Below are 61,259 nucleotides of genomic sequence, written 5' to 3' on the forward strand. Positions count from 1 at the left end.
GCAAAAACCAAGCCATGAGTTCGAAGCGCCAAGACAGGATTGTGTCGAGGCACAGATCTGGGGATCGGTACCGAAAAATGTCTGCAGTATTGAGGGTCCCCAAGAACACAGTGGCCTCCATAATTTTTAAATGGAAGAAGTTCGGGTCCACCAAGACTCTTCCTAAAGCTTGCCGCCTGGCGAAACTGAGCATTCGGGTGAGAAGGGCCTTGGTCAGGGAAGTGATCAAGAACCTGATGGTGACTCTGACAGCTCTGTGGAGATGGGAGAACCTTCCAGAAGGATAACCATCTCTGCAGCACTCCACCAATCAGGCCTTTATGGTAGAGTGGCCAGATGGAAGTCACACCTCAGTAAAAGGCACATGACAGCCCGCTTGGAGTTTGCCAAAAGAATTCTCAAACCATGAGAAACAAGATTGTCTGGTCTGATGAAACCAACATTTTACTATTTGGCCTGAATAACAAGCGTCACATCTGGAGGGAACCCGGCACCATCCTTACGGTGAAGCATGGTGGTGGTAGCATGTTGTGGGTATGTTTTTCAGGGACTGGGAGACTAGTCAGAATCAAGTGAAAAATGAACAGAGCAAAGTACAGAGATCCTTGATGAAAACCTGCTCCAGAGCGCTCAGGACCACATTCTGGGGCGACGGTTCACCTTCCAACAGGACAATGACCCTAAGCACACTGCCAAGACAACGCAGGAGTGGCTTCGGGACAAGTCTCTGAATATCCTTGAGTGGCTTCGGACTTGAACCCGAACGAACATCTCTGGAGAGACCTGAAAATAGCTGTGAAGGGATGCTCCTCATCCAACCTGACAAGGCTTGAGAGGATCTATAGAGAAGAATCGGAGAAACTCCACAAATACAGGTGTGCCAAGCTTGTAGCATCATACCTAAGAAGACTTGAGGCTGTAATCGCTGCCAAAGGTGCTTCAACAAAGTACTGAGTAAAGGATCTTAATACTTATGTAAAATGTGAGAATCTAAAAATCTGTTTTTGCTTTGTCACTGTGGGGGGGTGAACAATTTTATACATTTAAGGCTGTAACGTAACAATGTCAAGGGATCTGAATACCTTCCGAATGCACAATCCATGTCAAGGCTTAAAAATCATTTAACTTGTCTTCCCTTTATCTACAGTACACTAATTGAAGTGGATTTAACAAGTGACGTCAATAAGGGATCATAGCTTTCACCTGGTCAGTCTTCTGGAAGGGGCAGGTGTCCTTAATGTTTAACACTCAGCGTAGATGCTACTTGTATTGTAATGATGTTTTTGTTTTGTGTTAGAGGTGAGCAAAGTTCCTATCTTTAATGTGGTGATATTATAAAGGGTCAGATGTTTCTATCACCATCAAAAAGCACAGGTCGGGTCCTAGCGTCAAGGTTTTGGAGTGGAAAGCAGAAGCAAACATTAACTGGTGCTGCTGGAATATGAACACCACCCAATAGTTGGCAACATTTTTGTGCAAACAAACTCATGGAAAATGTGTGTCAAATGATTGTAAATCAGTTCCCAAAACTTCAAGGCATGTTTCTTTCTTGCCATTTGCCAAAACTATTTTCCTAAAACAAAGTAACTCAGGTCAACTTTTATTTTAGAAGTCCACAGGCAGGCACAGTTTGCCTAAATCCCAGAAACTGGATTGGTATTTAACATAAGGATCAGTAAACAAAGGATCAGATACCTTCAAGTCTCATGTTGTTGAATGAATTAAGAAATATTTGCAATACATTCAGTCTTAATGCAAAGTCAATCAGACAACTGACATGTTTGATACTCTAAAGGCAAAACAATTGAATTGCTTAAATATTTATAGAAAAACAAGGGTTCATTGTTGAGTGGAGGCGTTTTGTGAAATTGAGATGTCTTAAGATCATCAGGTTGAATACACAACAGTATGAACACAGAATTAAGGCTATGAACAAAGAAATGGCAGAGAAAACAAATCCTGTAAGTGTGTTTGTATGCAAGTGAAAGACTTCAAGCTTACAGTAGTTTGGAGACTGAAAAGGCTAAGTATATATATTTTTTCAACTTAACAAAATATACTACTACCCTAATTGCAATCGTGATTTAAGTTCAAATTCCCCTCAATGTGATCCCAATAGTTTGGAACCGAGCGGTGCTACCAAGGAGACCAAGGTTAACTGTTTCTAACAAGAGCTACTAGCGAGACTGGAAAATGGCCACTGTACAAAAAGTTCTCAGAAGGAGACAATAAGAGGGAGTGGTGATAGTTTGAAAGGTTTTATGCTACTCTGTGGTATAACCTCTGTTAATGCCCATTATTGTCAAGTTGAAATAAATAACATTTACAAAAGTGTTGATGGTAAAATCTTTGAGTTAACGTGCCACCAACATTTGTACAGCATATCACTATCAAAAGCAAAGTATGCGCCATTTTTTTTTTTTTACCAAAACAAAAGACTAATTGTTAGAGTGCAAAAAGCCATGCCCTAAAATACAGACAGACTTTTTTAAAGAACTGAAGACAGAAGGAGAGAGTGAAGATGGTGGCTCCCTCAGTGTTAAAGATGGATTATAATATCTTCTTCTTGAGTATGAGAGGCCCCACGTTGTCTCCAGTCAACTCATTGTGCTTTATGTGTGATTTGTCACAAACAGGAAACTGCAACAGGAAACAACTTAATATTAGCTGATACGTACAGTACGAGGCATTGCTTATAGATAGGCTAAGTTGACCATTTATTAACAGTCATATGCTTCCCTTTGGCCTCAAGACAGTGAGAATGGAAAAATAAACTACTGATATCTGCATAACTTGCTATGGTTAGAAGACCACTAGCTATTGCTATAAGTCTTTGCATCTAACATGATGCATCTAACAAACCAATCTCAAGCCAACTCCCCCCATCCCATTCCCTTGGCACCGACGCATGAAGGCTGATCAGGGCCTTTATTCAAAAAGCGTCCCAGAGTAGTACTGTGATCTAAGATTAGGTTCCCCTGTCCAGATGGATCATAATGAATAAGATTATCAGGCAGCATTGATCCTCAGCACTCCTGAGAGACTTTGAATATGGGCCCTGAAATTACTAAGAAGGTGTAGTGTTAGCAATAACCTTCCAACTCTCCCTCTAGTCTAATTTACCGTTTTGGAGCGCCAGCAGCGGCAGTAGCAGACATTTGTGCTCTTCAAGTCCTCAATATCTATCTCGTTGACCACTTTGGGGTTCTCCTTCTGGATCTTCAGGTTGATCAGGCTGTCCTTCTGCTTCTTCTTCTTGGGCAGGAAGGGCCGGATGGTGAGGTAGCCCAGCAGGGCCAAGATTCCCAGGAGAGGCAGCAACCGGAGCCAATCAAGGACTGGGAATAAAACACACAATCAGGCACAGGTAAAACACCCACAGTGATATTGGATCTCCTCAATTGTTCCACCCCTGCGGTTCCCATAACATGCCGCCTCCCCCCCATAACATGGGGTTATAGCGGAGTCATACAATTACACAACATGTATAGAGTACCACAGTATGAATCATAAAACCTTGCGGTCAAACAAGGAAATGGTTCCAATCGTTTTTCCACCATTCATTTTTAAAATAAAGGGCTGACCATGGCATGAAGTTTTGGTAACCATGTAAATCTCTAAGACAAGGTGACTTATCAATATTTTCACCTGTATTTACCCCACAAAAATGAGCTGCTAATGTGGCTATCATAAAGAACTACAAATGCCATGACGATCTGGACGAGACTGCCGAATTCAGGCAAAGGTAAGAATCTCTGGATTAACTGTCTAATGTTAGCTAAATTTAGTAATTAATAAATTGCCTACATTTCTTTCAATTCTGTCAACTGTCTTGTGCAATATTTAATTTTACACAATACCTGTTAGCAAAGGTGTAGGCTTGAAATTATGTACAGGAGCTTGCAGGGATTTGTAGTCTTGCGTGATATCTACTTTGATGCTAATTAGAATTTTCGAATCAGTAAATACAGCCAAATATATTGATCAAAGTCACCTTGTCCGAAAGAGATTTACATGGTTATCAAAACGTCACGCCAGGGTAAGCCTACACAAAACACAGCACTTATTTTAAGTGTTCTAAAAAATTATTTGACCGCTAGGGTTTATGGGTATTAAGACACCTCCACAGTGGGGCTCTTTAGGCTGTCTCCATTTAGCAAAATACAACTGGCTGGAATGCTGATCACTGTGCACCCCAATGACCCCATGATCAGGGCCCATATTAAAAAGGGCTGATCGAGGATCAGGTCCATCCTGTCAATTATCTTATTCATTAAGATCTTAAGGCAAAACTGATTCTATATCAGCTCTCATACTCTCAGACCATCTTAGTATCTGATAGGCTGGCCTACCCATTGATAGTTCACGAGGCCACAGTTCAAGAGGCCAATATAACAGTGGATAATGTCCCATGGAGTATTCCATTGACTATGACAACTTTGAGGGCTGTGTATTTGAATCTCATGGCAATTACATTAAATGGATTTTGATTAAAAAGAAGGGTGCCTAAAGGGAGAATGTTAATCTCATTATACGATTTCTCGACTTCAAAAAGGCAAATGTAAAAACACCATCAAATCCAGACAAAATAATTTAATGAGGTGCTCATCCTTGAAGCTGCTAGACTGAATTTGGCTGCGGAGGCATCATTTACACAGGCATCAATTCTGATCTTTTTTCCACTACGGTAATTGGTATTTTGACCAATCACATCAAATCTTTTTACATCAGATTTTTTTCAGAGCTGATCTGATTGGTCAACAATTAGTGAAAGAAATACCAGAATTGGTCTGCCTGTGTAAACACAGCCTTATATTTTTTCCACTAATTGGTCTTTTGAATGTCTAAACAGTCTTTAGATTCCTGCAGGGACTTTTCACTTGACTCCCATCTTTTCCTGAGAGTGAAAACATTAACATGACAAATGTAATATAGGGGTGGAAAAACCTCAGTAGTTATGCTACTGACTGCAGGCAAGTTATAACTTCAAAACTACACCGAACGGCAATGAAATTAATAATTGAGCTTCCAGTGCCATGTCAATTATTCCAGTCACTTCATGTTAATGCATCTCCTATAGATTTGCTACTGAAGTCTTATTAAATCAATGTTTACAATGTCAATGATCCTCAGTATGGAGCATCTCAGGGCAATGGGAGAAACCATAATTTACCACCACTACTTTCCAGACCCGGATTCAAATCATATTTGAATTAATTTAAAATATTTTACTCTATCTGTGCTTGATTGAGCTTGCCTGGCTTAATGGACAAATAGAATCATCCCAAAACTGCAAACCCCTCCCATCTGGCAATTCAGACAATAGGGGAAAGTATTTGAAAGATTTTGAAATGGTACCCATGTCTGCTACTTTCCTTAGAAAAACGGCATGCTTTTATTTAACTAGGCAAGTCAGTTAAGAACAAATTCTTATTTACAATGACGGCCGACCAATGTCATCTGCACACTCAAGGATATCTGCCAGCCGCTAGTTTAGGGCTATTTTTAAGTCCCAAATCTGACACTTTCCATAGGGATGCATTCAGCGTTTCTTCAAGTTGTCAAAGCTTGAAACAACTAAGTGGTCACCTGAGGTCTCATAGCTCATTTACAGCCAATATTTACAGTGGGATTGTCATAGTACTTAAATTCAAGGCATAACTTTTCCAATGTTGTACACTGACAGTTACTGTCGTCAGACCTTTTTCCTCTCACAACTACTCATAAAGGCTAGTGTGTGAGCCTTGTTCAGGTGTAAGGTGAGAGGAATCGGTTCTCCATTGAGTAAGCATGCCGTCCTAGATTTACACTGCTCTATGGGAATACTATGAGAGTGTATTTCATGTTTTGCAGCTAAGGCAAAAGAAAGGTTTGAAGATGCAATGTTTAATGACATCAAATTATATCAGCAGCTGTTTCAAAGGGAACTTTTATAAAGTCCTGTCCAGTGAGTCTTATTAGCCTACATGTGACTGGTTGGTAACAATTTAAAACAATGCCTACGGAGCTGTGAAGGGAACGGCACCTCCATACCTTCAGGCTCTGATCAGGCCCTACACCCAAACAAGGGCACTGCGTTCATCCACCACTGGCCTGCTGGCCCCCCTACCTCTGAGGAAGCACAGTTCCCGCTCAGCCCAGTCAAAACTGTTCGCTGCTCTGGCACCCCAATGGTGGAACAAGCTCCCTCACGACGCCAGGACAGCGGAGTCAATCACCACCTTCCGGAGACACCTGAAACCCCACCTCTTTAAGGAATACCTAGGATAGGATAAAGTAATCCTTCTAACCCCCCCTTAAAAGATTTAGATGCACTATTGTAAAGTGGTTGTTCCACTGGATATCATAAGGTGAATGCACCATTTTGTAAGTCGCTCTGGATAAGAGCGTCTGCTAAATGACTTAAATGTAATGTAAATGTAATTTACTTGAAGCAGCTTAGATTGTTATTATAGGCCAATAGTTGGTTCTCTGTTTAGGTGAATTTCAGAAGCTCCAAACTTTTGCTTCATTGACTGATTGGTCTCAATGTGCATGCCTGTCATGAGAGCAAGAATCATCACTGCTAATAGCATATACTTTGTTCATGTCAAGTAATGAACTCCATCAATTGAAGCTTGGAGATTGTTGTTTATACACACAGGAGTATGTAAAACGCGCATCACTGTAGCCTGTATATCAAAGTATAAGCAGCCTCAACTTGGATTTTAATTTGTACATCTATTTTGTTGTAGCCTAATGTTTCATATGCTTGGAATAACATGGTTTAGTTCCCTTCCATAGCCAAGAGAGGAAATGTGCTACATACAAACGAAACACTTGTTTGGCTGTACACTTAATACGTTTCCACTCTGAGTCTGATACATTGTAAATGTAATTCAAAGTTGTGTACTGTTAAGCTACCCTTCAATGTTCAATGAACCTGACCTGAGCCAAGTAAGGAACTTTATTCAATATGAAGTGGATTAGCACTTTTACAGCCACACAGAATCCCGACAATCTATAAGAAACTTGGAAAACCGCACTAAAACTGGCGAACTACTGTGGCTAATCTTGTTGGAGTGCATGCATGGGGACAAGCTATTCGGTCTTTCCTGTTTTCAACATCGCAACCATTTACCTGTTAACCTCGCAAATCCTCCGATCGTCTCGGGAAGGGGGAACTTCTTGAGGTAGGCTGGAAGCTGGGTTTTTATGATCTTTGAAATAGTTTCTAAAACCATCTTGAATGAAACTACCGAAAGGTTTGAGTTGGATATTTCCTGAGGTCCGTTTGCGTCATTACGCTATTTTAGAAGCTTAAGTCTTGACCGCAATAGAAATAAATAGAGAAGACGCGTAGATATGTTGGTGAATAGAAGCAATTGCGGAAGATGACGCTAAAACATGTAGCAATGAACGTTGGCAGGGTTGATGTCATCTGATTGGACAGTTTCTAATGGCGCAGATAAAGAGAAAGTAGCCAATTTCTTTACTTTGTTTGATACATAGGCCTATGTGATGTTTGTATGACAAAGTATCTTAACGATGTTTTCAGGGAAAAAATACCTTGTATTCCATTCTATTGTATTCTATTATATTTGTTATTTATTTGTGCATTGGCTTCAATCATTCATTGATTCACTGATACATTCAGCCTTCCTAAGCAAACGTGTAAATGTTTGTTGACCCATAATTTCACCCATATAATAATACTTTAAAGTTTGATTAGAACTTCAAGAGGAAATTAAATAGGCTGGGATATATACATGCTGTGGGTAGTTGGCTACAAATGGGATCCACCTAAAAGTTTAGGGGCTACATAAATCATATATCTATGTCTCAGATATAGTTCATAATCTGAAACTACTTCAGTTTAAAATATTTTTTTCTCTCTCCATGGTACATAATGGCTTGTCCCTGTGTCCTCTGTTCTGCAATCTGAGCTGATCTGAAAACACAAGGAGAGGTGAAGTCAATGTGGATGATGATTTGCTTACACCTGTCAAATTATTTCTGCTCACTCCTGATGAATGGAAGGACTATTGAAATACACATAGGAAAAGCATGCATCACGTTGTACTTTCCATTTCCAGTTTATATTTACTTCCTTATGAATCCAAATATAGTGAACAAAAATATAAACACAACATGTAAAGACTTGGTCCCATGTTTCAAGAGGTGAAATATCTCAGAAACTTTCCAAAACTACAAAAAGCTAATTTCTCCCAAATCCCTAATTTCTCTTTACATCCCTGTTAGTGAGCATTTCTCCTTTGCCAAGCTGATTGAAGAGCATGCTCATTGCACAGGTGCACAGGGATAATAAAGGCCACTCTAAAATGTGCAGTTTTGTCACACAACACAATGTCACAGATGTCTCAAGTTTTAAGGGAGCGTGCAATTGGCATGTTGACTGCAGGAATGTCCACCAACCACCCGGACAGCTGATGAAACTGTGGGTTTGCACAACAGAAGAATTTCTGCACAAACGGTCAGAAACTGTCTCAGGGAAGTTCATCTGCGTGCTTGTCGCCCTCACCAGCATTGTGATCTGACTGCAGTTTGGCGTCGTAACTGAATTCAGTGGGCAAATGCTCACCTTTGATGGCCACTGGCACACTGGAGAAGTGTGCTCTTAACACAGTTTCAACTGTACCGGGCAGATGGCAGACAGCGTGTATGGCATCGTGTGGCCAAGCGGTTTGCTGATGTCAACTTTGTGAACAGAGTGCCCCATGGTGGCAGTGGGGTTATGGTATGGGCAGGCTTAACCTACAGACAATGAACACATTTGCATTTATTGATGGTAATTTGAATGCACGGAGATTCCTTGACGAGATTCTAAGGCCCATTGTTGTGCCATTCATCCACCGCCATCATCTCATGTTTCAGCATGATAATGCACAGCCCCATGTCTCAAGGATCTGTACACAGTTACTGGAAGCTGAAAAAAATTCAAATTTCTTCCATTGAAGAGGAGTGGGACAACATTCCACAGACCACAATTAACAGCCTGATCAACTCTTATGCGAAGGAGATGTTTTGCGCTGCATGAGGCAAATGGTGGTCACACCCGATACTGACTGGTTTTCTGATCCACGCCCCTACCTTTTTTTAATGTATCTGTGACCAACAGATGCATCTCTGTATTCCCAGTCATGTTGTCCTCTGTAGCTCAGTTGGTAGAGCATGGTGCTTGCTATGCCAGGAGTGTGGGTTTGATTCCCAACCATACTTAAAATGTATGCATGCATGGCTGTAAGTCGCATTGGATAAAAGTGTCTGCTAAATGGCTTATATTATGTGAAATCCATAGATTAGGGCCTACTGAATTCATTTCAATTGACTTATATGAACTGTACAGTAAAAATTTTGAAATTGTTTAATGTTTCTTTAATATTTTTGTTCAGTGTAAGAATCAAATTTCCATAGCAGGTTTTACCCTTCGGGTTTTCTATGATGGGCATAACACCCACTTTAGTGTTTGAGGCATGCAAGCCTCATCCGAGTTGTTGATGAAAGTTTGAACTACACTTTCCAGAATTCTTTGCTGTTTAAAGCCAACCTTGAATATTTGCCTGGAGAAATCCCATCTCATTGGTTGTACTATTTTTGTCAGCGACTTAACTAATAGGTATAATAACAACATATTGAATTGGTATCTCGGTTGAACAAGTTCAAAAACGTTTGCAGGACGTTTTATTAGTTGGGCATATTTCTAGTCAGACCTTTGCCTTTTACGTGTAGGTCCGTAGCCTCCCGTTGTCATTGGTGAATGACCGAAGATGTCGCATAGTAGGTTGTTTGCCCGGCTGCTCTGTAAGTATAGCAAAATATGTGTTCTCCTCAAAAGTCTCTAAACTGTTTAGGTTCTGCTAAATTAAGTGCTTCACGGAGCCCGTTTTGCACGGAATTGGGGGTTTCTTGCTCACAGGGTAGCCATGGCAAGCAGCGAAAGGACCTCTATACTGGCTAACGGTTTTAGCATGCTGATAGATAGCGCATCAGTTTCCAGGTCACACAGTCCGAACTACTGAACTTTGACCGTGCTTGTCCTTTAGGCTTTATATTTAGCGTGTCAATTCTATAAATGAGAATAGGACATGTAGTTAGCTATACTATAACGTAGCTGGCACTTGGGTAAGCTAATGCTACCTAACGTTACTCCCCCATTGTGTTGTACGTTGCAAACAGCTAACGTTAGTAACGCTTTCAATTTGTGATTTATAACGTTATCTCTTTATATGGAAGTAGCTACAGGCTGTTGGTTGCAGTGTTGGGGGAAACTATAGTACTAGTACTCTGGAAAGAGTTAACCAAGCTACCAGTTACTTCACTGAAAGAAGCATATCTTTAGTGTACCTTAATTTTAAGAAATTGTTTACTTAACTAAAGTTACTTGGGATAGAGGTCCTGGATTGCAGGAAGCTTGGCCCCAGTGATGTACTGAGCCATACGCACTACCCTCTGTACTGTCTTGCGGTTGGAGGCCGAGCAGTTGCCATACCAGGCAGTGATGCAACCCGTCAGGATGGTCTCAATGGTGCAGCTGTAGAACCTTTTGAGGATCTGAGGACCCATGCCAAATCTGTTCAGTCTCCTGAGTGGGAACAGGTTTTGTCGTGCCCCTTCACAACTGTGTTGGTGTGCTTGGACCATGTTAGTTAGTTGGTGACGTGGACGCCAAGGAACTTGAAGCTCTCAACCCACTCCACTATAGCCCCGTCGATGTTAATGGGGGCCTGTTTGGCCCGCCTTTTCCTGTAGTCCACGATCAGCTCCTTTGTCTTGCTCACATTGAGGGAGAGGTTGTTGTCCTGGCACACAGCCAGGTCTCTGACCTCCCTATAGGCTGTCTCATCATTGTCAGTGATCAGGCTTACCACTGTTCTGTCATCAGCAAACGTAATGATGGTGTTGGAGTCGTGTTTGGCCATGCATTCTTGGGTGAACAGGGAGTACAGGAGGGGACTAAGCACACACCCCTGAGTGGCGCCAGTGTTGAGGATCAGCGTAGCAGATGTGTTGTTGCCTACCCTTACCACCTTGGGGCGCCCATCATGAAGTCCAGGATCCAGTTGCAGAGCGAGGTGTTTAGTCCCAGGGTCCTTAGTTTAGTGCCCACAAAGCTCATCACTATGGTGTTGAACGCTGAGCTGTAGTCAATGAACAGCATTCTCACATAGGTGTTCCTTTTGTCCAGGTGGGAAAGAGAAGTGTTGGGTGCAATAGAGATTGCGTCATCTGTGGATCTGTTGGGGCGGTATGCAAATTGGAGTGGGTCTAGGGTAACTGGGAGGATGCTTTTGATGTGAGCCATGACCAGCCTTCTAAAGCACTTCATGGCTACAGACGTGAGTGCTACAGGGCGGTAATCATTTAGGCAGGTTACCTTTGCATCCTTGGGCACAGGGACTATGGTAGTCTGCTTGAAACTTGTATGTATTACAGACTCGGTCAGGGAGAGGTTGAAAATGTCAGTGAAGACACTTGACAGTTGGTCCATGCATGCTTTGAGTACACGTCCTGGTAATCTGTCTGGCCCTGCGTCTTTGTGAATGTTGACCTGTTTAAAGGTCTTGATCACATCGCCTACCGAGAGTGTTTCAACAGAGTCGTCCATCACAGCTGGTGCTCTCATGCATGCTTCAGTGTTGTTTGCCTCGCAGCGAGCATAAAAGGCATGTAGGCTCGCGTCACTGGGCCACTCGCAGTTGGGTTTCCCTTTGTAGTCCGTAACAGTTTTCAAGCCCTGCCACATCCGATGAGTGTCAGAGCCGGTGTAGTAGGATTCAATCTTAGTCCTGTATTGACACTTTGTTGCCCTCTGTTCTAGCAAGCCTTCATGGCCAAATAGCAGAATTTCCAAATGTGTGCAATTTCAGAATCTGTAGATTACACATTCATGGTCATTTGTTTCTTTCCCCTTATTTATAACCGGCCTTTTGTGAAATAATAATCTCACCATGACTGCCATACAGGACTGCACATAATAATGCCATTCATAGGTTTATCTTGGCGGGTTGGAGCATTGGGCCAGTAACCGAAAGGTTGCTGGATCGAGTCCCTGAGCTGACAAGATAAAAATCTGTCTTTCTGCCCCAGAGCAAGGCAGTTAACCCAGGTGCCGATGACATGGATGTCGATTAAGGCAGTCCCCCGCACCTCTCTGATTCAGAGGGGTTGGGTTAAATGCAGAGGACACGTTTCAGCTGAATGCATTGCATTGTACAACTGACTAGGTGTCCCCCTTTCCCTTCCTTTCAATATCAATCATGAGGGAAAAGGCACGATGGGTAGCAAAAACTCGTTATCCAAGCGTAGTGGCCTACATAGTGTATGTGTGTTTTACTTCTGACAGTTGCTACTGTGTGCTGTAGGTTTTGGAACATAGTCTCTGGGCCTACCTTCAGGTCTGTTTGAATTGGATTTAAACTAATCAGAGGAACATCATGGGACAACAGCTCAGGCAACAACGCTGGACTATGTCTCCTAGATGCCAATCCTTCTCCCCTTTCCATCATGAGGTGACATTGACAATAGTGTTTTTTGGAAATGTCACCTGTGTGTGGTCTCACTTTCCTCTCCTTCTGTCTCCATTTGCAGTGCAGCAAAATGGGGTAAGGAACTGTTATACTGCTTCAAGGAAGCACCTCTACATTGACAAAGACACCAAGGTCATTTGCCAAGGCTTCACAGGGAAGCAGGTATGTATGCTACACAACACCCAGCCGACACTGGCCGCTTTCTGCATTCAACTGGGTTGTATTCATTACAGCACTCAAAGGAAATCTCAACTTTTGCAACTGAAATGATCGAAAATGTGCATTTCCTATTGGACAAGTCCAGGTAGTCCCTCCCTGTCTCAGTCCGCTTTCATCCGTTTGGTGCTGAATGAATAACCCTGATTGGGTTATTGTGTTTCACTGTCAACAGACATTGTTGACGGTCTGCCTGTGCAGAGTCAAAACAGCTCAGTAATCTTCCCAAAACATTAATTGACAAAGTTGCCAGAGGAGCTTGTAGGCCTAGAGATTTAAAAATAACCAACTGTATCCACTGGCTAAGGATTTGAATTTGCAATGTGTTACATTGAGTTAAAAAAATATTAAAGTTAAATAAAAAAAATTATTAAGCAGAAAACAGTAGCTAGCTATCTGCAACTGATCACCTTATCGACAGACAGTGAGTGGTCGTTAAATGACCGCATAATCTTGTTCCCCAATATTGTCTTGGATGAGGATGGAAGGTCTCTGTAATTGTCTGTCAAAGTCGAAAAAAGAGTATCGGCGTCATTGTCCAACAAGCGAACACCTCTCTCCTCTTTCACCTTGTAGGTTAATACCCGTCCCCCCTCCTCTCCAACAACTCTTCGACTTAATATAGTGTTATTAAATATAGTTCTTCTAATGAACACTCATGCTAATTAGAAAGTGCTGAGCAATGACTCAAGTGTCGCTGCTGCCGCTGCACACCGACTTTCCTCAATGGCTTGATAAGCAAACCATACTTCAAATTCATTGTGCTCTCATTAGTGGATGAAAGTTAGGACCGCCGCCACCGGGGGGAAGAGCAAAGTGAGCAGACGGTGCACGTTGCGTTATAAATGAACAGAGGAAGGAAAAAGATGAGTCTGGTGAATGGAAGAAATATTGAAATTAAAAGATATCTGCATTGCGTGGAAAAAAATTGCTGGCTCAGTCTTTCCTTTCTCTTTACTGCTGGTAATTATAGTTTTAACATTTGGGTCATTGATTTGGATGTGTCGTAGTTGGCCCTCGTAGCCACTTATCTATTACGTTTTTTAACAGCCTCTGTAATTATTAACTGAGAAGGCTGATGGAACTTGGCAGGTTGAATATTCATAATATTACAACACATTATTGGACTCAATGCCCCCTGAAAGTAAAGGTGAGACTGTGAGAGATTAATTTTTTATTGATGACCTCAAGAAACACAGAGACATGATACCTTTTGATTATGGTCATTTAGTGTGCCTGGGTTGGATTTAAACTGATTGAATGTGATGCCAACCTAAGCCCCTTTCACTTACAGGTGAATCCTAACTTACACTTAGGTTGAATTTTCACTTAGTCATGCATTTAGGTCAATGGGATACTAAGTGACAGTTGGACACTGTAAAATACCTGAATATCATGTACCAAATCTCCTCTCTGAGACCCCCATTCACATAGTCATTGATTTACCTGCTGATGTACCTAGTCTTAATATGCTGGTGGTGTCTGTTTGTCTTTCCATGTCAGCTTGATTCCCATGCCCCCTCCCTCTGCGGACACCGGACACCATTCTGCCCAGTTGATTAATGGTGGATGGCAGGCCTGTTCTCCTCATTCCACACTACCTGGCTTTAATGATATCTCAACGTTGGCGGTTGGCGCCGCCAGTGACTGAGACAATTCCCCTCTCCATCCATCACACACTGTCAGCTGCTCCCTCCCTACCCTTTCTCCTTGGCCCTAACCCTTTGAACTGAAGGAACTTCACAATGTTGCTTCCATCTTACAGATCTGCAATCAAACATTGAAGCAGGCTAAAGTCAAGAGAAACGACTGGGTGAATTGGTATTGGGACAAGCTGATTCTCTCTGACTCTTCCTCCTTCTCTCCCCCTCTAGGGGACGTTTCACAGTCAGCAGGCAATCGACTATGGCTCCCGGCTAGTCGGTGGCGTGTCCCCCGGCAAGGGGGGGAGGACACACCTCGGCGTGCCCGTCTTCAACTCTGTCAAGGAGGTTAAATGTGTTCCACTATTTCTTGTGTCTCTGGTCAGCCCTTACTCAGCCCTAAACGTGAACTGGTTCTGAACTAACTTGCCTTGTTAAGAAATGGTTAAATACATACATTGATGAATAGCAAGCCCTAAATTCACCATGTCCCACACCTCCAGGCGAGAGAGGGCACCGGGGCCGAGGCCACAGTGATCTACGTGCCCCCTCCGTTCGCGGGTGCCGCCATCATCGAGGCCATTGACGCTGGCATGCCCCTGGTGGTGTGCATCACAGAGGGCATCCCCCAGCAGGACATGGTCAAGGTCAAACACAAGCTGTTGCGCCAGAGCACCACGCGCCTCATCGGCCCCAACTGCCCCGGCGTTATTAATGTAAGAATACATATACACACTGGTATGTAGTACACACACACAAGCTGCTGCGCCAGGGCGCTACCTGCCTCATTGGCCGCAACTGCTTTAGAGTGGTCAACGTAAGAGGCTAGAACACACACACACTCTCTTGGTGTTAACTTTGTGTTTTCCTATTTTGCAGCCGGGAGAATGCAAGATCGGGATCATGCCGGGCCACATTCACAAGAAAGGGAGGATTGGTGAGATATTTTTGAATCATTGAATAAAATCTGCTTTTACTTGGCAGGAGTGTCATAATGCTGACAGACCGACATCTTGTTCTGTGTGATGGAAAGTTAACAGTAGGTTAGAGATCCTACAATACTTGCTTCAGTCTCCAAAATTACATGCGTGCAGTTGAATCGTGAGAGGGAGAAAGGACCACTGCCTATGTGGCTATCAACCCTAGTCGCTCAGTGAGCGACCAAGCAGTTTATTTTCTTCACTGTCTCGCGGCAGTTTGATAAGATGTCAGTGCTACAGCCCTGTAGGCAGCAGAAACGGCCATAGCAAATGTTTCTCCAGGTGCATTGGAGGCTCATGGGAGGAGCTATAGGAGGACGGGCTCATTGTAATGTCTGTCTGGAATGGAATAAATGGAACGGTGTCAACATTCCAGTCATTACAATGAACCTGTCCCCCTATAGCTCCTCCCACCAACCTCCACTGGTGTAGTGACTGCTGGGGAGCTCCATCGCTGCACAGACATCCTAAACCTCTTGCTGCTCATTGCGAAGGCATACAGTGTCTGCGTCCCCAATGGTACCTGTTATAGTGTGGACACTATATAAATAATGACATGGTTATTATTGGTATTGACCGTGACCTTTCCCTTTTGATGATGTCATCACTAAGAGTGAGTTCTGTGCAATGTGATTCTACCACCGGTGGAGTGGGCTATATAGTTCTGCTATATTTGTACCGTTTGTATCTGGCAATACACCTTTAGGTTTGGGTTGAAAGGAAAGGAAAGTAATATCGAAATGCGTGTGGGCATTCCTTGTCAAGTTACTACACCTTTTTGGCGACGAGGATAAAACTTTATCAACTTGTACAGGGCGAGGTGCTAGCTAGCTAAGAAACAGTGGAGGTAGTCAGCTAGCTAGCTTAATGAGCGACGGAGAGCAGGTGCCGCTGTACGGAAACGACGGGGACAAATCAGCAGCAAGTGAAAATCGCTAACGAGGATCAAGGACAAGTTGGCGTTATAATGGCAATGTTTGGGACTATCACTGAGTTTGTGGAAGAGAACGAGGACTGGATGGAATATATGGAAAGGTTGGGACACTTTTTCTTGGCAAATGGAATCATAGATGAGGCTAAACAGCGCTCTATTCTCTTGAGTGTGTGTGGGGCTAAAACCTACAAGCTAATGAGGAATTTGGCTACACCGCGGAGACCGGGAGAAATTCCTTTTGGGGATCTAGTTACTCTCGTTCAGACTCACCACAATCCAAAGCCGTCAGTGATTGTCCAGAAGTTCAAGTTTAACTGCCATTTTCGGAAAACAGGTCAGTCTGTTGCTAACTTTGTTGCTGAATTACGTGAACTCTCTGAACATTGTGAGTTTGGGGCTATGTTAGAGGACATGCTCCGTGACAGATTAGTCTGTGGCATTAACGAGGACAGCATACAGCGCTGGTTGCTGGGGGAAGCCACACTGACTTTCAAGAGAGCATTGGAACTATCTCAAGGGATGGAGATGGCCGCTAGTAATGTGAAAAATATTCAAAAGGCCAACAGTGAAAGTTGGGCAGTGCATCAGGTGACAAAAGAGGTGGCAGGAAAAAGGGGAAAAGCAGTGGAATGTTTCAGATGTGGAGGGACACATTATGGTAACAACTGTAAGTTCATGGAGACTGTCTGTCACAATTGCAACAAAAAGGGACATTTAGGGGGAAAAATGCAGGGGTCCTAGGAGCAAGACAGAGGGTGGGTGGACTGGGCTGGGCAAGTTCACAGCACCAAAGCCTCAGTCAGCAGCGCACCACCTAGAGAGCACAGAGGAGGAGGAGGAAGAAGAGCATTGTTCCTACAACATGTTTAATGTGAGGGAGCCGCACGCAGAGCCTATCTATGCTACAGTGGAGGTAGATGGAAAGCAGATGAGGATGGAGGTTGACACCGTGGCCTCTGCCTCTGTCATAAGTGAGGAGACCTACAAACAAAAATGGGTCTCAAGACAGGTTTCTGCCCTCACACCGGCAGGGATCAGACTGCGTACGTACACCGGGGAGACCATACCATTGCTGGGGGCTCTAGAGGTGGACATTGCATACAACAGCCAGGAAGCGAGAGCACGGCTCCTGGTGGTGAAAGGGAATGGGCCTAGTTTACTAGGGCGTGACTGGCTAAACAAAATACAACTGAGCTGGGGTGAGATAAAACACACCCGAGTGACTGAGGATGTCATTCAAAAGTACCCAGAGATTTTCAAAGATGAACTGGGCACACTGCAGGGCACTGCAGTTAAGCTGTTCGTGGATCCTCAGGCCGAGCCTCACTTTTTTAAGCCCAGGACAGTGCCTTACGCCATGAAAAAGAAAGTGGAAGATGAGTTGGAGCGGCTGCAGGAAGCAAACGTCATTACTCCCGTTCAGTTCTCCCACTGGGCAGCTCCTATCGTTCCCGTTCTGAAAAGTGACGGCACGGTGCGTATATGTGGGGACTACAAACTCACCATCAACAGGGCCTCTAAGCTAGACGCTTACCCGCTGCCACGGGTGGAGGACTTGTTCGCGACACTGGCAGAAGGCAAGACGTTCTCAAAGCTTGACATGAGTCACGCCTACCAACAGCTCCTCCTGGACGAGGACTCAAAAGAGTATGTCACAGTGAACACGCACAAAGGCTTGTTCAGGTACAACCGCTTGGTTTTCGGAGTGGCGTCCAGCCCAGCCATTTTCCAGAGGACAATTGACAATCTGCTGCAGGGGATCCCTCATGTAGCAGTGTACCTGGATGACATCCTGGTTACAAGGGAGACGGAGGAGGAGCACCTCCATCTGGACCAGGTGTTAAAGAGATTCGCTGAGGTCGGGCTGCGCCTGAAGCGTAGCAAGTGCACATTCCAAGCACAGAGTGTGACATACCTAGGTCACAAGATCACACCGCAGGGTCTGTGTCCTGTGGAGGACAAAGTCAGGGCAATCAAGGATGCTCCAAACCCCAAGAATGGGTCAGAGCTCAGGTCGTTCCTGGGCATGGTGAACTACTATGGTAAGTTCCTCCCGGAGCTGTCAACAGTCCACTTTGTCAGTTGCTCCACAAAGACTGTAAATGGAAGTGGGGGCCAGCACAAGAGAAAGCTTTCAAGGAAGTGAAAGCACTACTACAATCAGCACAACTTCTGGTTCATTTTGACCAAGACAAAGAGATCATCCTGTCATGTGACGCCTCACCCTATGGCGTCGGGGCAGTACTCTCATCAGATGGAGGACGGGTCAGAGAGACCCATTGGATTCGCATCACGTACGCTGACGAGTGCTGAGAAGGGTTATTCACAGTTAGACAAGGAAGGTCTGGCCATAGTCTTTGCTGTGAAACGCTTCCATCAGTACCTCTACGGTTGTCATTTCACCATATGCACTGACCACAAACCTCTGATGAGCCTTTTTAGTGAATCAAGATGCATTCCGCCCATGGCTTCAGCAAGGTTACAGCGCTGGGCCCTGACACTGTCAGCCTACCAGTACACGATAGTGTATAGAGCGGGGAAGGACAATGCAAATGCAGACGCGCTCAGCCGTCTCCCGCTACCAGAGATGCCTGCCACAACTGTGGTGCCTCCCGAGACAATTTTCCTAATAGAGAGATTGTCAAACTCATCTGTGAATGCCAAACAGATCAAACAGTGGACAGACCGGGATCCTGTCCCAAGTGAAAAGATTCCTGATGCAGGGTTGGCCTCCTGTCATAGAGGATGATGGACTAAGACCTTATGCAAAGCGCAAAACTGAGCTGAGTGTGCAGGATGGCTGCATACTCTGGGGGTCCAGAGTGGTTGTTCCACCCCCTGGCCGTGCACAAGTCATGGATGAGGTCCATGAGGCTCACCCGGGTGCCTCCCGGATGAAAAGTTTAGCCAGATCTTACATCTGGTGGCCTAACATGGATCAGGAGGTAGAAGACAAAGTTAAATCATGTTCTGAGTGCCAGATCAACCAGAAGATGGCGCCGCCCGCGCCACTACATCTGTGGGAGTGGCCTGACCACCCATTGTCCAGGCTGCATATAGATTTTGCAGGCCCTTTCATGGGTCACATGTTCCTTGTCATGGTGGACGCACACTTCAAGTGGCTGGAGGCGCACATCTTGAGCAACATCACAGCGACCACAACCATCGAAAAGCTTCGGCAGGTGTTTTCAACCGATGGTCTGCCGGACTCTCTGGTGCCCGACAACGCAACAACGTTTACCTGTGACTTGTTCCAGGAATTCATGCGGAGAAACGGGATCCGCCATGTCCGCAGCGGCCCGTTTCACCCGGCCTCAAACGGCTTAGCGGAGCGGGCTGTGCAGACACTGAAAAAGGGGCTCAAAAGGATGACTGGGGGAACCATCACAACTAAGCTCTCTCGGTTCTTGTTCCAGTACCGCATCACGCCACAAACAACAACAGGACAGGCTCCAGCGGTGATGTTAATGGGCAGAAAGCCAAAAGCTCACCTGGATCTACTGCGTGCGAACATCGGAGCACGAGTGGAACGGAAGCAGGAGAAACAACAAGAGAAACATGACCACCACGCAAGGGAGAGACAGTTAAAACCCAATGACAATGTCTACATCTGCAACTTCACAAGCAGCCAACGCTGGTTGCCAGCTATCATTCTGAGTCAGAGTGGTCCCGTCTCCTTTGTGGTCAAACTGACTGATGTGCGAGTCATTCGCAGACACCAGGACCATCTCCGCCTGCGCTATGACAAAGACAAGACCATGTTTTCAGACGGAACAGCTGTAGGTGGTAGTATACAAGTTCAAATCCCACAGGAAACAGCATCTGAGGAACAGGGGCATTCAGTGCTTCCAGCAGAGGGTGGTAGACATTCTCTCACAAACACCCAACCCGCTCCTGTGCCCTCAGCTCCACTGGGACACGCCTTACCTGTGTCTCGTAGAACACCAGGAGTACTGCGCAGATCACAGCGTAGTCACAAGCCTCCTGAAAGACTAACTCTGTAGTTGAGACTGAGAGACTCGTGGTGTTAGTGTTTGTTTGGAGCAGCAGACCTAGTTGAAAAGAAATAAGGACTGTCATTTTGTTGTTGTTGTTTTGTTTACATTTACGGTAACACCAGCAGAAGTTCTACAGTGTGGTGTAGTAAAGAAAAGAAAACACTGATGTGGTTTACTCGTTAACCTTATGTTTTCCTTACAGGGGGGATTTAAATTGAGGGGGGAGAAGTGTTATAGTGTGGACACTATATAAATAATGACATGGTTATTATTGGTATTGACCGTGACCTTTCCCTTTTGATGATGTCATCACTAAGAGTGAGTTCTGTGCAATGTGATTCTACCACCGGTGGAGTGGGCTATATAGTTCTGCTATATTTGTACCGTTTGTATCTGGCAATACACCTTTAGGTTTGGGTTGAAAGTAAAGGAAAGTAATATCGAAATGCGTGTTGGCATTCCTTGTCAAGTTACTACAGTACCCTATTCACTATAGTCCCTGGGGCTCCAGTCAAAAGTAGGAAATATGGTGCAATTTGGGCAGCACCCATACAGTATAAATACAGGTCCTTTCCAATACTTAAAAATGCATCCTTCCTCCTTACCTCTCAAGAAGAAGGAAGGATGCATGTTAAGAGAATTGGAACTTGTCCTCAGTCTCTGCTTATCTACTGACAGGAAAGGGAACTGTGTTGCTTAAGATTGTGATATATATATGCATATATATACTGCTCAAAAAAATAAAGGGAACACTTAAACAACACATCCTAGATCTGAATGAAAGAAATAATCTTATTAAATACTTTTTTCTTTACATAGTTGAATGTGCTGACAACAAAATCACACAGAAATAATCAACTGGAATTTATCAACCCATGGAGGTCTGGATTTGGAGTCACACTCAAAATTAAAGTGGAAAACCACACTACAGGCTGATCCAACTTTGATGTAATGTCCTTAAAACAAGTCAAAATGAGGCTCAGTAGTGTGTGTGGCCTCCACGTGCCTGTATGACCTCCCTACAATGCCTGGGCATGCTCCTGATGAGGTGGCGGATGGTCTCCTGAGGGATCTCCTCCCAGACCTGGACTAAAGCATCCGCCAACTCCTGGACAGTCTTTGGTGCAACGTGGCATTGGTGGATGGAGCGAGACATGATGTCCCCCAAAGAAATGCCACCCCACACCATGACTGACCCACTGCCAAACCGGTCATGCTGGAGGATGTTGCAGGCAGCAGAACGTTCTCCACGGCATCTCCAGACTCTGTCACGTCTGTCACGTGCTCAGTGTGAACCTGCATTCATCTGTGAAGAGCACAGGGCGCCAGTGGCGAATTTGCCAATCTTGGTATTCTCTGGCAAATGCCAAACGTCCTGCACGGTGTTGGGCTGTAAGCACAACCCCCACCTGTGGACGTCGGGCCCTCATACCACCCTCATGGAGTCTGTTTCTGACCGTTTGAGCAGACACATGCACATTTGTGGCCTGCTGGAGGTCATTTTGCAGGGCTCTGGCAGTGCTCCTCCTGCTCCTCCTTGCACAAAGGCGGAGGTAGCGGTCCTGCTGCTGGGTTGATGCCCTCCTACGGCCTCCTCCACGTCTCCTGATGTACTGGCCTGTCTCCTGGTAGCGCCTCCATGCTCTGGACACTACGCTGACAGACACAGCAAACCTTCTTGCCACAGCTCGCATTGATGTGCCATCCTGGATGAGCTGCACTACCTGAGCCACTTGTGTGGGTTGTAGACTCCGTCTCATGCTACCACTAGAGTGAAAGCACCGCCAGCATTCAAAAGTGACCAAAACATCAGCCAGGAACCATAGGAACTGAGAAGTGGTCTGTGGTCACCACCTGCTGAACCACTCCTTTATTGGGGGTGTCTTGCTTATTGCCTATAATTTCCACCTGTTGTCTATTCCATTTGCACAACAGCATGTGAAATTTATTGTCAATCAGTGTTGCTTCCTAAGTGGACAGTTTGATTTCACAGAAGTGTGATTGACTTGGAGTTACATTGTGTTGTTTAAGTGTTCCCTTTATTTTTTTGAGCTATATATTATTATTATTTATTTTTTTTTCAGGCATTGTCTCTAGGTCGGGAACTCTCACATATGAAGCTGTTCACCAGACTTCACAAGTTGGCCTGGGACAGTCTCTCTGCATCGGTACGTGGGAATGAACGTTATGATATGCACATACTGCAAATGTATAGACCAAAGATGAGCAACTTTGATGGGGGTGGGGGCCACTAAAACCTCTGACCTGATCATGAGGGGCCTCCGATTATGAGTGGCCTCGGTGGCTTTGTGTACCCACCCATGCAGTCAAAGCCAGCCCCTTTTTTCCCTTTATCAATCTACACACAATACACCATAATGACACATTTACAAAGAATTCAGACCCTTTACTCAGTACATTGTTACAGCACCTTTGGCAGCGATTACAGCATCGAGTCTTCTTGGGTGTGACGCTACAAGCTTGGCACACCTGTATTTGGGGAGTTTCTCCTGTTCTTCTCTGCAGATCCTCTCAAGCTCTGTCAGGTTGGATGGGGAGCGTTGCTGCGCAGCTGTTTTCAGATCTCTCCAGAGATGTTCGATCGGGTTCAAGTCAGAGCTCTGGCTGTCACTCAAGAACATTCGGAGACTTGTCCCGAAGCCACACATGCGTTGTCTTGGCTGTGTGCTTAGGGTCGTTGTCCTTTTGGAAGGTGAACCTTCGCCCCAGTCTGAGGTCCTGAGCGCTCTGGAACAGGTTTTCATGAAGGATCTCTCTCTGTACTTTGCTCCGTTAGTCTTTCCCTCGATCCTGACTTGTCTCCCAGTTTCTGCTGCTGAAAATAATCCTCACAGCATGATGCTGCCACCACTATTTTTTAAATTTTATTTCACCTTTATTTAACCAGGTAGGCTAGTTGAGAACAAGTTCTCATTTACAACTGCGACTTGGCTAAGATAAAGCAAAGCAGTTCGACACATACAACAACACAGAGTTACACATGGAATAAACAAACATACAATAGGAAAAAAGTATATATACAGTGTGTGCAAATGCTTCGCTGTAGGGATGGTGCCACGTTTCATCTAGACGTGACGCTTGGCATTCAGGCCAAAGAGTTCAATCTTGGTTTCATCAGACCAGAGAATCTTGTTTCTCATAGTCTGAGAGTCTTTGTGCCTTTTGGCAAACTCCAAGCAGTATCTCGTACCTTTTACTGATGAGTGGCTTTCGTCTTGTCACTCTACCATAAAAGCCTGATTGGTGGAGTGCTACAGAGATGGTTGTCCTTTTGGAAGGTTCTCCCATCTCCACAAAGGAACTCAAGAGCTCTGTCAGAGTGACCATCGGGTTCTTGGTCACCTCCCTGACCAATGTCTTTCTCCCCCGATTGCTCAGTTTTACTGGGCGGCCAGCTCTAGGAAGAGGCTTGCAGGTTTCATACTTCTTCCATTTTAAGAATGATAGAGGCCACTGTTCTTGGGGACCTTCAGTGCTGCAGAAATGTTTTGGTACCCTTCCCCAGATCTGTGCCTGGACACAATGGCTTGGTTTTTGCTCTGATTTTTGCTCTGACATGCACTGTTAACTGTGGGACCTTATATAGACAGGTGTGTGCCTTTCCAAATCATGTTCAATCAATTGAATTTACCACAGGTAGACTCAAATCAAGTTGTTGAAACATCTCAAGGATGATAAATGGAAACAGCATGCACCTGAGCTCAATTTCGAGTCTCATAGCAAAGGGTCTGAATACTGATGTAAATAAGGTCTTTTTGTTTTTATCTTGAATACATTTCTGAAATTGTTTTCGCTTTGTCATTATGGGGTATTGTGTATAGATTGCTGAGGATTTTTTTTCTTCATTCAATCCATTTTAGAATAAGGCTTTATGGCTGTTTCCATGACAGACTGACCAGGTGAATCCAGGTGAAAGCTATGATCCCTTACTTACTTGTTAAAGCCTCTTTAAATCAGTATACGTTAAGGGGAGGAGACAGGTTAAAGGATTTTTAAGCTTTGAGACAACTGAGACTTTACATTGCCCCTCCACCCCTTACGCTGCTGCTACTCTGTTATTATTATCTATGCATAGTCACTTTAATAACTCTACCTACATGTACAGTTGAAGTCGGAAGTTTAGATGCACTCCACAAATTTCTTGTTAACCTCTCAAGGGGGTGTGGGACGATAGCGTTCCACCTGGCCAACATCCAGTGAAATTTCAGAGGGGCAAATTAAAAAACAGAAATACGCATTATAAAAAAAAGTGTTATACATCGGTTTAAAGATGAACTTCTTGTTAATCCAACCACAGGGTCAGATTTCAAAAAGGCTTTACGGCAAAAGCATACCATGCGATTATCTGAGAACAGCGCCCAGCAGACAAAGCATTACAAACAGTTACCAGCCAAGTAGAGGAGTTACACAAGTCAGAAATAGTGATAAAATGAATCACTTACCTTTGATCTTCGTATGGTTGCACTCACAAGACTCCCATTTTACTCAATAAATGTTTGTTTTGTTCGATAAAGTCCCTCTTTATATCCAAAAACCTCCGTTTTGTTCAGTAACCCACAGGCTCAAAGGCAGTCACAACAGACATACAAAAAAATCTGAAAAGTATCAGTAAAGTTCGTAAAAACATGTCAAATGATGTTTATAATCAATCTTCAGGTTGTTTTTAGTCATAATAATCAATAACATTTCAACCGGACAAAAGCTTCGTCAATATAAAAGGAAAACAAGAAAGCCGTGCTCTCGGTCGTGCTCATGAAAACCCTCGGGGACACTGAATGGTCCACTCATTCAAAGTGGTCTCACTCCCTCATTTTTCAGAATACAAGCCTGAAACAATTTCTAAAAACTGTTGACATCTAGTGGAAGCCATAGGAAGTGCAATTTGAGTCCTAAGTCAATGGATACTGTAATGGCATTCAATAGAAAACTACAAAAATAAAGAAATCCCACTTCCTGGATGATTTTTCTCAGGTTTTCGCCTGCCATATCAGTTTTGTTATACTCACAGACATTATTTTAACAGTTTTGGAAACTTTAGTGTTTTCTATCCAAATCTACCAATTATATGCATATCCTATTTTCTGGGCCTGAGTAGCAGGCAGTTTACTTTGGGCACGCTTTTCATCCGGAGGTGAAAATAGTGCTCCCTACCTTAATGAAGTTTTAACAAACTATAATTTTGGCAAGTCGTTTAGGACATCTACTTTGTGCATGACACAAGTAATTTTTCCAACAATTGTTTACAGACAGATTATTTAATTTAACTTTTCCAACAGCCAGATCAATCGCCTTCAACTTGAAAGCTGCATCATATGCATTTCTCCGTGTCTTTGCTATGAGGGTGACAAAATGACTACCGTAATCAGAATGATGGGAAGTTTGAGAGCGCCCGATTTAATCTAAACAGTAAACAAAAAAGTTGTTTGACCTTAACCCGTTCGGCAATTTGATTGGTCTAATGAAAGCTTCATGCCGCCAAAAAACTGAGCACGTCACAGAATGTGTTTTTTTTTTTGAAAAAAGCGGGGAAAATCCATATATTAGCCACTGTTTTAAGCCGCGAGGTTCAAAGCCTGGGAAAAAAGTTGCGGCTTATAGTCCGGAATTTACGGTAAACCTAAAAATGATAATACATTGTACTCTATGCCTTCGGTCACATCTGACATCCATCTTAAGCAGCGTAACAGTGTTTTCTGATGGTTTTTGTTCAGGCATTGGCGGGGACCCCTTCAACGGGACAGACTTCATTGACTGCCTGGAGGTGTTCCTGCAGGACCCTAAGACGGAGGGCATCATCTTGATCGGAGAGATCGGAGGCAACGCCGAGGAGAACGCTGCCGATTACCTCAAACAGCACAACTCTGTAAGAGGAGACACACATGTTAAACATGCTACCAGACTGTTAACACTTTGTCAATGGTCCACCAGTACTTTTGGGAATCATCCGGACCCTTTTTGAAAGATGAGTGTAGTTCTGTCAGGTACTCCCTTTCATCTCTTTGATTCCGACGACCCTCTCGGGAAGTCCCACTCCAAGCCCTCAGGTCCAAAACGTGTGTGTGGGTGGACACGTTTCACTATACTTGTGAGTACCAGAACTAACTAAAATACAGAGAAGTGAGCACATTTTGCCGGTCCTTTACCTGTAAAAAGGGGGTTGGGGAAAATAGGATTTTGAATGGGAGTCATTTGTTGGTCCCCAAAAGTCCTCAAGTATAGTAAGACATACTGTGTGTGTTCTCACCTGCTAATGGATCTTGAGATTCTGGACAGGCTGAGGGTGTGAGCTAGAGTGCATGTACTTCCAGTTAGGGTTCATGGTGCAGAATACAGCACACACCTTTACTGACACACTTGTTCCAGGCAGGTGTGGGAGAGACTGATCTTTGGAGCATGGATGGTGAATTATGCAAGGCTTGAAAAGTGGTTAAGTGCCTTTGAGCAACAGTTATTGCCAAGTGTGTGTTTTGCCCTCTAGATTTGTCAAGACACAGAATTTTGATTGAGAAAATAGATTTTTGTGAGGGTGTGTGTGTCTGTCAGGTGTTCAGCAGCTGAAAATTAATTTGATGTGCTTTCAGCTGCCCTAATGCATGCAAATCTCTCTCACCACTCTGTCTCGGGAGAACAACTCTTTGGCTGAGGCCAAAATGACACCATATTTCTTAATAGCGTACATCTTTTGACCAGAGCCCTTTGGGCCCATGTCAAAAGTAGTGCACTACATGGGGCTTAGGGTGCCATTTGGGACTCAACCTCTCTCTCTCCCTTCCTCATGTACAAACCGGCTCAACCAATCATCCAAAGTGTTGACAACCAGAGACCAATGGCTCGTGACATCAACATGCATGAAAAGCCAATTTGAAAGCGGCAGGTAGTTCTCTGAAAGTCAAGGTGTGTGTGTGTGTGTGTGTGTGTGTGTGTGTGTGTGTGTGTGTGTGTGTCGAGCATTGAACACCAGAGGCAGCAGTTTAACCAAAGCCTGAAATTGTTTTATCTGAGCTGCTGTTCTGTCAACGTTGAGAAACGGAAACACTGAATGCAAAGCCAGACCCAAAATTATGTTCATCTCTTTAGTTTGACTCATAGAACAATTCCATGCTTCAGACATGTTTTTTTCTAAGGTTGCAAAATGTCAGTAGCTTTCCCAAAATGTCCAGGTTTTTCAGAATACTATAATGTTATAAAAAAAAAAAAAAAATGTTTTTATGTTATAACTAACTATAAGTTAACTATCTATTTGCCTAATGCATTATATCTAGCTCAGGGCTCCATCTATGCATTTGGTTTGCTAGCTAAGTGGCTAGATGGCAAGAGGAAGATTCTTGGTTACAGAGACAGTCAATCCCCTTATGGATCAAGATCCATGTTGCCTACATTTTTTTTTTCCCATGAAAAAATACATACATTTATTTAGAAATGGCACCCCCTGTGTGCACTTCCAATAATACCGTATGGAAATCTGGATACCGCCCAACCCTAACACAAATACTAACTGTATTGAATTTCTGAATCTACAACATGCACACAAATACATTTATTTTACAATAATTCGTCATAAGATCAGCTAGGCATATTTTCAGACACTTAAGGGAATCGTAAATGAGTAGTACAATACAATGACACTGTAGGGAATAGGGTGCCATTTGGGACTCTTACCGAAAAGTAGAATACAATATCATATTGGTATGCCCTTACCAGTATAGCTGGATATTTCAAAATGATCTTTCTCCACAGACTTATTGACCAGTTGGTGTAGCACTTCTGAGGCACAGCTGAGCATAAACTTAAATAATGAGCTTTTTCTATTTTACTGCTCTGTCATGGTTATTTTTAAGACAACTGAGGGGGGCGGTCAAATCATGATGTCCGTGATCTTCAGATCGGAAAGTCAGAATTCAGGCATCTTTCTAGAGCTCTGAGTTGGATGACCGTTCAAAACAATTTTGAAAGCACAGAAGTCTGAGATTTTCGAGTTCCCAGTTGTTTTGAACACGGTATTAGTCTCAGCTGAGGGAGGGAGAAATCAGCAAAGGATCCTCCTCTCACAGTCCCTGCTCTCTCCTTCCTTTCCTCCGGTGAGACTAATCAGAGAGGGGACACCATCTTCCACCTGATGGTGAAACTCAAGTCGCAATGCATCTGCCTCATGCACAAATTTATGTTGTTCCTATGACCAGAGAAAGTGAAATATTCCTCTGATAAAACAGACAAGATGAGCTGCTAATAATAATAAACATTTTGGGCTATTGATAGACTTGGCTACTCATTCATTGCAGTGGAAGTGGGGAGAAGTGCGTTTTATGTTTTGTAATGGTATTGAATAGTGTTGACAGTGCTGAATAACTTAACAAAAATTCACTCATAATAACAGAAAGCTCTTTGCTGTATTCTTTGACAGTCTCCCTCTGGTCATTGTTTTAAAAGTTATGAAATCTCACGTAGGCTAGTATCAAACTTTGCTGTGGCCTGGGTTGTGGAAGCTGTAGGCATGATGATTTGAGACAAGTTAAATAGTTAAAAATGGGAACACTTTGCCTACCCGATGCACAAGGCTTCTGAATGAAGTGCAACTACAACCAACAGTGCAAGAAATAAAAGCAAGCCTTTATCATTGGCCTTTCTACAGAAATGTTTGGTGATCGACTAGAAATACCTTAAAGATTGCGATCAACCGGTTGGTGACCACTTGTACACGATTTAAGATTAGGAGATGAAGATGAAATTGTCGAGTTTGAGTCAAATCGGTCTTTATTAAAAGTGTTACACTTGACATAAAATATCCCCAACAAAAAAGGATGTATAAAAATAGACAATCAACTAATTTACAAAAGAGGGGCCTTGGAAGGGAGATCTTTGCACCAAAAAGTTGCTCTGATGTTTTTAATTTCGCCGGGCTAGAATTAGTACACACTTTAGAGGTCATTGCATAGCTTACATGGTAAAATTATTCCTCTAACTCTGTGGCCTGCTTGCCAACCTGGTCTGTTTTAGTTTACTGAACAAAAATATAAAGTCAACATGTAAAGTTTTGGTTTCATGAGCTGAAATAAAATTACTTTTTGCACACATTTGTTTACATCCCTGTTGGTGAGTGCTTATCCTTTCCAGGATAATCCATCCACCTGATAGGGGTGGCATATCAAGACTGATTAAATAACATGATCATTACACCGGTGCACCTTGTGCTAGGGACAATAAAAGGCCACTCTAAAATGTGTGGTTTTGTCACACAACACAATGTTGTAAGAAGTTGGGGGTTTTTTTTTACCCCTTTTTCTCTCCAATTTCGTGATATCCAATTGGTCGTTAGTCTTGTTCCATCGCTGCAACTCCCGTATGGACTTGGGAGAGGCGAAGGTCAAGAGTCATGTGTCCTCCAAAACATGACCCTGCCAAGCCACACTGCTTCTTGACACACTGCTCGTTTAACCCGGAAGCCAACCGCACCAATGTGTCGGAGGAAACACCTGGCGACCGTGTCAGCATGTACTGCCCGCCACAGGAGTCACGCGATGGGACAAGGACATCCCTGCCGGCCAAACCCTCCCCTAACCCGGACGACGCTGGGCCAATTGTGCACCGTCTCCCGGTCTCGGCCGGCTGCGACACAGCCCAGGAGGCAGATGTCTCAATTTTTTTAGGGAGTGTGCAGTTGGCATGCTGACTGCACGAATGTCCACCAGAGCTGTTGCCAGAGAATTGAATGTTAATTTTTCTACCATAAGCTGCCTCAAATGTTGTTTTAGAGAATTTGGCAGTACGTCCAACCGGCCACACAACCGCAGACCACGTGGAACCACGCCAGACCTCCACATCTGGCTTCTTCACCTGCAGGATCGTCTGAGACCAGCCACCCGGAGAGCTGATGAGTTGGATGGGTTTGAACAACCGAAAGAATTTCTGCACAAACTGCTGGAGAAGTGTGCCCTTCACAGATGAATCCAGTTTTCAACTGTACTGGGAAAATGGTGTTGCGTGGGCAAGCGGTTTGCTAATGTCACCATGGTGGGGTTATGGTATGGGCAGGCATAAACTACAGGTAACAAACACAATTGCATTTTGATGGTAATTTGAATGCACAGAGATACGGTGATGAGATCCTGAGGCCCATTGTTGTGCCATTCATCTGCCGCCATCACCTCATGTTTCAGCATAATGCACAGCCCCATGTCGCTCTGGAAGCTGAAAATGTCCCATTTCTTCCATGGCCTGCATACTCACTAGACATGTTACCCATTGAGCATGTTTGGGATGCTCTGGATCGACATGTACGACGGCGTGTTCCAGTTCCCGCCAACATCCAGAAACTTCGCTCAGCCATTGAAGAGCAGTGGGACAACATTCCACAGGCTACAATTAACAGCCTGATCAATGCAAAGGAAATGTGTCGCACTGCATGAGGCATCTGTGACCAACAGATGCAGATCTGTTTTCCCAGTCATGTGAAATCCATAGATTATGGCCTAATTGATTTATTTCAATTGACTGATTTCCTTTATATAAACTGTAACTCTAAAAAAAATTGGAATTGTTGCTTGTTGCGTTTATATTTTAGGTCACTGTATGTCACCTTTTCAGAAGGTCTTAAACTTTTCTTTTTGAGACATCTACTTCTAAATCCCACCTAGTATTCTTCAGCCCCTCCATGCATTTGTAAAACTAAAGCGCTACCTAAGACATAACACCTTTGTCTTGTTGGAAAGCATGGGCCCAGAGTATTTGACAGCTAACCCACGTGAACACTAAATGTATCCTTTTTCCTGTTATCCTCGACTCTTAGCCGGTTCTCTCTCTCTCTCGCTCTCTCCTAGGTGCTTTACGCACAATGCAAAGCCCAAGCACAGTGCATTCACTAACACACACCAATTGTCGTCTAGGAGGGCAGGTGAGTGATTTTTAGAAAGCGGTGGGGCGTGTGTATCGCACTCCATTCACATCTAGTGTGTGAATAGGGGGGGGCCTCATCAATTTGTAATTGTCTGTTTTGTCGTCATAATCTGACAAGATTGAGGCTCTACCCCCCCCCCCCCAAGCGTACAGCAAGGCTTCACCCTTTTGAAAACGACCCCTGCCGCCTCCTCCACCCCTCCTCCCGTGGGGGAACAAATTGAAGAAGAGGTAGGGAAACTACCTTCTCCTTCTCTTTAGTTCCATTATTAAAGTAATACATCTCTACGGTTAACAATATAGGACAAAGGTGGTGGGAACTTTCAAATGCTATTTCCACTTCTCTTATTATGTTCTGATTTCTCTGAGGGAAGATGAAGATGAATTGACTAATTACAGCCTGACGTGTTTAGGTAGATTTTAAGAATTGATTCACACGGGGGTGGTTCGTTTGTCAGAGCTGTGAATTCATTAGGACGGGACAAGCGAGAGCCGGAACTGGTGTGTTTAGGGCCTAGCTAGAAGAATGGCATTGGGCCTGTGTTCATAAAGTGTCTGAGTAAGTAGTGCTGATCCAGGATCAGTTCTGCCTTGTTGATCATAATGAATAAGATTGTATGGACAGGGATGCTTTGTGAATAGAGATTCTAAAACAGATGTGGCCATCCCTCCAGGAGAGCTACTGGGTGTTCATGCTTTTGCTCCAGCCTTACTTCAGCTAGTCAAGGTCTTGAAAAGCAGCTAAGTAGTAGAATCAGGTGTGGAACAAAAGCCTGCAGGAAGGTCAGTCTTTAGGAAAAGGCATGGCCACCCTCGTTCTGACCCATTTAGAGGAAAAAATGTTGGGCCACCTTACAAGAAAACATTCACCTCGACTAATTAGTATCCTCCCGGTACATTTTTTTCATTGATTGCAGTCATATTCCCCCGTTTAGTGAACATTTTGTTTTCAGAGCCATCCCTTGTTAATACTGTACATTGTTAGTCAGGTTTTTAAAAACATTTTTTTATTCATTTTCTTGGCCGAGAGACGAGCGGATTGGCTGCTCCGCTTAAACAATTATCCAGTGTCTTCAAGCATGTTGAAATGAATAGCAGTCGTCTTGCTGTACATACCTGCCAGTTTCAGTAGGGTTCCATTTAGAAAGCATGTGCTGAAATGGTAGAAGGGTAGTAAAGACTTAAGCAGGAGGACCACCTTTCCTGGCTTGTCGGCCAGTTTGTTCTACACACCGTGTTAACTCTCAACTGAAGGAGAGGCTATGAGGGAGAGAAAGATGGAGGGAGAGCCTTATCACAAGGCAAGTACCTGAGAAGGAGTGTCTGAAGAGAGGCCTGGATTGTGTTCATTTGGCAAAAGAATTACTGAAATGCGTAGCTACTACAGTACCTGGTCTAATAGGAAACACACATTTTCACTACCCAATTCGAAAAGTTTTCCTAAGCATGCCCTAATGAACAGGCCCGTCTTTCATCCCCAATACAATTTTATTCCTGAGTGTGAAATATTAGCTCTCTCTCCCCTCCCGCCAGCGCTGGAAGACTATCTCAACTGTTGAATTTAGCCATCCATCAGGACGAGCTGAGCGGACAGGGCCAGAGCTAATCAGTGTCCGCGTGACTAATTACATGCTTCTGCGAGAATGAGATCATATGAAATGGCAGGGAGGGGTGGTGGAGGGTGTGTATCTGCCCATGCAATTAAATGGTCTCATTGACTCTTTCACAGACATCTGGACAGAGCATGTAATATAGTACAGCCTTTCCTGTGGCTCAGTTGGTAGAGCATGGTGTGTGCAACGCCAGGGTTGTGGGTTCGATTCCCACGGGGGGCCAGTACAAAAAAAAAGAAATGCATGAAATAAATTAAATGTATGTATTCACTACTGTAAGTCGCTTTGGATAAGAGCATCTGCTAAATGACTAAAATGTAAACGTAAAATGTATGACTAACATTTTCTATACACTACCATCCTTTGTTTTAATAATTAAATAAGATGGTTCTAAGAATACCTATTTAAGAGGGGCTGGGCTGTTAATAGGAAGACGTCTTTGTTTTGGAATGTCTGTTATTTGTCTGAGAATACAAGTATGACTGAGGCTGTCTCAATCTCCCCCTCCATCCTTTCCCCCTCCCCCCAGGGAGCGAATACCAAGCCCGTGGTGTCTTTCATCGCTGGGCTCACTGCCCCGCCGGGCCGAAGGATGGGTCACGCCGGTGCCATCATCGCAGGGGGCAAGGGTGGAGCCAAAGAGAAGATTGCTGCCCTACAGCAGGCGGGCGTTGTGGTCAGCATGTCCCCTGCCCAACTGGGCAGCACCATGTTCAAGGTGAGACTAGAGAGATGTATTAAAGAGCTAATCTATATTTACCATGGCTCGAGCCCTCTAGCCAACTCTATGGGTGAGACCCGTAGCGATAGAACATTTATCTATGTCATTCAGTGGCGCGACGGACTGTACCATTCCCCCATAGCTGGGGGAGGATGGCAAAACGGTTACTTTAGTCGCTTTAGTCCCACATCCCAACTTTGCCTCTTCCCTCAAATATACTAAAAACAATCTCGACTAGGGTTGCAAAGGGTCGGAAACTTTCCTGTACATTTCTGGAATTCTTCATGAAATTTTCCATGTGAAGTTAAGCCTGGGAATTTGGGGGATTTTGCTTACATCTAGACGTTCCGCTAGCGGAACACCTGCTCCAATATCCAATGATAGGCGTGGCGCGAATTACAAATTCCTCAAAAATCCAAAAACTTCAATTTTTCAAACATATGACTATTTTACACCATTTTAAAGACAAGACTCTCCTTTATCTAACCACACTGTCCGATTTCAAAAAGGCTTTACAGCGAAAGCAAAACATTAGATTATGTCAGCAGAGTACCCAGCCAGAAATAATCTGGCACCCATTTTTCAAGCTAGCATATAATGTCACAAAAAACAAAACCACAGCTAAATGCAGCACTAACCTTTGATGATCTTCATCAGATGACACGCCTAGGACATTATGTTATACAATACATGCATGTTTTGTTCAATCAAGTTCATATTTATATCAAAAAACAGCTTTTTACATTAGCATGTGACGTTCAGAACTAGCATTCCCACCGAACACTTCCGGTGAATTTACTAAATTACTCACGATAAACGTTCACAAAAAAAACATAACAATTATTTTAAGAATTATAGATACAGAACTCCTTTATGCAATCGAGGTGTCCGATTTTAAAATAGCTTTTCGGTGAAAGCACATTTTGCAATATTCTGAGTAGATGGCCCGGCATCACAGGCTAGCTATTTTGACACCCACCAAGTTTGACCCTCACCAAAGTCAGATTTACTATAAGAAAAATTGTATTACCTTTGCTGTTCTTCGTCAGAATGCACTTCCAGGACTTCTACTTCAATAACAAATGTTGGTTTGGTTCAAAATAATCCATAGTTATATCCAAATAGCGGTGTTTTGTTCGTGCGTTCAAGACACTATCCAAGGGTGACGAAGGGTTACGCGCCCGACGCGTTTCGTGACAAAAAAAATTCTAAATATTCCATTACCGTACTTCGAAGCATGTCAACCGCTGTTTAAAATCAATTTTTATGCTATTTTTCTCGTAAAAAAGCGATAATATTCCGACCGGGAGTCGTTGTTTTCGTTCAAAGACGAAAGAATAAAAACATGGGGTCGCCTCGTGCACGCGCCTCCAGTCTCTGTTCTCTGATCGACCACTATCAAAATGCGCTAGTGTTTTTCAGCCAGGGCCTGCAAAGCCACCATTCAGCTTTTTGCTGCCTTCTGAGATCCTATGGGAGCCGTAGGAAGTGTCACGTTACAGCAGAGATCCCCTGTTTTGGTTAGAGATGATCAAGAAGGCCAAGAAATGGTCAGACAGGCCACTTCCTGTAAGGAATCTTCTCAGGTTTTGGCCTGCCAAATGAGTTCTGTTATACTCACAGACACCATTCAAACAGTTTTAGAAACTTTGGAGTGTTTTCAATCCAAAGCTAATAATTATATGCATATTCTAGTTTCTGGGCAGGAGTAATAATCAGATTAAATCGGGTACGTTTTTTTTATCCGGCCGTGAAAATACTGCCCCCTACTATCCATAACAGGTTAAATTCATCAAAAAAGTTAGCTTACAACAGTGAACCTTTTTAATTGTGTGATATACAAGGCAATTCTAGGTCTTGTGGCATATTTTGGTTAAACTATCCCCAATTCAATGGAATTGCAACCCTCTGCATGCACAGTGCACTCTTCCATCACATGTACAGCTGATTCTTGATCTGATCTTGCACACTGAGATGCTATTGAGCCCACACTACGACACTGTCTCAGACAAGGACTACATGCTTTCTGGTAAGTTTTGATTACAATAATGCGTGGGGTGAAATATATTTTATGACAAATTTTTTAACTAGTAAATAGTAGCCTAGACAAGTGTTTAAATAATTTCTAACTTGTTAACAATTTCTGCTAGTTAGTTTTTGCTACCATGTGGGTTTTAGCTTGCTTGAGCCTGCTAACTGAGGAGTGTTAATTCACCTGTTTCCATACATGTTTCATGCTTAAACAACTCCTTTGTAAGATAAATAGTTAAGAAGTTAGATAAGACATGGAATTGTATTTGTTTTTATTTTTACAATTTGTTTTCTAATCTTTATTGGGAAATGCCACAGGCACTATCTGATGTGTGGAGACATTTCACTGCAGCTAATGTAGAAGGAAAAGCTGTGTACATTTGCAAATACTGTGCCAAATCAGATGTGAAGAATGCAACAAAGATGCACTGGCCAAGTGCATGAAGTTCCCTCAGCTCTCACAACAAGCAACCTCTGACAAAAGTCCCTCTACTTCTATTCGAGGTGAAAATGATGAATCAGACACCTCAATAGCAACAACTCATGGTCCTGCTGGAATCAGAAGTTTTTATTTGACTCAATGGAGGAACGTAGTCAGAGAAATGCTGATGAATGTCTTACTCGAGCTGTGTATGCAACCGGTTCACCTATAATGCTCACAGGCAATGTGTATTGAAAGAGATTTCTGAATGTTCTTCGCCCAGCATACACCCCTCCAACCAGACATGCTTTATCTACTCATTTGCTGGAGTTCAACAGAGTTCAAGTGAAGGTCAAGCAAATCATAGAGAAAGCAGGCTGTATTGCAATCATCTCTGATGGGTAGTCGAATGTTCGTGGGCAAGGAATAATTAACTACATAATCTCCACCCCCCTATTCTACAAGAGCACAGACACAAGGGACAACAGACACACCGGTCTCTACATTGCAGATGAGCTGAAGGCAGTCATCAATGACCTTGGACCACAGAAGGTATTTGCACTGGTGACAGACAATGCTGCGAACATGAAGGCTGCTTGGTCTAAAGTGGAGGAGTCCTACCCTCACATCACACACATTGGCTGTGCTGCTCATGCATTGAATCTGCTCCTCAAGGACATCATGTCACTGAAAACAATGGATACACTCTACAAGAGAGCCAAAGAAATGGTTAGGTATGTGAAGGGTCATCAAGTTATAGCAGCAATCTACCTCGCCAAGCAAAGTGATAAGAATAAGAGCACCACATTGAAGCTGCCCAGCAACACCCATTGAGGTGGTGTTGTCATCATGTTTGTCAGTCTCCTGGAGGGGAAGGAGTCTTTCCAAGAAATGGCCATATCACAGTCTGCCAATATGGACAGCCCCATCAAGAGGATCCTCCTGGATGATGTATTTTGGGGAGATTGGTAAGCAGCTGAAACTCCTGAAACCTATAGCAGTAGCCATTGCATGGATTGAGGGGGACAATGCCATCCTGTCTGATGTTCAGACTCTGCTTGCAGATGGAAGAGAAGAAATCCGTACTGCCCACTTCACTGTTGCTCCAAACAGAGGAAACTGCAGTTCTGAAATGCATCAAAAAGCGTGAAGACTTCTGCCTGAAGCCCATACACTTCGCAGCGTACATATTGGACCCCAAGTATGCTGGCAAGAGCATCCTGTCTGGTGCAGAGATCAACAAGGCCTATGGTGTCATCACTACCGTGTCTCGCCACCTTGGCCTGGATCAGGGAAAGGTTCTTGGCAGTCTGGCGAAGTACACTTCCAAGCAAGGGCTTTGGGATGGAGATGGAATATGGCAGTCGTGCCAACATATCTCATCAGCCACCTGGTGGAAGGGACTTTGTGGATCTGAGGCTCTTTCCCCTGTTGCCTCCATCATCCTCCAAATCCCACCAACATCAGCTGCCTCAGAGCGCAGCTGGTCCTTGTTTGGGAACACACACACCAAAGCACACAACAGGCTGACCAATACAATGGTTGAAATATTGGTGGCCATCCAGGCAAATTTGAGGCTTTTTGAGCCTGACAATGAGCCATTCTCAACAAGGGTAGAAAATGACAGTGAAGATGAGGCCTCAGAGTCTGATGTTCAGAGGTGGACATTGAGGAGGTCCAGGGAGAAGACATGGAAGCCTGAGAGGAAGACAACCAGAGCTTTAGTTTCTAGACTATCATTTTACAGATGTATGTTGAAAACATTTTTCGGAGATACGATGGATCATTGGGGATCATTCAATATTCCCTTTCTTTCGTTGTTTCCTGAACTCATTTAATTTAAGTTCAATTCATAACTAAATTATTTTTTATTTCTATTGGAAGGATTTAATCATTTGCAATGATGTCTACTCATAAGGTAAAAGGTTTATGTTTCTGTCTCCATGTGATATGGTGTGTATGTGTATATATATCTCTCAAATGCCAAAAAAATCTACATTTAAATGGTATTAATATTAACTTGCATATATTCCATTTTAATTCCTACAAAGTTTCCTCTGAATATTCCCCAACATGTGCAACCCTAATCTCGACATACAAAAGTAGAAAAAACCCCAATGAATTTAGAGTAAACCTTAAGTTGAGTACATTTTAGTTTTTTCTACTTGAGTGGATGTTGAAGTTTTTAGTGTTTGGGTTTGTTAAAAAGTAAGGTTGTGGGACTTGGGAATGAACTTTTTTTAATACGTAATAAACAAAAGGCAACAGTGAGGAGAAATTAATAACCGTGGCTGTTGATGCCGGGGCGGGCAACTTTGCTATGCTGCTGCTGCCTATATTTCAATTTATCACCGGAGGAAGCCGGTTTTAACAAGACGTATATAAAGTTCTAGCGTGTATTACACCCATTCATCTTACTCTTTCATTACGAGCGCAGGGTGGCAAACCCAAACACCCAGTTATTGATTTGCGCGGTGGTGGCACTGTTTTGGTTTAATTCATAATCATTGCGCGTAATGATGAACTATTTCCCGGCCTATTAATTTTCCAGCCATTTTGTGTTCATACATCTCTGTTAATCTCATTGGCGCTGCTGTAATCGGCTTGATGATACACACGACACAACAGAGCAAACAAAGTAGTGCCCGATGGGGGTATTAATTTGATTTGGTTTAACATGCTCAGCTCTCATTACAGTACATTGCCCAACTCTCTAGTGTTTTGTTTGTGCTTGTCAGTGAAGCTCTCCTTGTGTCCACACCTAGATTCAAGTATTTGTTTTCTTTCAAATACTGTAAATGCGCTAGATTAAACTTGCATGTCACCGATAGAATAGTTCCAACTCCACCCACCTAGCATTCCAGGCAGACTGTGTCATGCCCACATAAACCTCTAGTCACCCATGTGTGCTGCTCTCTCTGTTTTTCCACTCTTTCTCATAGCCTCCTTTGACAAAATGTCCCTGTCGCACACCAGGACTCTTCATCCCTGGCTCTCTCCTTCCACCTGACCTCATCTCTCTTCATCTTGCTCCACCTCTCCCCTTCTTTCGGTCTTGAGCACCTTTGACACTCCCCTCCTGACTGTTTGTCACACACAAGGACGATCGCATCTTTCTCTCTCCTGTTCCTCTTACTCTACAACACTTTTCGTTTACAGGCTGTATCACAACCGGCTGTGATTGGGAGTCCCATAGGGCGGCACATAATTGGCCCAGCGTCATATTGTAAATAAGAATTTGTTCTTAACTGACTTGCCTTGTTAAATAAAGGTTCAATATAAACATTTTTTGAAGTAGTTTCCCCTCTGCCTAAATACATATCTCAAGCAAGCACTATTTCTCCCTCTGTCCTTGCCCTCTTCAAATCAAATTTTGTCACATGCTTCGTAAACAACTGGTTTAGACGAACATTGAAACGCTTACTTACACGTCCTTCCCAACAATGCATTAAAATATATATATAATAGAAAAATAATAACACGAGGAATAAATACACAATGAGTAATGATAACTTGGCTATATACACGGGGTACCGAGTAGAGGAATGAGGTAGATATGTACATATAGGTACGGATGAATTGACTCGGCAACAGGATAGGTAATAAACAGCAGCAGTGTATGTGATGAGTCAAAAGCATTTAGTGCAAAAAGCGTCAATACAGTTAGTCCGGGTAGCTATTGGTAAACTATTTAGCAGTCTTATGGCTTGGTGGTAGAAGCTGGTCAGGGTCCTATTGGTTCCAGACCTGGTGCATCGGTACACCTTGCCGTGCGGTAGCAGAGAGAATAGTCTCGATCATTCTCCCTCTGGACTATGAGTGGACCTTGTGCCGCCTTCCACCCTTCTCCCTCCTTTCATCCATCAGAGTGCCTGAAGCCTCGTGGCCACCATGTCAGCACTCCCGTCAGAAGCCCTAACACAGCACCGCTCATCCCTCGGTCTCTTTCTCCTCTTCCCTCTCCTCTATCTTTCCCTTTCTCAGAAAGTCAAGGGCCCGGCCTTGATCGGCGCATACAGATACACTTAATCCACCCCGCTTGAGACTGAAGGGCGTCTTCCCTTAACACTCCTGAGTATTACATTAGATAACACAAGCACACCCTGCCAAGTTGCTCTAGCACTTTGTCAAAGTTGAGGCGTTGAGCCGAAGTAGACATTTTCAACCACCTGGTGGCAGTAGACATTCAGGTATTTTGGAAGTAAGGCATTTTCCAGTGGGCGACATCATGCATGTGTGTTGCAGACCTGATAAATGACATATGCATAAAGGAAGCTTTTTCCTCTGTGGCATGGGGAAATTGTAGGAGGAAGGGAAGGAGAGTATTTGTTTTATCATCCTTCCTCTGCTGATATTTAATAAATGGTGTATGTAAATGGCGACATCCCATCTGTAATGTTCTCCGTCCTTTTGTTTATGTGCTTTTACATCTTATTATTTTCACTGTCGTATAATATGACTATGGATTTTGATGCTTTGGTGTGAATATACATGTTTTCTGTGTTTGGACTATTCGACACTGAACATGAGCCTTGCATAGCCTTATTCGGTTTGTAAAGTATTTATCTTTGCATCCAAAATAACGATTTTGAATGTTATTCGTCTGTGTCTCCTTCATTAATCCCTGATGAGATAAATATATTGTCTACATCCCAAATGGCACCCATAGTGCACAACTTTTGACCAGAGTCCTGTGTAGGGATTGGGGCTGCCATTTGGGACAAAGACATTCCTTCCCCCACCTCCCCAGGAAGAAAGTGCCTTGTCAGGGTCTACTAGCACCCCTCCATCCCCCCCCCCCACCCCCTGTAGCTTCCAGATGTAAACAATCTGTGAATCCACATGAATAAATAATTATTTCCTCTCCTTCCCCGTTTCCCCCTCCTGTTTGTTCTGTCCCCCTCTCCGCAGGAGTTTGAGAAGAGGAAGATGTTGTAAACGGGGAAAGGCAACACCCCCCCCCCATCTCCCCGACCGAAGCCCCTACTACCATACTCACACTCACTACGCAGTGTTTTTAAGATGTTTTTGATTTCAGCTATGAATTCATACCTTTACACGAGCTAGTAAATATATCAGTATATCTTGATGGCGTCTTTTAAATATGTGATACCATGCTTGTTATAGACTTAAGTAAAAGTGTATTTTAGAAGACAGTTATTGGCATCCGTTATGGTATATTCTAATGTGTTTAGTTTGACTACAGAGGGATGCCAAGGTAACTGAGGTGATCTGGTTCCTGTGTTGTCTTTCTACTACTTCACTCTCCTACTGTAACCAAGTATTCCATCAAAATGTCTGTTCTCACTGGCTATACACCTGAATAAGAAAATATCTTAAACACTGTTTTGGTTGTGGGTTAATTTTTATGTTTGTCTCGCTCGCTTTTGCACACACACACACAGGTTGGCATGACAGTGTGAAAGCGTTATCACGCGGTGGTATTATTGGGTGCATATGAGGTATGGTTCTGTTAAGTTTTACAGTGTAATAGCATTAAAAACAATCTGTTTGGAAATGGTATGTAATACTAGACTTTATTTGGAAGATGCGTTTTTCTTTTGTTCCAATTTGAAAAGGTCTCCACTGAACTAAATTCATCCAATCACACTCCCCCGTCATGCAGTGTCACTCCCTGGCGAGGCCAATTAGGAGGCAGGATATACAATCCAGGGATTTAATTTGCTATAATCGAGCTAACATGTCACCCATTAAGGGATTTGCATTTGCACGCAAATTTTCTCTTTGCCTCATTGGAAGAGAAGGTGTGTAGGAGGCCTTTTCTTGGTCCTACAGTATAATTGCATTGCTTCATTTACATAATGACATGAAACTGTATACCAGATGAAAATGCTAATTCCTTCTCAATTCACACTTATTTTCATAACTGCTCTTGAAGCTGTGGTTTAAGGGACTAATACTAAGGTTGTGTTAACGGAAGCAGCCCAATTGTGATATTTTCTTCCCCCACTAACTGGTCTTTTGACTAATCAAATCATCTCTGAAAAAAGATCTGATATGATTGGTTAAAAGACTAATCAGTGGAGGGGTTTATTGGCTTGTGCAGTGCAGGTGGCAACCGACCTACAAATCCCCTTGCATCATAACTACTTATTATTATTTTGAAGATCAGACAGTCGGTCACCATTTACTCACAATATAGGACCAAACAGTTGTATGGTACTGAGCTGGCCTAGTTAAGCATTCACCATAGTAGCATAGTGTGAATCAGGCATTACATTTTGATCATCACAGCCTCAGTCAATTGGCCCACTTGTAGGTTACATTCAATGAATTCATTGTTTACCTTGTCCAGGCTAGTAGAGCGCATACAGTGTCTTCAGAAAGTATTCATACCCCTTGACTTATTTTCTACAATTTGTCTTACAGTCTGAATTTAAAATGGATGAAATCATTTTATTTTCACCCATCTACATACAATATCCCATAATGACAGAGTGAAAACACATTTTTAGAAACTTTAGCAAATTTATTGGAAGTTAAATGCAGAAATATCTAATTTACATAAGTATTCCCACCCCTTTGCTATGACACTTCAAATTGAGCTCAGGTGTAACCAATTTCTTTTGATCATCCCTAAGATGTCACTACAACTTGATTGGCGTCCACCTGTGTCCAATTCAGCCCAAACCCATTGCATGAGAAGGAAGGCTAATGAAGAGGACTGTAGCTATATTGGGAAGAAAAAAAATTGGCACCTGGAGAATACATGTTTCGGAGGTGGGCAGGATGATTATGAGATGGAGTTCCACCGGGCTGCAAGTAAAGTCCGGAGAAGAGTAATATTGGGACAGGGACACAGAAAGGTGGATTTCTGAGGAGGAATGGGGGGGCGAAGAGAATGAGGAAAGCAGAGGTTGAATTTGAGAAAGATGGTGAGAAACATGGAGTTGGGGTGTTGAAGCAGATTGGTGTTGAGTGCAAACCGAGTGAGCCGTGTGCCAGACCAGGTTCTGGAGGTGAAATGGAAGTGAAGGAGTGTGAGTTAAGTGAGGAGGAAGGTGTGGTGAAGAACTCGGAATCTGAGCTTGGCATCAATGGACATAAATAAGAATCTGGTCCCGTAGGAGTGACACTTTTGAGAGAAAGTGGATCCTTACCTTTTTGGCGGATCCGTTTATGATTTCAGGGTGGGTGAGAAAGGAGTTGGGTGCAATTGAGTCAGTGAAGGTAACCTGTAGTGAACTTGTGATATTTGTTTGTTTGTGTTTCTTCTGACCAGAGGGAGCAGGGTACTCTGTTTCTTGCTTTGCTCTTAGGAAGAGGGCACCATTGAAAGGTGTGTTTTCTGGGGTAGCGCTGTGTGTGGAGCTGGAGCAATTGAAGTTGAAGATTCCTGGTGTTTGTGATGCCTGCCGTTTGGTGCGACGCAGATCTGGTGGTGAACGTGGTGAAACAGTCACTGCCAGTCCTTTTTGAGTCAGTCTTTACCCGACAAGTCATGTCATGGATATATCGGTTATCCTGTTAGAGCTTTTGTGCCGCATCCACTGTGCTGTTTCATGTGCAACATTTATGGTCATGTCACAGCATTGTAGGAGAGAGATTCCAAGAAGTGGAAAGTGTGCAGGAGGACATTGGATAGAGGATTGTATAGTTTCTGTGGATAAAGTTGTGTGTGTCAACTGTAGGGGTGCATATGTTGCTGGGGATTGGAAGTGTCTGGTGTGAGAGAGACAGGTTGAAGTGACCAGAGTCAGAGTAGTGCAGGTTTCATATGCTGAGGCAGTGAAGAAAGTAGAGGAGGATGGGTCAAGGGTGAGGGATCCTGAGAGGACACCTGTGAGTAGTAGATCTGTGCCAGCACGGCGGGATAGGCCAACGAATGATATATGCTTCAGTAAGTTTGGGAGAAGTTTTTATGTATATGAGGTTTGAAGAGTTACAGGGTGTGTTGAGTGGTGGTGTCCCATCCTCCCAGGCCGACTGCATGGTGCAGGAACAGATAGGGTCAAATTATGTATTGGGTGTTTAATGTGTAGGGTTTTTGTATTTTATTTTTCCCATTTTTGTATAACAAAGTGTATTGGATTTATACTATAGTTGGGGGTGGTAATGTAACATATCGGATGCCAACTGCTGTTAAATGCATGTCAGACTGGTCTCGACCGGGCACCGGGGTAGATTGGCTGACCGAATTTGAAGTGGAGGTAGTACAAGGCTTAGCATGTCTTTCTCGGAGGCTAGAAAGAGATTTTGGCTTGGAAAAGTTGAATATTTTCAGAAGCAGTCGGGTAATTGGTTAAGGGAGGAGGATTGGAGGGAAAGAGAGGTTGAAAAGACTGAGGGAGGCAGAGGATGGGTTTGAATCTGTTGAAGCTAGCCATAACAAGGGAGAGGGTATGTCGAGGAAGATTGCATGTCGAGGAAGATTGCTGTCAAGTTCAAACAGAGTGAGCCGGACAACAGTTTGAGTTCTGGAGGTGAAATGGAAGGGATAGAAGGTGTTGTGAGGATATATGAGTTATGCTGTTAGAGCTTTTGTGCTGAATCCACTGCGGTGTTATAGGTATCACCTTCATGGGCATGTCACAGCAGTGTATAGCAGGGAGATTCCAAGATGTGGGAAGTGTGCAGGAGAATATGGGACAGAGGAATGTGTTTGTTTCAGTGGAGAAAGCTGTGTCAACTGTAGGGTTGCTCATGTTGCTGTGGACCAGACATGTCCGGTGCGAGAGAGGCATGTTGAGGTGGCCAGGGTCAGAGTAGGTCACGAAGGTTTCGTATCCTGAGGCTTTGAAGAAAGTAGAGGAGGGTGGATCAAGGGTGAAGGATTCTGAGAGGATCCCTGTGAATAGTAGATCTGTGCCAGAACAGAGGGACAGGTCAATGAGTGATATATATATATTTATATATATGTGTTTTAGTAAGGTTGGCCTCTTAGCATTCATAGCAATGGTTATCAACTGTACCGTAGAGATGGAACGTACAGTCACAGAAAATAGATGTTGTGGTGGCAACTGCAGAGAAGTACTTAGGGGGTACGAGATTTGACTTCAGAGTTACAGCGTGTGTTAAGTGGTAGTGTCCCGTCCTCCCAGGCCGTTGGCCTGAGGTAGGAACCGATAGGGTTAAAGTAGTGGAATAAGGTGATGGGTTTTAATTATGCGTTTTAATGAGTATAGGGTTAGTTGGTAGGGTAATTAAACATAGATGTGTGTTTATATATACAGTATATATATGTTTTTCCCTGGTTCCCCTTTTCCGTTATGTATCATAAAGTGTAATGGATCTATACTATAGTTCAGTTGGGGGCGGTAATGCAACATATTGGATGCCAACCACCATTAAACCTCACCGAAGAAATGCATGACAGAGCAGACACTATTCCATGAAGTCCAAGGAAATGTTCGTAGAACTCCGAAATAGATTTGTAATGAGGCCTTCAGAAAGTATAAACACCCTTTGACTTATTCCACATTTTGTGTCACTAGCCTACACACTACCACATAATGTCAATTTGTTTTTACAAATGAATTATTAAATGAAAAGCTGAAATGTTTTGAGTCAATAGATATTCAACCCCTTTGTTGTGGGAAGCCTAAATAAATTCAGGAGTAAAGATCTGCTTAAGTCACAATACGTTTAATGGATTCACTCTGTGTGCAATAAGTGTTTAAAACCCCCTAGAGTTATCAATCTAAGTAACATAATAAAAAAAAAATCCCCATCAAAATCCATACATTTAAGCTAGAGATATAGTTTAAACTAGAGATATTTTTGCATTGGATGCATCTTAATCCACCGCATCGGCTGATGTTGCACTTTCGCATCTGCGGTGAAAGGTGGCAAAGCTAGAGCGGTGTTTGTCAGACCATGAGACATCCCAAAAATCGGTCTTCTCACGAAAACATCTGTAGTGGCAGAACGGTCTCCTCTCTGTGGAAAGGGGAGACTCAGGAACATGATGATGATGTCCGTTTTGCTTTACGACCACCACGTGTCAGGGGACTCGTCTGAAGTCGGTACTGTCTATATGCCAACTTCTGATTGTAGTGTCCGAACCGTTTGGGCTACAAACTAATGCGACCCCATTGTGAATAGGGGAGATTCTCATGAACATGTTTGCTCTACAAATGCCCCAGGACTCATCTGAAGGTAACCAGTACCGGGTTAAAAAGAATAATGGAAGTACAGTGCATTTGGAAGGTATTAAGACCCCTCCACTTTTCAGTCATTTAGCAGACGCTCTTATCCAGAGCAACTTACAGTAGTGAATGCATACGTTTCATACTTTTTTTCTCGTACTGGCCCCCCATGGGAATCAAATCCACAACCCTGGCATTGCAAACACCATGCTCTACCAACTGAGCCACACAGGACCATTACATCCTTATTTACATTTTAGTCATTTAGCAGATGCTCTTATCCAGAGTGACTTACAGTAGTGAATACATACATTTCATTTTCATTTCATGCATTTTGTTTTGTTTTGTACTGGCCCCCCGTGGGAATCAAACCCACAACCCTGGCATTGCACACACCATGCTGGCATTGCAAACACCATGCTCTACCAACTGAGCCACAGGGAAGGCGTATTCTAAAATTGACTAATTGTTTTCCCCATCAATCTACACACAATACCCCATAATGACAAAGCGAAAACAGGTTTTTATATATTTTTGTCACATTTTCACATTTTTTAAAAACAGAAATACATTATTTACATAAGTATTCTGACCCTTTGCTATGACACTCGAAATTGAGCTCAGGTGCATCTTGTTTCCACTGATCATCCTTGAGACGTTTCTACAACTTGATTGGAGGTCACCTGTGGAAAATTCTATTGATTGGACATGATTTGTAAAGGCACAAACCTGTCTATATAAGGTTCCACAGTTGACAGGGCATGTCAGAGCAAAGACCAAGCCGTGAGGTTGAAGGAATTGTCCTAGAGCGCCGAGACAGGATTCTGTCAAGGCACAGATCTGGGGAAGTGTACCAAAAAATGTCTGCAGCATTGAAGGTCCCCAAGAATACAGTGGGCCTCCATCATTCTTAAATGGAAGAAGTTTGGAACCACCAAGACTCTTCCTAGAGCAGGCCTCCAGGTCTTCTCTGGGCCTTGGTCAGAGAAGAATGGGAGAAACTCCAAATACAGGTGTGCCAAGTTTGTAGCGTCACACCCAAGAAGACTCGAGGCTGTAATCGCTGCCAAATAAGCTTTACTGAGTAAAGTGTCTTAATATGTACATTTGATATTTCTGTATTTAATTTTCAAGAAATGTGCTAAAATGTATAAACATGTGTTCACTTTATTTGTTATTATGGGGTATTGTGTGTAGATGGCTTAGGGAAAAAATGCAGTTTAATCCATTTTGAATTCAGACTGCGACACAACAAAATGTGGAATAAGTCAAAGGGTATGAATACTTTCTGAAGACACTGTATATTTTAGTGAAGATAGTGTGATCACTGGTTGATTCTTTCAGCCCGAGATTCATTCCTCTCGCATTTAGGCATATTAACCTTGGAAAGAAGTGGCACAATAGTTGGTAAAGACATACAGTATAGAAAGACTTGAAGATTAGGCCACTTAAGCCAAGGCCTACATATATAGACTAGAAAATGTAAGTCTGCCGTTGGAAATTGAAGAACAACGTTACAGATGGACGACAACTCTGGAATATATTCTCTAAATATACGGGGATTGGAGTCGGTGATGAAGCTTTAAAATGCCCCCCTATACCGGACATCTCTGTAGTCTTTATCTTCAACCGGTCGGTGGCCAAGATTTATTATTATGTGTACACATTGTTAGCAATTACTTTTTAATCGGCATTAGAGAAATTACCATACTACCAGTGGAATTTGAATCTTATTTGTTTTGGGGCTCAGGCGTTTCTACCTGTTATTCTCCTTCAACTAACTGTTGCCAAGTGAGCACACAGCCAACGGCAAGCTTTTTATCTAGCTGCGCATACCTAATGAGACGGGCGAGAGGAACTCGCTGCATGAGTCCTGGCGGTCACCCTCCGAGCGACAGCTTCGATCGCGGAGATCAAAAGGACTAACGCCCCATGTTCACTAGCACATGGTGCTGCGCGGTGAAACACCGCTTCCCATTCATTTTCAATGGAATGGGAAGCAGAGAAGGCGGGGGGACTTTGGGCTGTGCGAAGGTGGCGTGGGAGGCGATGAAAAAGAAACTTTTCCAAACTTTATGACGGAGTGACAGGCGATGAGGCAAAAATAAGCCGAGGTTTCTTCCTCACTGACCCTTTCCTATTTTGAAGTATTCTCTCTTCTCTTTTGAAATTGCCAACTTTAAAGAAATAAATTGTACATTCTCTTCATGCATGCACATTTACACCCAGGGACGGCATTATAGGGGTCCTGGCCTGCCCTGCTGTACCTCCTTGCCTGTCCAAATAAAAAAAATATTGAAATATTGATCATTTATTTGATTGAGAGGCACGTCGTCAGAAAGAGGCGTCATGCTCAGATAAAGCATCTGAGCCAGTGAAACAGCGCCCCTCTGTCTCAGTATGTGCAGACCATGTATATGATGCTGTATGGATAAAAATAGCATGGTATGTCATACTATTTATGTCCAGACAGCATCGGATACATGGCCTACATGTAGGAACACAGAGGGGCGCTGTTTTGGTCTGTTTTAGTCGCTCAGATGGTTTTTCCAGTGAGATATTTTCAGTACAGAGGAAGAGGCGGAAGCCAGAGGGCTCACTTGCCAAAATCTGTCCAGAATAAACCAAATAGGTTTCTCCCGCCTTTAGGACAACGACTCCCATTGTTAGGGCAGAAACATGAGCATCTCGTAATTACATTTAAGTCATTTAGCAGATGCTCTTATCCATAGCGACTTACAATTATTGCATTCATCTTAAGATAGCTAGGTGAGACAACACATTACAATTGTATCAAGTATATTTTCCCCCAACAAACTATGTATCAGCAAAGTCAGTGCTAGTGGGAAAAGAGAAGTACCTTTTAAAAATAAAACAGTTGGGTGGAGGTGGTCGTTGGGGGAACCAGATCTCTGGTTTCAGCCACTTTGGAAAGGAAAGTTGTCAAGTGCACAGTGCAGTGTTCGCATGCTGCCTTCCCCTAAAGTAAATGTATGTTTTGCCAAAATTATATCATTACTCCTGTCTTAATAAAATAATTCAAAATACTTTAAAATGTTGAGACAAGAAGGGGAGGGGTGTGTGGAAAAGATATGTTGCATCAACGCTCCAGAATGCATGCACTCAGCTCTCCAGAATGCATGCACTCAGCTCTCCAGAATGCATGCACTCAGCTCTCCAGAATGCACTCAGCTGTCTCCGGCCAATTCTTGGCTTTCATTGTGTGAATTGTTTGCGCTTTGTATTGTTTATTTGTATGAATTCCCCATTACATGTCACCAGTAGGCCTAGTAAATGTTACATCATTTGGTTACATAAATTCTGTTAATGCATGTATTAATTAGGCTACAGTCATTTGCCATTCTTATTCTCGGAGTGGAAACATTGTTTGCAGAGTTCACAACCTGCTTCACTTGTGAGAAATACATTTTGGTTCATTTCATAACCAGCATTTACGAATGTATTAATTGTCTTTGGAGTGCTCTTTGTAAGCAATGAGCATGTGTCTGGTTTCTCTCTCCTGATAACATTGAGGGAGCGTGAATGCTCCTGTCCACCTGAGCTCGCATAGAAGTAGGCCTACCTGGCCTGCTGTGTGCAAATGAAGGAAAGTGCTCATTTGGGGATATTTGATTTCTGATTATTTTAACTCACAACTAATAAGCTGAGCTTCTCAGTAAGTCAACGTTGTGAATGATAAAAGTTCTTCACAGTGTTAGAAAAATATGTTCAACACTCTCCTGGCCTCGCTAATCACCAAGCCTCGATGTGAAAGAGCAAAATATCATGACCTGATGATCCCATATATCCAGTGGAAACATCCGAAATAAACAGCTGTCTGTCCCGAGCTCACTGGTCTCACACTGACAGTCTGACACTTCGAACACACCAACAGCGTCAATGCGCAAAATAGTCTGGGTATGTATGCAACAAAAGTTCAACATTCACCTTCTGCTACCATTTTTGTCAAGCCACCGACGCATACAGTCTGAAACATACGTTCGATAAATCCAACGTATGCATCACACCGAATGCACTGCAACTGCATCTGCAACGCAATGCTTCAAGGCAAATGCAGCGTTTCATTGGAAATGAATGTAATTCTGGTGTACCAAAAATGCAATGATGCTGTCGGTGTGATCGAAGCGTGAGGGCCTGAATAAAGTAGTTGTTGCAAGTTCACTAGCGACAGCTTCAGGCCTGACCCAGTTGACTGATTTGATACAATGTTACACCTCACTAGTGGTAGAGAGATGAATGCGATTGAAAGAATCTGCATTTTCATCAGGATATTTTCTACTGGTTTTTTTTTTGTCAGCTTTATGCCTATGTATTCTATTTAGTTGAGGATGGAAGTTATAGGCCTACTGCTGGGTTGGCCTATAGGCGCTCGTTTCTTTAACCGCCAATTGTTCACTGTATCAATGTGTCCATATCGCAGAGGCTGGTTCTCTCACATTAGTTGAATTTTATTTTTATTTTTATCATTTAAATTTAGATTATGATTAACCATGTGACAATGATTTTGAGAAACGAAAACGTTATTATTCAAATGCACAGATAAAAATAATCACAACTGGCACGCAGTTCGGTAGAAATGGTAGGATAAATTGTAAGCTTCCCCAAACTAAAAACTCACGAGCCACCTATGGTCTTTGCATTTAAAAAATAGGTGGTCCCGTGAAAAAAAAACATGCCAAATCAAATACCCATCCAACTGATTCATTCTGGCGCTGGCCCTGCACACAACATCTAAACTAGGTGATTTAATTCCAGCTGTTATGAGCCTTTCCTCCCTGATTTCACCATGCACCAGCCATCACTGGATCCTGCACTCAAGCTAATTGCACACACCTGTTTGTTTGAAAGGACCTGGATGGACCTGCTAAACTGCAAACAAATTCTTAGAATTTTGAAAATGGTGGATTGGAGGAGGAGAGACGTTCTTGGTTGAACTGTTTAACGAGGTGACTAGAAACTAATGAGACCGATTGTTTGACCGCAAGTGAGAGTTGTTTGATATCGTTGAATCTTGTTTTGCTGTTGTAGAAATGTGGTAAGAGGTTAATGGGAAATGGTGGTGAGTAGTGAGGATGAAATGGAGAAAAAGTTGGTGAAGCAACAGCTGTGCTGGAATGAGAACAATATGGGTGTCCGTTTTGATAGAATGGAGCGATCGGATGAGGGTCAAGGGCTGGAATGGTCGGTAGTGGAAAGACATAGGAAGAAGAGATCATGATACAGAAAGCAGTGGATCGTCTAGTAAAAAAAACATAAAGAGGGCCAAGGTAGGAAGCAAGAGTAGTGATGTGTTGGAGTGGAAAGTGCTGATAATGTTTGATGAGACCACAGGGCCTCATTTACACCCTATCTGACTAACTAATGCGGTAGAGAAAGAGGCAGGTGAAGTGAAGTTAGCATGGTTCATTGGAAATGGTAAATTGTTAATATTGTGTGTTTTCCAGGCTCAGCAAGGGAAGATTTTGAAAGTGTAGAAACTTAATGGGATGAAGATTGAAAGCCATGTACCTGGTGCTTATGCTAGGTTAAGGGGATTCATCACTGGTGTCCCAATATCTATGCCCACATATGATATTAAAGAAAATGTGAAGGGAGGCAGTGATTTGAAGCCAAAATATTGATCAGTAGGAAAGGGTGAAAGAAGTGAAAGCTTATCAGTGATACTGAGGTTTGAGAAAGTCTTGCTGGGAAAAAGTACAGCTTGGATTCCTTAGTTTCAATGTTGGAGATTTTGTCCCATATGCACTGCAGTGTTTTAAATGCCAAAGAATGGTACATGTAGCTGCTCAGTGTAAAGGAAAGAAAAGATGTGCCAAGTTTGGAGGGGCACATGATTATGGTGAATGTGGAAGCAATGTGAAGGTTAAGTGCTGTAATTGTGGGGGAGAACACAGTGCAGCATTTGATGGATGCCAGGTACAGAGAGAGGCTCAGAGATTTAGGAGCAGTCATGATGTATCGTATGCAGAGGCCATAAAACAGATTGGTAGAACTACAGTGCGGACTGATGGATCTGACATGGATGTACCTGTAGTTAGTAGACCTACTGTCAGACTGATGGAGCTTACATGGATGTACCTGTAGTAAGTGGACCTACTGTGTGACTGATGGATCTGACATGGATGTACCTGTAGTAAGTGGACCTGCTGTCAGACTGATGGATCTGACATGGATGTACCTGTAGTACGTGGACCTGCTGTCAGACTGATGGATCTGACATGGATGTACCTATAGTTAGTGGACCTACTGTCAGACTGATGGAGTTTACATGGATGTACCTGTAGTAAGTGGACCTACTGTCAGACTGATGGAGTTTACATGGATGTACCTGTAGTAAGTGGACCTACTGTCAGACTGATGGATCTGACATGGATGTACCTGTAGTTAGTGGACCTACTGTCAGACTGATGGATCTGACATGGATGTACCTGTAGTATTGGACCTACTGTCAGACTGATGGAGTTGACATGGATGTACCTGTAGTAAGTGGACCTACTGTCAGACTGATGGATCTGACATGGATGTACCTGTAGTTAGTGGACCTACTGTCAGACTGATGGATCTGACATGGATGTACCTGTAGTAAGTGGACCTACTGTCAGACTGATGGATCTGACATGGATGTACCTGTAGTTAGTGGACCTACTGTCAGACTGATGGATCTGACATGGATGTACCTGTAGTAAGTGAACCTACTGTCAGACTGATGGATCTTACATGGATGTACCTGTAGTAAGTGGACCTACTGTCAGGCTGGTGGATCTTACATGGATGTACCTGTAGTAAGTGGACCTGCTTTCAGACTGATGGATCTGACATGGATGTACCTGTAGTAAGTGGACCTACTGTCAGACTGATGGATCTTACATGGATGTACCTGTAGTTAGTGGACCTACTGTCAGACTGATGGATCTGACATGGATGTACCTGTAGTATTGGACCAACTGTCAGACTGATGGATCTGACATGGATGTACCTGTAGTTAGTGGACCAACTGTCAGACTGATGGATCTGACATGGACGTACCTGTAGTAAGTGGACCTACTGTCAGACTGATGGATCTTACATGGATGTACCTGTAGTAAGTGGACCTACTGTCAGACTGATGGAGTTTACATGGATGTACCTGTAGTTAGTGGACCTACTGTCAGACTGATGGATCTGACATGGATGTACCTGTAGTTAGTGGATCTACTGTCAGACTGATGGAGTTTACATGGATGTACCTGTAGTAAGTGGACCTACTGTCAGACTGATGGAGTTTACATGGATGTACCTGTAGTTAGTGGACCTACTGTCAGACTGATGGATCTGACATGGATGTACCTGTAGTTAGTGGACCTACTGTCAGACTGATGGAGTTTACATGGATGTACCTGTAGTTAGTGGACCTACTGTCAGACTGATGGATCTGACATGGATGTACCTGTAGTATTGGACCTACTGTCAGACTGATGGATCTGACATGGATGTACCTGTAGTAAGTGGACCAACTGTCCGACTGATGGATCTGACATGGATGTACCTGTAGTAAGTGGACCAACTGTCAGACTGATGGATCTGACATGGATGTACCTGTAGTAAGTGGACCTACTGTCAGACTGATGGAGTTTACATGGATGTACCTGTAGTAAGTGGACCTACTGCCAGACTGATGGAGTTTACATGGATGTACCTGTAGTTAGTGGACCTACTGTCAGACTGATGGATCTGACATGGATGTACCTGTAGTTAGTGGACCTACTGTCAAACTGATGGATCTGACATGGATGTACCTGTAGTAAGTGGACCTACTGTCAGACCGATGGAGTTTACATGGATGTACCTGTAGTTAGTGGACCTACTGTCAGACTGATGGATCTGACATGGATGTACCTGTAGTATTGGACCTACTGTCAGACTGATGGATCTGACATGGATGTACCTGTAGTAAGTGGACCTACTGTCAAACTGAAGGATCTGACATGGATGTACCTGTAGTAAGTGGACCTACTGTCAGACTGATGGATCTTACATGGATGTACCTGTAGTTAGTGGACCTACTGTCTGGTCTAGTGCTTGTGATGGTCCTGGTATGGTTTCGAGGCCCGTTCAGAAATCTTGTGCTCATGAATGTGCAGTGTCAAAGGACACTTTGATAATGAATAAAGTTGGCTTCATAACTTTTATTGGTAAGGTTATCAATAAGACTCGGGTTGTGGAAAGCAGAAATGCCAGGTTGAAGGTTATTGTATAGACGGCAAAATAGATATTGGGGGTAACAGATGTTACTGTTGAAATGGTTGTTGACATGCTGAGCAATCCTAAGGGTGAAGTGTTTCAGAATAATATAGGATAAAGTTTAATGGGGTTGGGGAGGAGGTTTTAGGGGAGGGTGTGGTAGAAGTTTAGGGATTTATTTGGTTTAGAATTTTATTTTCATGGCAGTACAGAATTGGCCAGATCATGATTGATCGTATATTCCAGCACAGTAGGTGCATGCACTTAAACAATTATTTGCGGACTGCCATGATATCATTGAATAATTCTGAAAACAAACTGAAAGTAAAAACAACTATGCCTACTTTACTTTTCTTGGATAACATAAACATAGTTTATTGCAATTGTATATTTTTGGGGGGTAAGTTGCAACTGATGTGAACATTGAACATCTTTTAATTAGGATTGCCTCCTCTGTCATATGAATGCAATTGGAGAGTTAAACAACTGTTCTTTTTAACCATATAGTTCTAACCTAGGCAAATAAGAATTTTTTTAATTGCAGTTATGTCTAAAAATGTGCCTTAAGTTACTTCAGCCATTTATCTATGGCAATTGCTGTTTTTATTACTTAAAAGTATCAGTGCTAATGTCTTGCTGGTGTTATGGATAAGATGAAGGAATATGGAGAACAGTCATTTGTAGTCTAGGCAAAGTATTTGTTTGGTGCTTCATGGGCATTTTTTTATTAAACACAATGTGGATGAACAAAAATACTTATGTGCTGTATATTATGATGCAAGAAGGCTGCAAGATACAGTTCACCAACAGCTAGGCCTAGGTTTCACACCTGGGATTTTTCTTCCATTACATGTTTCTCTTTTGTTCCAATTTTAAATGGACTGCACTCAGGCAACCACTTTGTCAGTTGGAATCTCAACGTGCTCAATAATTTGAAGGTGGTATTTTCAGTCTTCTTACAGCCGCTGTCTGCAATCAGGGCGCTTTGAGTATGGCGAGAAATCACTTCCAACGTGACTTTTGAACCATAAATTAATTAAATTACATTTAGGTTGTTAAGTGCAGTTGAATTAAGTGCAGCATGGAAGTTATTTTATTCAAATGGATGCTGTTTCAAAAAGGAGTCATCAATTGTATTTTGAACATTTTAGTGATGAATTATAGTCTGAAATTATTCTTTCAAACAAACCTGATAGCAAAATAATATATGTTCAGAGTGAGTTAGAATCACTACCTAGGTACTGTTGTTGAGACTTTTCAGATGTTCTACTGTTTGAAGGTTCTGCAGCCAGTCAGAGCAGCTGAATGTGTTCCATTCAATACATCCAGGTGAATTCCTGAAAGTTGTGCCATCTCTATGGCAACAGGGGCAGCAGTATACTCGCCAGGCGAATGACCAAGGCCCCTCTTTAAGCCACAGGGGCCCGTCCGTCTTTATGAATACAGTCATCGTGATTGAGACCCACCCACGGACCAACCCCGAGGCAAGGACCTCATTACCTGTCGAGTGCACATCTTCGACTCCATCGGAGAGACACGCACTGAGCGGCAATATTTATGAAAATGTATAATCCCCCCCCAAAAAAATTCCTTCAGGCAGACGACCCCTAATGAACTCGGTGGATTGCCCTCGCAAGTGCTCTCCACACACAATACTACACCTAATGAGTAATGTATGCAAGGAATACGCAGTCGGAATGTGCCAGAAAGTGCCTTGCATTCCAATGAGGTCCCAGCTTGTTCATTAAATGCCTCAGCTATTAAAACCGGTCTGATTCGCTTTCTCTCCTACTGTTCCGAGAGCCGCAGGCTGGCGGTATTTAGCTAAATTCCCGGAGTGTATTCCAGGGCATCTTGTAAAATGAGGAGAATGTTGACGGGATACAAGGTGGGTGGTTAACTCTGACGGTTTGCCACTCAAACATAACAGTAACAGCAGAGGTAGAGGTGCCATGCAATTACCAGACTATGTTTATCTGATTGCTCTATGTCCCCTCTGTATGTATGACCCAAAGTGGCAGAGATTACTCTAAATTGCTTTATTGACTCTACAACAAGGTATGATTGTCACACGCTCCATGAATATATATGAGAGAGGTAGAGGCCAAGGGGGGTTGAGAAGGGTAATGCAAGGGAGGTGTATTTTTTTAAATTTAACTAGGCAAGTCAGTTAAGAACAAATTCTTATTTTCAATGACTGCCTAGGAACAGTGGGTTAACTGACTTGTTCAGGGGCAGAACAACAGATTTTTACCTTGTCAGCTCAGGGATTTGATCTTGCAACCTTTCAGTTGCTGACCCAATGCTCTAACCACTAGGCTACCCTGCCACCCCGAGAGAATGTGAGTTAAAACAGAGGCCTTGACAATATGCAATTTGCATGAGCTGGTATTGTTTTAATTGAACCGCTGGCTCTGGGAATGGGGAAAAAGAGTGGTGTATGGAAAATACTAGGGAAGCTCGGCTATCATTTTTCAAGTCAGTTTAAGATTATTTCTTGTTGCGATGGGGAAAAGATTTTCACCCTTGCTCGGGTGTTGGTGTTGACTACAGAGCAAGACTTCCTCAGAGAACAAGCTATTGTTTTTCTTGTCTGTGACACCTTGCTGGAACAAATGTTCAGCACCGTTTAAAAGAGAATAATCTAGCACTTATGCACCTATAATTGGTGGTTTGAAATGCATTTGTTTCCTTTTCCTACACTAGTAAAAGATTGTAGGCCTATGATGTATTTGGACACTGACAACCGTAAGTGCAGTCCAGTGGCGGTCAGTGCCTTTTCAGATGAGGGAGGACATGTTTTTTTATGAACATGGCCTTATTTCTATTACAGCATATACCGCCTTGCACACTCTTGCCTGCATCTAGTTTATAGTGGGTGTAATCATTAGTCCAACAGTTGCAAATGAGAGTTTCTGTTGGACAAATTCAGGTATGTTTTCTTCCGTTTGCTTCTGATTAAGAACGTTTTTTTGTTTAACAGAATAGGCGGAACGAATACACCCCTGATCCCGCGTAAACAGTTGTTTCATAGCAGCCACATTGTATACCTTTTCACAATTATGTTATGCTCTCTCCTCCTTTCACCTCTTCCATTTGCTTGTGGACTTCAATGCACAACACATCAGCTGTATGTGACCAGGTGAAAAAAACAAGCCAAACCGCTATGCACAGCCTACATCATTGTCTCCACATTAGCTAAAGTAAAGTCCTAGTCAACATAGCTAATAGAACTAATGTGTTAGTCAACCTGCTACAATCATGCAGTAACGTTAGTGTACAGTCAGTAAGCAGTTACACTGGCAGGCCACGGTGGCAATAAATTAGTTAAACCAAAAGCTTACCTTGACTTGGAAGAGTTCCAGTGTTCTGTTAGATAGTCATAGCCAGTAAGCTAACATGGCATCCACCCCTCCTGTCTCAGCCTCCTCTCTCTCTCTCTCTCTCTCTCTCTCTCTCTCTCTCTCTCTCAGGACCTGAGCCCTAGGACCATGCCTCAGGGCTACCTGACATGATGACTCCTTGCTGTCCACCTGGCCGTGCTGCTGCTCCAGTTTCAACTGTTCTGCCTGCGGCTATGGAACCCGGACGTGCTACCTGTCCCAGACCTGCTGTTTTCAACTCTCTAGAGACAGCAGGCGCGGTAGAGATACTCTCAATGATTGGCTATGAAAAGCCAACTGACATTTACTCTTGAGGTGCTGACTTGTTACACCCTCGACAACTGTGAATATTATTATTTGACCATGCTGGTCATTTATGAACATTTGAACATCTTGGCCATGTGCTGTTATAATCTCCACCCGGCACAGCCAGAAGAGGACTGGCCACCCCTCATAGCCTGGTTCCTCTCTAGGTTTCTTCCTAGGTTTTGGCCTTTGTAGGGAGTTTTTCCTAGCCACTGTGCTTCTACACCTGCATTGCTTGCTGTTTGGGGGTTTAGGCTGGGTTTCTGTACAGCACTTTGAGATATCAGCTGATGTAAGAAGGGCTATATAAATACATTTGATTTGATTTGTTTGAGCAGGGTGTTTCAGTAGGCTAAACTAGCTAGCTGCATTTACTAGCTAAGTAAATGAAACGGAAAGTGGAAAAAATACTTTCTCTCTTCTCCTTCATTTAGGAAGAAATGTAATTTGTTCAAAACTGTTCAACTATTTTCTTTCTCCTTGAGTCAACTACTCACCACATATTATGCACTGCAGTGCTAGCTAGCTGTAGCTTACGCTTTCATTACTAGATTCATTCTCTGATCCTTTGATTGGTTGGACAACATGTCAGTTCATGCTGCAAGAGCTCTGGTAGGTTGGAGGACTTCCTCCGGAAGTTTTCATAATTATTGTGAGAATCATGAGCCTCCTAGGATTTGTATTGAAGTTAATGTACTCAGAGGAAGACCAAAGCTAGCTGTCCTCCAGCTACACCATGGTGCTACCCTACAGAGTGCTGCTGAGGCTACTGTGGACCTTTGCAAAATAGTGTGTTCTTAATCACTTATTTGGGGACGGGATAATATTTAGTTTAGTTTATTACACCACCTCTTCATCAATAAGCGCATCGATGACTTCGTCCCCCACATTCTACTTTTTTTATTTATATATATATTTTTTTACATTATGTAACATTACAATACATGTGTTTCTGTAGCATGAGGCAGCTTGATGTACAAGTACACGAGATGCTATTCCCATGCCATTACAAAAAGGAAAGGAAAGTTACATGAATGTTATGTACGTGCCATGTCTCATTATCGTCTAATCATTAGACCCTTCTTTCTAAACGGTGCATGGGGACCTAGGGAGTTGTTTTTCAACACTTCTCCATTGTAGAATGTTTAATGATGGCTGGGGAATGGCTCTCCCGCTGTGCAATGATGTCCCAACCACCTGGTGATGAGTGCACTCCTTGGAACGTCTCCCAGTGTGGAGTGTATATGCGTGTGCATCATTCTGTTGTGTGTGTATGAAATTGTGAGGATTCTGACACTGACATTCTCAGGAATGGGTTGCCATAGAAATTCATTTTTAGCAGTTGATACTGCACAAATAGGTATTAGAATGCAACTAAGGGTACAATTTAATGCAATCGTTTGTAAATATTTATTCAGCTCAAGGTTGAATAACTTTTTACATGTATATATTTTCCTAAGGTTAGACAAAAACATACCTTTTCATCCACGTTCATCCACCTCTGGCCTGCTGGCCCCCCTACCTCTGAGGAAGCACAGTTCCCGCTCAGCCCAGTCAAAACTGTTCGCTGCTCTGGCACCCCAATGGTGGAACAAGCTCCCTCACGACGCCAGGACAGCGGAGTCAATCACCACCTTCCCGAGACACCTGAAACCCCACCTCTTTAAGGAATACCTAGGATAGGATAAAGTAATCCTTCTAACCCCCCCTTAAAAGATTTAGATGCACTATTGTAAAGTGGTTGTTCCACTGGATATCATAAGGTGAATGCACCAATTTGTAAGTCGCTCTGGATAAGAGCGTCTGCTAAATGACTTAAATGTAATGTAATGTAAATGTTTTCACCTCAGCAAAGTGGTACTGTCTCACTACTGGCTGAACTAAGCCCCTCTCCCAAAAATAACATTTCCATCTTAATATCAAACCAAGTGGCAGGGCGGTCTGTTTTTCTAATTCATTAGTAGGCCTTTAACCTAGAGTATGTTGACATATTGGTCTTCATTGTTCTAGTAGATGGTCTTTTTGGCAAAGTTGAGGCTCATACAGGAAGTGCCATAATCCATATTTTATTCACTAAGGCCTAGTGCTGTCAAAGACTTTAGATTTGCCATGAAGCTCCTCTTTGCAGCAGGTGCCTAGCTCTCACTTTGTTCCCACCACTCAAACTCAGTGGGTCTGCTACTCTACTCAAAAGTGACCAGGGAAAGATAAGGATCCTTTGAGAGTTCATGGAGGATCATCTTCTGAGAAGATGCCTGATCTGCCCAACTTATTAAAGGGTTCATAGAACAAGGAACTGCACCTGCTGTCTGTAGCTTGATCCAACCTGTGATTCATACTATACCCCCCTGTGGAGACTAGGTGATTCACATCGGCTCTGTCCCAAATGGCACCTATTCCAATATGAGGATGTTTAATGATGATCAGGGCTCTGGTCAAAAGTAGTGCACTATATAGGGAATAGGAAGTCCATTTGGGATGCACCCCATGTGACTCACCTGCTCTTTGATGGTGAGAAAGGGTGAGGAACATCTGCGATTCCCCTCGTAGGCCCTTCCTGGCTCCCCTGCAGTTTGGTATATCTCATCAGAAGACCAATGATCTCAGCCGTTGGATCCCTCTAAACATGGATTCACCTTCCAGTGCATGTAGTCTAATGAGTAGCTTTCACAGGCCTGTAAGAACCACTTCAGTGCCTCTGTGTGTTAGTTTTCACTGCAGTTTGTGATGGTTGAGAACATTTTCTAAACTGGACTTTTGTGATGGTTTTGCAATGATCATAGATCCACAGAGATCAAATAGTTTAATTCATGTTACCATGCCTTGTGAAAACAGCTTATGGTCTTGACTTTTTTCACCAGCAGAGCGAAGGAGCAGATGAAATTCAGCACTGACGAATCTCTGGCTGACGCAATCGCATGCAAATATCATTTCCGTCTCCCCTCGTAAGTACGTCTGACTTTCCCATTAGAGAAAGTAAGTGGCTCAGGCACTGTTAAATGTGTTACAAGGTGGAATGATGTCGGACCAGCAACAGCATAAACACCATGAGACAAGCCAGTAAACCTCAACTCCCCTCAAGGAGAGCGTCCATCTTTACTCCTCCACCTCTGTCTCCTCTCCTCCCCATTGTCTGGCAGCTCTAATATCATCCCAGAGTTTTGAGCCAGCACAGTTGTTGATTTAAAGCAACTTCATTTATCAGTGCCGTGGCAACTCGTGAGA

The 61,259-nt window shown here is 43.2% G+C and overlaps 2 protein-coding genes across 3 annotated transcripts; one reads left to right on the forward strand and one right to left on the reverse strand.

Moving 5' to 3' along the window:
• Nucleotides 1-1,589: 1,589 nt before the first annotated feature.
• On the reverse strand, nt 1,590-7,280 carry cisd2 (CDGSH iron sulfur domain 2). Its single transcript, NM_001140897.1, is given in 3 exon segments — nt 1,590-2,640; nt 3,124-3,338; nt 7,121-7,280. Coding segments are annotated over 3 exon segments (408 nt in total). The 5' UTR covers nt 7,224-7,280; the 3' UTR covers nt 1,590-2,550.
• A 2,243-nt stretch (nt 7,281-9,523) lies between these two features.
• LOC106610028 (succinate--CoA ligase [ADP/GDP-forming] subunit alpha, mitochondrial) lies at nt 9,524-41,341 on the forward strand. Of its 2 annotated transcripts, XM_014209142.2 has the most exons (9): nt 9,524-9,801; nt 12,589-12,689; nt 14,618-14,734; nt 14,890-15,102; nt 15,266-15,323; nt 22,383-22,466; nt 26,031-26,182; nt 33,352-33,540; nt 40,907-41,341. In XM_014209142.2, exons 1-9 carry the CDS (start codon nt 9,768-9,770, stop codon nt 40,931-40,933), a joined length of 975 nt encoding a protein of 324 aa, XP_014064617.1. In that variant the 5' UTR covers nt 9,524-9,767; the 3' UTR covers nt 40,934-41,341. The 2 variants fall into 2 exon arrangements, with proteins under 2 accessions (XP_014064617.1, XP_014064618.1); XM_014209143.2 differs by lacking the exon at nt 22,383-22,466.
• Nucleotides 41,342-61,259: the final 19,918 nt, after the last annotated feature.

Source organism: Salmo salar, chromosome ssa08 (assembly GCF_905237065.1).
Source record: "Salmo salar chromosome ssa08, Ssal_v3.1, whole genome shotgun sequence".
NCBI lineage: Eukaryota > Metazoa > Chordata > Actinopteri > Salmoniformes > Salmonidae > Salmo > Salmo salar.

Bases quoted from the DNA above. Each gene is read 5' to 3' on its own strand.
- LOC106610028 (XM_014209142.2), top strand. From the start codon at position 9,768: ATGTCGCATAGTAGGTTGTTTGCCCGGCTGCTCT. The intron at 15,324-22,382 runs GTGAGATATTTT...TTTTTTTTTCAG, and splicing joins TCACAAGAAAGGGAGGATTG to GCATTGTCTCTAGGTCGGGA. The intron at 22,467-26,030 runs GTACGTGGGAAT...GTTTTTGTTCAG, and splicing joins GGGACAGTCTCTCTGCATCG to GCATTGGCGGGGACCCCTTC.